Below are 60,636 nucleotides of genomic sequence, written 5' to 3' on the forward strand. Positions count from 1 at the left end.
TTTCTTACCTTGTGAGTCATGGAGAGTCTTCAGCAGGAAGGCTATCATTCAGAGATAGGGAGAAAGATGAGAAAGGAGGGACTGGGGGAATCCACATCTGCACTTGGCAATGAAGAGATGGAGACACCTCCCCAGGCCCACTTGCCCTTGGCATACAGGAAGCTAGCGTGTGTGGGCTAGCCAAAGGCAGAAGCCTTTTCTGGGAGATGTTGAGTGGCGTGGTCAGATGGGGATGGGGTGCGGCCGGCACATGGGACCTGCAGCATGCTGCAGGGGGAGAGCTCAGTGGAAGGGGGTGGCCGTGGTGAGCTAACGTTGTGGTGTGCATTTTAGCTTTCAGGATAGAAATGGGGAGAAGAGAAGGAACAGAAATGGACAGATGAGGAAAAGGAGGGACGACAGGACTTGTAGGAGTTTCAGTCCTTGCCAGGCTGGGGGGCTGGCTTGCTTATCTGCCCTGGTCTCATCCTGGAACCCAGGCTCCCACTGACACCACCCGGGAGGAGTGGAGCGCAGCACGGGATGAGACCGTGCGCTCCACCCTAAAGACAGCACCAAACCTCCTCCCTACTTGAGCCCCCACCCCACCTACCCCCACCCTAAACCCCCTCAAAAGAAAAAAAAGATTGATGGAGTGATGGTCCAGTTCTTTATTTAGAAACCTGATTGTTCGAGAACATGAGTGGCGGGTCGGTACCCTGCCCTTTTCACTGGATTGTTTCAGAGGTGGTGGGCAACTTCCTCCCATGTCCTCAGCAACTGAGGAAGGCGCCTCAACTCAGAAGCAGACTGTGGGGAACAGTGTGGCAAGGGAAGGGAGCAGGAAATCCCGAGCTAATCCAAGAGCAGGGGGTAGGTGACTCCCAACAGCAGCAGGGGCAGGGGCCTGTCTCCCAGGGCCTGCTACACAGCACACCCTTCTGGCTCCCTTGCTCTGCTCCGCTCTGAAGATCTCTAGGGAGGGAGGGAGCAGGGAACAAGTTAGGGGACATGACAGGGAGCGGGTGTGGGGACAAGCCTGGGAGGACAAAACTCACAGGCCTTGGGTGGTCTTCCAGGCAGCTCGCAGCAGTAGCGCTACCCCACAGCCCCTCCACACCCCTGGCTGGGGCCCCAAAAGTCCACAGCTCATCCTACTCCCAAGTTTTGCCTTCAGAGTTTCAGGGGGTGGGAGACGAATGGGGAAGCAATGAGGCCAGTCTAGGAAGACTCTGGACTCCTTGCAAACGGATGGCAGTAGCGGGCTCAGAAGTCAAACTCGTCCAGGTCTCCTGTGCCCTCCCCGCCTCCAGAGCCCCACACCCGCCGGTAATTGCTCTCCAGCTCTTTTTGACGCTGCCGCTCCTTCTGTGCCTCTTCAGCTCCCTGCACCTGGTGAGGGGTGCAAGGGGTGAGCTGGAGTGCTGGCTGGTGAGCCCAGGGAAGCCCTGAGCACTGGAGGACTCAGGAGCCAGCCGCATGGAAAAGGAAGGGAAGGGGGCACACACACTTCATTCAGGGCTCTTGCCGAGGACCTCAGCAGCCAGGACCACCAGGCTCTCTTACAGATGAGGAAACCGAAGCCCAGAACCTGGCAAGGCTGGGATGTGCCGGCGTCACCTAACCATGCTCTCAACAACACAGCGCACTGGAGGGGGACAGGCTGGTGATCCCAGACTTGGGAGTGGGAGCCTCTCACCAAGATATTGAAGAAAATCTCCTTAAGGTTTTTCGTGTCCTCATCTGTCAGCCACCGTGCATCCTCCTCGGTCCCTTCAGCCCCTGGTCGGACAATTTTGATCTCGATTTTTCCTGGACAGATGCGAGATGGGCAGTGAGAGGAAGCGGGGTGGGGGGTGGGAGCTTCAGTGCAGGTCTTCTGCCCCCCCCAGGTCCCCAGCCGAGGTTCCAGTCCTCGACCCAGCCCCTCCGCTTCCGGCAGCAAGCCCTTCCAACAGCTCTGAATCCAGCCCCGCCCCCAGGGCCCACCTTCGGCTGTGAGTCCCTCCCTCTCCAGCAGCTCTTTCACCAGCCCCTCGATTTGTTTCAGCTGCGGGTTTTCCCGTTTCATCTCGAGGACTGTCAGATCCTGATTGGGGCCTCCGTGACGGAGCTTGGTGACCCGGACCCGGACTCTGTGCTCAGGATCCTCCTCTTAGAGGGGGAGACACACAGGGAGACACAAAGCAGAGCAGTGACTCCAGGGTTAGGGGCTGCAGTGGTCACTTCTCCCTACGCCATCAATCGGCTTTGGAGTTATTCCACCTCAAACTCGTACGAGTCAGAGCCCCAAATAAGTTAGTTCCCCCTACCCCATTCCAGCCTATAAAGTTCCCTCCACCGACTGCAGCCTCCCTTCTCCCCTCTGGACCCAATAATTCTGCCTATCACCTGCAGGAAAACAACTGTTTCCTGAAACAAAAATCAGGCCGCCTGGGCCTACAAAGAAGTTTTGTATTAAGAAGCAGGGGTGCAGGGGTGCCAGGGGTATGCTCTCACTCTCGGAGCACGGCCAAACCTTTCCGCCGGCAGCCCCCCCCCCCCCGCAAGCGTTACTTTTGTCTTTCTCTCTCCTAAGCTCCAAGGGCCCTTTTTTGCTTCTGTAACTTGTTTTCTGAGCCTGTGCAGCCCAGCTGGCTCTCTTCTACTGCCTCTGTAACTTTCTAAATAAACGTATTCTTATAATTTGAAAAAAAAAAAAAAGAAGAAGCAGGTAGGAAAGCTGTGGTTTGGCACTCCCTATGTTGGTGCTCAAAAGCCTCGTCCATGTTTACACAGAAAGTAGGTTGGAGGGTCCAACGTGTGAACATTCCACTCGGAATTGTCTGACCTCCACACGCACAGAGCCCCATGGAAGGGACACGGGGGAGCCGGAAGAAGGTATGACTTCCAGTCTGTCCAGGCAATTGACTTCTGAGATGCTGGCTGCCTGTTCACACTTTGCCGGCTGGGGCTGCTCCCGGGCGTCCCGCACAGATGTGCAGCCTGCAGTGCACAGGCTCCCAGCCACTCAGTTAAGATCCACTGATCGCCCACGGTGTGCCAGTCAGAGTACTAAGCACTAGGCACACAGGCACACAGGAGCCAGTCAGAAAACAAGGCAGACGTGCTCCAGAAGCCGCTTCCCAAAGGATGAATAGGAGGTGGTGAGAAGGCAAGAGTGAGCGCAGTGCTCCAGAGAGGGAAGCGGGCATTCACCCTCAGAGGGGAAAGAACATGTCGCCCTCCTGCGCACATACATGTCACCCTCCTGCGCACACACGAGCTGAGTGGTAAAGACACGGGATCCGGCTTCCCAGGTGACAGCTCTCACCTGCTGGTCTGAGGGAGGGGGGCGGCTTTCTGGGGACAACCCTCCTTCTCCTGTGCTTCTTCACCAGCTCTGGACTCTGCTTTTCCTCCAGCCTTTTGATGAGTTTGTTGAGAGTGGATGTCAGGGCCAGCATAGCTCGATCACGCTCCGACTCCTTCTTCAGCCCATCTGGGTCCAGCTCCTTCTCTGTCTGGAATGCCCAAGGCGGGGGTGGAAAGTCAAGGAGCAATGAAAGTCAGTGGTCCATGCTCTACATGAGAGTCATGTCTAAGGCTCATTCTTCTCCGATTCCCCTTTCCCCACCCCCCCCCTTTTAATTAAATAAACAACTACCATTTTGGAGAGCCCTGTCCCATGCAGCCCCTCGGCCTGCCTTGCCCACGGGGCAGACCCTGCAGAAGCAACCAGAGGGCAGAGCTGTGCTCACCTCCTGGATGATGTTCTCCAGCTCTCGCTCCATGCCAGCCTTCACCTCTGAACGCAGCCGTTCCCGGTCTGATGGGAGCAGTATCCCTTCCAATTCTTTCTCAAATTCTCCTAGTAACTGCCTTTCATCCTCATCTTCATCCTCATCCTCATCATCTTCTTCTTCTTCCACCTCCTGCTGATGTTCTGTGTCACCCTTTGCCTTCACCTCTGGTTCACTTGGAGGGGCTTCTGCAGCACCATCTGTGGGCTGCTCTTGGCCTGCATTTGGCTTCCCCTGGGTGGGTGGGGATCCAAAGAAAAATGGGAGATGGTTGGGGTTTCAGTAGAGGCACATGGTGGGGGGCGGACAAAGGCAGAGTGGCTGGGGTATGGCAGGGGGGCACCAAAGAAGAGTGAAGGCAGGCAGGCAGCCCCATGGGACCCAGCTCAGGCCCAGGTCGGGGTGATTCTCCAAAGGCTTGCAGCGGGCAGGTGGGTTCTACCCCTCCACTGAGCAGGGCCCGTACCTTTTTCGTTCCACCTTTCAGCTCCTCTATCAATCGAATCAAGTCTGCAGGACTCCGAATGACTTTGACCTGCACATTACTCTGAAAATCTGAGATGGAAAAGCAGGAATGAGCCCATTGTGTCCTAAATTCTACTTTGACCCTCTGAGGAGAGGAGTTGAGGAGACCAAGGAAGGACACGGTCCTTGTCCCCAGGAGCTATCTTCTGGTTAGAGAGGTGGGGTCGCCAGAGCCCTCCAGAAAGCACTGGGCTGAGCTGGACTCGGGTGAGAGAGAGAAGGGTGCTTACAAGCTGCTAAGGCCCCTGCTCTTTGACGCACTGCTGAGGCCCTTCGGGCAATCACCCCAGATTTTAGGGCTCCGGAAGAGATGCTGGGGCCAGGTGCTCCTCTCCCTGGATCCTGTTCTCCACTTACTGGCTACTCAGTTACAGACATTCCGCTGTGAACTAAAGATTCTCCTCATTTATTCTCACAGCAACCCTCTAACACAGGGTGATAGTCCACATGTTATGGGTGAGGACACTGAGTTTGTTAAGTGAAATCACCCAAGACTACAAAGTCAGCAAGTAGAGGAACCACTGTGTCTGCTGCCTCTGTTGAAGACAATTGTCTACAAAGAGTACTAACTCCTATGAAAACAAATTCCCTGCTGGCCTGGCCACCCAGCTTCCCTCCTAGTGTTTGTCTCTACCCCCAGCCCCACCTGTCCAGAAATACCTTCAAGCAGGAAAGGAGACATGGAGGGTTCACTCACCATCGGGAGAGCCTGGAGCTGGATCTGCTGGCTCGAGGTTTGGTTCCTGCTCCTGATGAGAAGAAGGCAGAGTCAAGCATGTAAGCTTGGTTATGCCGACCATGTTCTTAAGGCACTGGTGCTGGGTACGTCCTCGCATCCCGAGACAGATGCGGGCCATCTCACAATGACCTCAGCTTGAGTGGCCTCCGTCCCAACGTCCAGGTCAGCCTCATCAGAGAAGTAGCTAGGAGGCTGCTCTCACCTCAGCCTGTGCCTCTTCCCTTCCTTGGACCTGGTCCTCTGGCTCATGAATCATCATCTTCCAGAAATCTGGTTCCTTACTGTCATCCTTGGCTGGGCTTGCAGCTGGAACGCAGAGAACAGGGAGGAATCAGAAAGGAGGGGAGCAATGGAAGGGAACCAATAGAATGAGGACATTCCCCCCCTCTATTACCAAGGCAAAGGGCCCATAGTACTTTTTTTGGTTTTATTTTATGATTTTATTTACTCATTACTAGAGAGAGGAGAAGGTAGGGAGAGAGGGAGAGAAACATCAATGTGTGCGTACCCCCACCTGGGGACCTGGCCCGCAACCCAGGCATGTGCCCTGGCTGGGAACCGAACCAGTGACCTTTTGTTTGCAGGATGACAGCCAACCAACTGAGTCATGTCTGTCAGGGTGGGCCCACAGTACTTTTTTACCCCACACCCGAAAGCCAGCCCAGGACGATAGACTGGAGAAAGGAAGAAATGGAGACAAGTTTCATGCAACAGGTGAAGTGAGGCCCTACCTGCTCTCTTTGTGGGCGCCACCCCAGGGGCGGTCTCACTCCACACTGGAGGGTCCAGGTCGTGCAGCTCCTCTATCATTTTATCTTCGTACTGCTTTGAGTCTACGGAAAAACAGCACGCAAGCAGGACAGGGACACATGCCTCCGGGCTCTTCAACACTCTGTCTGTCTTCTATTTGTCCCCTCCCCATGTTTCTCCTTCCTCTCCTTGCTCTTTTAATCACTCACCAGCTTGCCTCTGAAGGTAGGCCAGGTACTCCTCAGGCTGCAGGGCAGGGTGACAGAGAATGGCCTGCGGAGCAGCGCTGGGTGGGGGCCGGAGGAGAGGGTGGGGGCAGAGCCGAGGAGTCCGAACAGTCAGCACATAGGAGCAGGATAAGGGCTCGTCCACACGGTCAATGTAGTCCCCAGAAATGCCAGCACCCTCATCACAGAGGAACTGCCCGGGCAGAGAAGGCAAATGAACAGTAGTTACCACCAATAATTACATTTAGTTCTCAGGGATTAGTACCCAGAGTTGCTACAATATATTACCTCAAATGTCCAGTTTTCGACAAAAAGTTATGAGCTGTGCAAAGAAACAGGTAAGTGGGACCCTTACACGGGAAACAAGCAGGCAGCAGGAAATGCCCATGCAAGGGCACAGATGTCGGATCTCACAGAAGAACACTTTAAGGTAATCCTTGGAGAAAATGTTCAGAGAACTAAGAATTTAAATCATACAATGAATGTTCTCTGACCACAGTGAAATATTAGGAATCAGTGATATATCCCTGATCAGTGTGGCCCAGTAGGTTGTGCATTGTCCTGCAAGGCTAAAGGTCATCGGTTTGGTTTTGGGTCAGGGCACTTGCCTGGGTTGCAAGTTCAGTCTCCTGACAGGGTGCGTACAAGAGGCAAACAATGGATGTTTCTCTCCCTCTCTTTTTCCTGCCCCTCCCCTCTCTCTAAAAATAAATCATCTTTAAAAAAAAGTATCTAATTTTAAAAAAAGAAAAGAAACTAAAAACAATAAGCAAACTAAACCCAAAGCAAGCAGAGGGGAGGAAATAATAGAGATCAGAACAGAAATAAATGAAATAGAAAATAGAAAAACAATAGAAAAAAATCAATAAAACTAAAAGTTGATAGTTTATTTTATTTAAAGATTTTATTTATTTAAATTTATAACAGAGGAAGGAAGGGAGAGAGGGAGAGAAACATCAATATGTGGTTGCCTCTCACACGCCCCCACTGGGGACCTGGCCTGCAACCCAGGCATGTGCCCTGACTGGGAATCAAACCAGCAACCCTTTGTTTTGCAGACCACCACTCAATCCACTGAGCCACACCAGCCAGGGCTAAAAGTTGATATTTTGAAAGATCCATAAAAGTGACAAAACTTTAGCTAGACTTACCAAGAAAAAAAGAGAAGACTCAAATTAGTACAGTTGTGAATGAAAGGGAAAATTACTCCCAATCTTACAGAAAGAGGACTGTAAAGGAACACTATGAATGCCTATACAAAGAAAAATTAGATAACTTACACAAAATGGACAAATTTCTAGGACGACACAAACCATCAAAACTGACTCAAGAAGAAGCAAGCAAAATATAACCAGAGACATTGAAATTAAGAACAATCTCCTGGCTGGCGTAGCTCAGTGGATTGAGCTCGGGCTGGGAACCAAAGTGTCCCAGGTTCGATTCCCAGCCAGGGTACATGCCTGGGTGCAGGCCATGACCCCCAGCAACTGCACATTGATGTTTCTCTCTCTCTCTTTCTCCCTCCCTTCCCTCTCTAAAAATAAATAAATAAATAAATAAATAAAATCGTAAAAAAAAAAAAGAAATTAAGAACAATCTGACAATAACAAAGGGGGAGGGTGGAAGCAAGGGAGGGAGGTGGGTTTGGCAAAAAAGAAGAAGAAGAAGAAGAAAAAGACAATGTGAATAGACCTATAACAAGCAAAGAGATTGAATTAGTAATCAAAAAACCATCTACATAGAAAAGCCTGGGCCAGATGGGTCTACTGGTAAAGTCTACCAAATATTTAAAAAGTAATAAATAGCAATGCTTCTCAAAATCTTCCAAAACAAAGAGCAGGGAACACTTCCAAACTCATTTTATAAGGCTAGTGTAATGCTGATACCAAATCCAGACAAAGATATCACAAGAAAAGGAAGCCACGGGCTAAAATCTCTTATAAATATAAACTCTCCAAATCCTCAAATAACACCAGTTAACTGAATTCAGCAACACGTAAAAAGGGTTCATACCATGACCAAGTCAAATTTGCTCCAGATGTACAGAGTTAGGATAACATTAAAAAATACTGATTAATGTGATTAAAACACCCTATCAAATAGAGTGTATCCTATAGAATAGAGGATAAAAACCACATGATTATTTCATTGGACACAGAAAAAGCATTTGACAAAATTCAACACCTCTTCATGATCAAAACAACAAACTAGGAATAGAGGGGAACCTCATTAACCTGATTAAAGGCATATACAGAAAATCCACGGCTAACATCATACTTCTCGGTGAACAACTGCACAGCACCAGCCCCCCCCACCCCATCAGGACGAAGACAAGGATGTCTGCTCCTGCCGCTTGTATTCAGCGCTGTACTGGAGGTTATGGCCAGGGCAACTAGACAATAAAATGAAATGCAAGGCAACTAGATTGGGAAAAGTAAGACTATCTTTATTTACAGATGACCTGATCTTATATACAGGAAATCCTAAGGAATCCACTATAAAAAAAACTATTAGAACTAATAATAAATGAGTTCCTTAAGGTTGCAGGATACAGGAATCAATTGTATTTCTACATATCTGCAATGAAAAATCCAAAAATAAAATTAAGAAAATAATTCCATTTGTAATAGCATCAAAAAGAATAAAATAATTTGGAATAAATGTATCAAAATTAGGTATAAAACTTAAGCTCTGAAAACTATAAAACACTCCTGAAAGAAATTAAAGACTTAAATAAATGGAAAGACATCCAAGTTCACAAATCACAAGGCTTAATATTGTTAAGATGGCAATACTCCCCAAACTGATCTTCAGATTCAACACACTCTCCATCAAAATTCCAGTTGCCTTGTTTGCAGAAGTTAACAAACTGATTATAAAATTCATATGAAAATTCAAGAGACTCCAAACGGCCAAAACAATCTTGAAAAAGAACAGCCCTGGCTTCTGTGGCTCAGTGGATTGAGTGCCAGACTGTGAACCAAAGGGTCGCTGGTTCTACTCAGTCTAGGGGCATGCGAGAGGCAACCACACATTGATGTTTCTCTCCCTCTCTTTCTCCCTCCCTTCCCTTCTCTAAAAATAAATAAATAAAATATTGGAAAAAAAAAGAAAAGAAAAAGGAGAACAAAATTGGAAACTCACACTTTCAGATTTCAAAACTTGCTACAAAGCTACAATAATCAGGATAGAATGGTACTGACGTAAATATAGACATACAGACCAATAAATCAGAGTTGAAAGTCCAGAAATTAACCTTCACTTTTATCATCATTTGATTTGCAACAACATTACCAAGATAACTCAATGACAATAGTCTGTTTTCAACAAACAATGCTAGACCAACTTGATACCTACATTCAAAAGAATGAGGTTGGACTCTTACCTGATACAGTATACAAAAATTAACTCCAAATGGATCAAAGACCTAAATGTAAAATTACAAAACTCTTAGACAGAAACATAGGTGTAAGTTTTCAAGGCCTCAGATGAGGCAATGGTTTAATTGGATATGATATCAAAAGTACAAATAACAAAATAAAAATAGATAAATTGGAATTCATCAAAATTAAAAGCTTTTGTGCTGCAAAGAACATCATCAAGAATGTAAAATGACAACCCAGAGTATGGGAGGAAATATTTGCAAGTCACATATCTGATAAGGGACTTGTACCCAGAATATAAAGAAATTTTACACCTCGATAATAAAAAGACAAATAATAAAATTTTAAAACAGGCAACAGACCTGAATAGACACTTCTCCAAAGAAGATAAATTGCTAATAAGCACATAAAAAGATGCTCCACACCATTAGGCATCAGAGAAACACAAATCAAAACCACAATGAGATGCCTCTTCACATTCACTAGGAAGACTATAGTCAAAAAGTAAAAACAAGTGTTAATGAAGATATGGGGAAATTAAAACCCTAATGTACTACTGGTGCGATTGTAAGATGGTGCTACTGCTTTGGGAAATCAGTATGGGAAAAAAGTATGGCAGTTCCTCAAAAAGTTAAACATAGAATTACCATATGATCTAGCAATTCAATTCCCTGGCATATACCAAGAGAAATGCAAACATATGTCCATACAAAAACTTGTTCACAAGTGTTAAAGGAAGTATTGTTAATAATAGCCAAAAAGTACAAACAACCCAAATGTTCACCAACTAAGGAATGAGTAAATAGAACATGGAATATTATGTATTTGGCAAAAAAAAGTGTAATGAAGTACTGGCACATGCTACACATGGATGATCTTTGAAAACATGGTAAGTGGAAGAAGCCAGACATAAAAGGTCACACACTGAATGATTCCGTTTATGTGAAATGTTTAGAACAAGCAAATCTACAGAGACAGAAAGATGAGAGGTCGTCCATAGTGGAAGGTGAGGGTCCAGCGGGTGTGGAGTGGAGAGTGACTGCTACAGGGCAGGGGATTTCTTTTAGGGTGATGACAATGTTCTAACACTGATTGTGATGATGGTTGTATCACTCTGTAAATATTCTAAAAAGTCACTGAATTGTATGCAGAATTGTATGGTATTTAACTTATATCTTGATAAAACTGTTATTTAAAAAATAAATAAAAGAGCCCTGGCTGGTGCAGCTCAGTGCATTGAGTGCTGGCCTGCAAACCAAAGGGTCACCGGTTTGATTCCCAGTCAGGGCACATGCCTGGGTTGTGGGCTGGGTCCCCAATACGGGGTGCACGAGAGGCAACCACACACTGATGTTTCTCTCCCACTCTTTCTCCCTCCCCCTCTCTAAACATAAATACTTAAAACCTTTTTTAAAAAAGAGATCATAATTAGACATAAACCCAAATACAAATATAACAAATGGTTAAATTTTTAAAAAATACAACTATATGCTGTTTAGAGAACACATTTAAAACATAGGAACGTAGAAAGGATAAAAGTTAAAGTATGAAAAAATATAGTAAACAAATAGTGAAAGCTGTTATAGCTATATTATTATCATACAGGAGTCTTTGAGTAAATAAGTTACTAAGATAAAGAAGGTCAGTTCATAATGTGCAAAAGTTAAATTTATGAGGAAGATAATTTAAATGGCATATAATTCTTTAACTTCTTCATTGTCTGTATTTCCTTGGTAGAACAGGAATTTTTGCCATTTTTTCCACACATACAAATCTCAACAAATTTAAAAGGACTCAAAATAAATGATACAACCATAAAAATTCTATATAAGTTATATTAGAGAATCAGGCAACTTGAAAGTATTGAATATTTGATGACAATAAGGAATTACTGTTAATTTTTTAGTATAGTTACATTTTTAAAAGAACTCTAATCTTTTAGGGGTAAATATAGAAATATTTATGGATGAAATGATATAATATCTGTACTTTGCTTCCAAATAATGTGGGAGTGAAGGAGGCAGTGGGGGGAGGTGGGCAAGGGTGTATCTGAAGCGAGCCTAGCCACATTTGTTGAAGCTGGATGATACATGGGAGGTTACAGTACAATTATCTCTGAGTTTATATATTTTTAATTTTCCATAATAAAAATATTTTAAGATATTCTTTAAATATAAATAACCTGCACCACAAAATTATACTTTTAAGATACATGTATTTATATATATGGTATATATATATATATACAGGTATATATGTATAATGTAATCATCTTTTGTGATAACAAAAAATTGGGGAGGAAATTTTAATAAGTGTAGAAATGGTGATAAAATGATGAAAAATTCAAAAAATGGAATATTATGCAGATATAAAAACAAAGAACAAAGCTCTGGATGTACTGCCATTGAAAGATGTCTAAGAATTATTTTTCAAGATATATAAAAACAAGGGGAGAATGTGTGTCTAATATCCTGCATGTTGTGTGTAAAAGAGAGGGAAAGGAAATGAGGATCTCTAGTTCCACAAACTTTGCCTGTAAGCGTACAAAGAAAGGCTGGGATGACATGCTGAACTAAGAGCAGGGTCCCCTGGGGACAGGGCTCTATGGGAACTAAGCAGATAGAAGGTAAGTTTGGGACGGGGAATCCCACTGTACACCTTTTTATATTCTGTAGGTTTTGAATCATGGGAAGGTAGTATACATTTACAAATTAGGTAAAGAAGTTTATAATAACCATAAACAATTGTGAAAAATATATAAAATAGTACTTGGAAAGATATTATTAAGAGATATATTAAACATAATCAGAGACATTGAAATAAAGAACAAACTGACGGTAAACAGAGAGGGGGGAGAGGGGGTAATGTGGGAAAGAAGGTGAAGGGTCATCAAGGAACATGTATAAAGGACCCACAGACAAAACCAAACAGGGTAGGATTGAGGATGGGAGGTGGTGGTGGGTGGGGCAGGGGGAAGTGGTGGCAGGGAAATGAAGACAACTGCACTTGAACAATTTTTTTTAAAGCTGAATTTCTTTTTTTTTTAAAGATTTATTTATCTATTTTTAGAGAGGGAAGGGAGGGAGAAAGAGAGAGAGAGAGAAACATCAATGTGTGGTTGCTGGGGGCCATGGCCTGCAACCCAGGCATGTACCCTGACTGGGAATCGAACCTGCGGCATTAACAACAATTTTTTAAAAATCCAAAAGACAAGAGGAAAAGCTGGAAATGAATGAGCTAAGCATTTATTTCCAGAAGTTAAAAAAAGAAGAGCAAAGTAAACCCCCTGAAAAGTAGAAGGAAGGATAATAAAGACTGAATGGAAATGAATAAAATAGAAAGCAAATAGGATAGAGAAGCTTGACAGAGCCAAAAATTGGTTCTTTGAAATGCTAATAAAACTGACTTACGCCCTGGCTCATGTGGCTCACTGGCTGACTGCCAGCCTGCAGAGTTGTCAGTTCGATTCCCAGTCAGGGCTCATGCCTGGATTGCAGGTCAGGTCCCCAGTAGGGGGTGCATGAGAGGCAACCATACATCGATGTTTCCCTCTCTTTCTCCCTCCCTCCCCCCTCTCTAAAAATTAATAAACAAAATCTTTAAAAAAGAAGGAAGGAAGGAAGGAAGGAAAGAAGGAAGGAAGGAAGGAAGGAAAACTAACCCCTGGTGAGACTGACCAGTGACAAAAGAGTGAGGCAAAAACAGCCAATATGGAATGAAAAGAGGGACCTAATTATAGATGCTACAGAAATTTAAAAGATAATAGGATATCGTGAACAACTTCATAACAGTAAATCTGAAAACTCAGATGAACTAGACAAATTCCTAAAAAACTAACACAATGTAACTTACTTAAGCTAACAATTAGAAATAAACTAACCCAATTGAAGGTTCCTAAAACCACTAAAGAAATAAATCAGTAGTTTAAAATCTTAACGCAAAGAAAACCTAGACCAAGATGATGTTAAAGATGAATTCTGGCAAATATTCAAGGAATAAAAAATTGCAATTCACACACTTTCCAGAGTGCAGAAGAAGTGAGAATATTTTTTAGCTTCTTTTTTGAAGCTAGCAAAACCTTGTTACCAGTACTAGTAGGAAAAACTACAGCTCAGTATCTCTCAGGAGATATGCAGGCATACCTCATTGTAGTGCACATCGCTTCATTGCGTGTCACAGACACTGTGTGTTTTACAAATTGAAGGTAAGACCCATCAGCAAAAACATCATGACTAGCTGAAGGCTCAGATGATGGGTGGGTTATTTTAGTAACACAGTATGTGTACTGTTTTCTTAGACATAATTGTGTTGCATACTTAGACTACAACGGTGATTTTCAACCTTTTTCAGCTCATGGCACACTTAAGCTAATTACTAAAATTCTGTGGTGCACCAAAAAACATATTTTTGGCCAATCTGATAAAACAAATAGATATAATTTTGATTCATTCACAACAAACAGCTATTGTTATGTTTCGGCAGTTGTCATTTTTTTTACTTGACAATCTAAGGGAAAAGAGGACAGTGTCCCTGACTCAATAGTCAGGTACTGCAAGTTTTAGAAGTTCTTGCATCAGACCAGTGTGCGTTTTGCAGCACACTGGTTGAAAACTGCTGGACTATAGTGCAGTGTAAACATAAGCACTGGGAAACCAAAAATTTGTGTGGCTCATTTTGTTGTGATATTCACTTTATTGTGGTGCTCTGGAACTGAACCTGCGTTATTTCTGAGTTATGCCTGTATACAAGAGTCTTTTGAAAAAGTGCAAACTGAATCCAGTAAGATACATTCAAAAGCAAGGGTCAAGAATAATACCTATGACCAAACTGGGTGCACCTTAGGAAGGCAAAATTGGCTTAACATAAATCACTTAATTTCAAGTAAAGGTTTGGCTTAATATTAGGATATCAATTAAGTACATTAGTTTAAATCAGTTTCATATTAATAAATACTAGAAAAAATGATCATTAGGAATCAGTGAAATGCAAATCACAGTGAGATACTGTTACATACTCAATAAATTAGTAAACATTTAAAAGTCTGAAACTCTCAAATACTGACCATGATATGGCCAATACTGAGTGATGGGACCTCATACACTGCAATAAGAATGTATTAAATGAGAACAAAAACTGGAAAATACTCTGTATTGCTAAATAAAGTGGCACATGGACTCACCTTCATACCCTCTTTACCCAACAATTGTGCTCCCACATGGAATTCTCTCTAATGAAATTCCTGTACATTATATTAGAGGGCACTTAAAAGAGTGTTGTTCACAGCCCCCATGAATGCACTGCAGTTATAGCCATCAACACGGATGAATCTCAGCATGGATGAAACAGAGTACTGAGCAAAAGAAACAAGTCCCAGAAGACTTCTGTGTATATACCCTGGGTGTTTTCATACAGTATGATGCCATTTGTATAAACTTCAGAAAAAAGCTAAATCAAATGGGATGCATACACAAATGGTGAAACGCTAAAGAAAAGCAAAGGAATTATCCTCATAAAGTCAAGACAGCAATTCTCTCTGTGGGAAAGGGTGAGAGGGGATGGGGCATACAGGGGCACACAGTTGGTTTTTAAATCATATTTATATATTTATTTATTTTTAGAGACAAGGGGAGGGAGGGAGAAAGAGAAGGAGAGAAACATCAATGTGCAGTTGCCCCTCATGTGCCCCTCACCCCGAAACTGGGGACCTGGCCTGCAACTCACACATGTGCCCTGACTGGGAATCAAACTGGCAACCTTTTGGTTCATAAGCCGGTGCTCAATCTACTGAGACACACCAGCTAGGCAGGGTTGCTCTGAAGGTGCTGTCAATGTTCTCTCATAACCTGAAGTGATTAGATAGGTATTTCCTTTATTATTCCTTAAATCATGCAGTTATGATTCATACAGTTTTATGTATTATAATATATTTCACAATAATTTTTGTAGCTGTGAACAGAAAAATAATGGTCACAACATTAAGGTATAAGAGGACCAATTCACCATGAAGACATCACAATTCTGAATTCACATGCACCTAACCATCTCAAAATATATGAAGAAAAAATTAACAGAACTGCCAAATCCACCATTATAGTGAAACCATTATAGCGAAAATTTTAATACATCCCTTTCAAAATTGATTGGGCAACTAAACAAAAATGAGTCAAAAGTGTGAAACAAACTTGAACCAAGTAATTAGAGAAAACACATGTTTTCAAGCACACCCAGACCCTTTTTTAAAGTTCGCCACTATGGAAGTTTTAACAGGCCCTGCCTGGTGTGGCTCAGTGGGTTGGGCACTGTCACAAGAAACCAAAAGGTCCCTGGTCCGAAAGCTTGCATTGCAGGCCAGGTTCCCTGCTGGGGGGCATGCAAGAGGCAAGGGATGGATGCTTCTCTCACACTGATGTTTCTCTCCCTCTTTCTCTGTCCCTTTCCCCCAAAATAAATTACAAATCTTTAAAAAATGTTTCAATAATCACCAAGAGAATCTCACCAAGAGAATCACTGACATAAAATTAGAAATCAATAGCAATCATATAAAGACAAGAGAAATGCAATACATTTATTTAGAAATATAATAAGTATAATTCTAAATAAGTTCTGAAGCAAAGTACAAATTACAGTGAAAACAGAAACACCACATATCAAAACCTGAGGGATGCGGCCAACATGGTCCTCAGAATGAAGTGGATGACTAGGAGACGAGAATGTGTGGCAGCAGCCCACACCAGAAGTCAGAAGAATAGGTGTAACTCCTATGGAGACAAAGGGATAGTCTGGCTATTATACCAAGAGCTCTTACAAACTGAGAAGAAAAAAGATCAACAATCCATTCGGAATATGAGCAAAGAATTTAGATGGTTGAAAGAAAAGAGGAAAAAGACAAATAGCTCTTAAATAAGATTACTTATCTCTTCCTAAGAGAAATGCAGTTAAAATCATACTAGGAAATCATTCTCTATCTGATGTTTATCTGATGATTGCCCAAAATCCAAAAGTGTAAAAATACACTGGGTTGGCATAGCTGTAGGGAATCTGGCATTCTCATACATGGCTGTGTAACTAATGGTACATAGAAAACTGACACAAGTCTACTCCCTGGGATTTAATCTCTATAGGTATACTCTATAGGTTTATGGCTATGCACTGCAGCACTTCTGTGTTAATAAAAAAATTAAAACAACCTAAATGTCTATCAACAGGGAACTATTTAGACAAATGATGGAATAGGTTTATAAGAGAATAATAGCAAATATTAAAAAAAAAATGAGGAGGTGCCCTAACTCAATTGGTTAGAGCATTGTCCCCATGTGCCAAGGTTGTGGTTCAATCTCTGGTCACAGAACATACAAGAAGCAACCAATGAGTGCATAATTAGGAAGGACAACAAAATGGTGTTTTTCTTTCTCTCCCTCTCTCAAAAAGAAAAAAGGAGGCTTTTAATATATTGATTTGGAAAGTACTCAAAGATATATGCTTGATATATATATATGCATTAAAAAATATAAGTGCATAGCCCTGGCTGGTGTGGCTCTCAGTCTGTGGATTGAGCACTGGCCTGTGAACCAAGGGGTTGCAGGTTTGATTCCCATTCAGGGCACATGCCTGGGTTACAGGCCAGGTCCCCAGTGAGTGGGGGTACACACAAGAGGCAACCACACATTGATGTCTCTCTCTCTCTCTTTCTCCTTTCTTTCCTCTCTGTCTAATAATAAATAAATAAAATCTTTAAAAGTATATGAGTGTATAAAAAGAAGCTAACAATGATTACCTTTCTTAAGGGCATGGGAACAGGTTAATGAAGGGAAAGGTGTGTTAAGATTTTTCTCTGCATACTTTTTTAAAGCATTTCTATATTTAAGCTATGAAAATGTAGTAACTATTCAAAAAACTAAGTATAGAACTTTTAAATGTGAAAAAACTCAAGAAATTGGGAGGAAAACAATAAACAGAAAGAAAGGAGGAGGAAGGAAACAATAAACACAAAATAATGAAGACATTAATGAAATAGTAAACAGACAATAGAGAGGATGAACAAAGTCAAAAGATGGCTCTTGGAGTAACAGACAAATCACTAGCAAGACAGATCAAAAACAAAGAGAAAAGGCAGTCAATATTAGGAATTAATAAGAGGATCTATCTTCAAAAACAGATTATGAAAAAGTAAGAAAAACTATATTTTTGTGGCTAATACATTTGAAAATGTAGATGACAAAATGATAGCCTATGAAATTATAATTTATTAATGTTTCATATATAGTAAACCTAAAAAAATCTTAGTCATTTTAAGCATGACACCAAAGACATAAGACAATAAAAGAAAAAAACAGATAAATTAGGCTTCATGATAATTCAAAACTTTTGTGCATAAAGAACACAATCAAGAGAATGAAAAAGCAACCCACAGATTGGGAGAAAATATTTGCAAATCTTGTATCTGATAACAGACTAATATCCAGAATGTATAAAGAACTCTTACAACTCAATAACAATGAAAAACAAATATCCCCATCCAAAAATGAGCAAAGGATTTGAGTAGACATTTCTCCACAGGAGATATACAAATGGCCAATGAACACATGAAAAGATGCTCAGCATCATTAGTCATTAGGGAAATGCAAACCAAAACTACAGTAAGATACCACTTTCATAAAAATGAAAGAAAATAACAAGCATTGGAAGGGGTGTGCAGAAGTTGGCATCTTTGTGCATTGTTACTGGAAATGTAAAATAGTGCAGGTACTGTGGAAAAGTTTGGCAATTCCTCAAAAAGCTAACCATAGGATTACCATGAGGTATACTCCACTCTCAGGAACATACCCAAAAGAATAGAAAACAAGGACTGAAACAGATACTTGTACACGATTGTTCATTGCAGCATTATTCACAATTGCCAAAAGGTGGAAACAACAGAGTATCTACTTATTCATCAATAGATTAAAAGGTAAATAAAATTTGGTATATGAGGTCTGTCCAGAAAAAGTCCAACTATTGTTAATATAACAAGAACAGTTTGCATGACATGGATGTAACCTGGCTGCCAAGGAGAGTGGACTCATGTGTGAACAATGATGACTTCACTGTACTAGTCAGTGGAGGCGGTAGACACCATTGAGTGAGAATGTGTACTGTGTGGCCATCGCATTCAAAATAACTTAGCAAGTAGAGTAATGAATCTGCATCAGATTTTGCATTAAGCTTGAACATTCCTCCACATAAACTAGTCACATGATTCAGAAGACTTTAGCTATGGGCAATTGCTGCCTGGCAGCTTCATCACAACGACACACCAGCTCATTCGTCACATCTCACCCAGAGTTTTTTTGGTGAAACATCAAATCTCCCAGGTGACTCAGCTCCCCTACAGCCCAAATATGGTACCCTGAGATTTCTGGCTTTTCCCAAAACTAAAATCAACTTTGAAAGGGAAGAGCTTTCAGACCATCAGTGAGATTCAAGAAAATATAACAAGGCAGCTAATGGCAATTAGGAGAACTGTGTGAGGTCCCAGGGTGACTACTTTGAAGGGGACTGAGGTGTCATTGTCCTATGTACAATGTTTCTTGTATGTTCTTCAATAATTGTCTCTATTTTTAACAGCACATGGCTGGATGCTTTCTGGATGGGCCTGTATATGCACAATGGAATATTACTAAATATTCCATGAAAGGAATATGCCATAAAAAGGAATAAAAGTCTGATATATGCTACAACATGGACAAACTTTGAAAACATTATACTAAGTGAAATAAGCCAGACACAAAAGGACTAACATTGTATGATTTCCCCTTATGTGAGGCCTCTAGAACACGCAAATTCATAGAGACAGAAAGTAAAACAGGCCCTAAGAGGAAAATGGGAAGTTACTGATTAATAAGGATGGAGTGTCTATTTGGGATGATGAAAATTCTGAAAATAGTGGTAATGATTATACAACATTGTTAATGCACTTAATACCACTGAATTGTACACATAAGAATTGTTAAAATGGTAACTTTTATGTTATGTATATTTTACCATAACTTAAAAAAAATAATAATAAAAACAAATGAAGAATGCCTATATAGAAAAAAAACAGACATTGGAAAAACGGGCAGTGCACCCAACTCACCAATAAAACACACACTCCCTGTAGCCCAGTGATTCTATTTCTAAATATTTCCCCGGAGGAGCTGTCACACATTCACAATGAGACCTACATTGCAAGACTGTGTGTGAGAGCATTAGACTGAAACCCAACTATTTCTCAATAGAGGAATGGTTAAATAGACGAGGAAACAACGCGGTCATTACAGTCGCTGAATTAGTTATCTCTGCGTTCTGGCACAGAATGGCAAAAACGCTGGTTAGTGAAAAAGCAAGTTCCTAACACTGATGTATAGTTTTACAACAGAAAACAATATATATCGTCCATGATATGTGCATCAGTAATACAAGTGAAAAGCAAGGAGGGAGATGGTTGCGGTTGTTTGTGCAGAGGAGGGAGAGGGAAGAAACGAGAGGCTGGGCTTTAACTATACCATTAGTGTTTTATTCCTTTATTTAAAAAAACTAGAGATCTGAAGCAAATGTGGTGAAATGTTAACATCTGTTTAACTTGGCAGTGGGTTTATGGTCTCTGTGACATTTTCTCTATGTTTGAGCTGTTTCATAATTAAAAATTAAAAAGGAAAAAAATCCTAGATCTCTCTGAAATTTTATGTAATGTAAGAACTGAGATAGGGATCCAAATTTATTTAATTCCAGATGACTAGCCAATTGTTCCCAAACCCCACGAAAACGGTAGTTTTCCCAAACACTACATGCACTGTTCCTACCAAGACATCAGGAAGCTGGCACTTCACCAGCCTGCCCTGGAGAGAGGGACTGACTCAGTAACACAAGCAAGGAGCTTGAGTGGTCTGTCAGGGTATGAAAACTAAAAAGAAGAAGCAACCAGGCAGGAATGCCCCCAACTTTATGTCACTAAAACCTCTAGACTCCCCAGGAAATATACCACCACTTCATTCTAGTACCCACCCAAGAGCCCCCCTCCTCAGAGTAACTGCTTCCCTGTGTTCTGCATACCAGCCTGGCCCACATCTCTTTTTCTTTCTCGGTTACCTCAACCTCTACCTTCTACTTGGTCCACCCAACAGCATTTAAACATGCTCCTATCTTGACTGCAAATTGGTACAGCCACTATGGAAAACTGCATGGAGATTCTTCAAAAAATAAAAACAGAATGATCTGAAGACCCAGCAATTCCACTTCTGAGTATATATCCAAATAAGTCCAAAACACTAATTCATCACATCTCATGCAGAGTTTTTTGGTGAAATATCAAATCACCCAGGTGCAAAAAAGATATATGCACTCCTATGTTCATTGCTACATTATTTACAACAGCCAGGACACAGGAGAAACCTAAGTGTCCATGGGCAGATGAATGCACGAAGAAGATGTGGTACATATATACAATGGACTATTACTCAGCCATAAAAAACAATGAAACCTCACCATCTGTGACAACATGGATGAACCTAGAGGGTATTGTGCTAAGTGAACCAGGTCAAAGGCAAATGCCACTTAAATGTGGAATCTAAAATGAACAAAATAGAAACAGATTCAGAAACACAGAGGAGCAAATCTGATGGTGGCCATATGGGAGGGGGTCTGGAGGGATAGGTGAAAAGGTGACGGGATTAAGAACTACAAATTGGCAGGTGGCAGCCATCTGCTCCTCAACACCATGGCTGCCCTAGACGCCTCATCAAACCAAGATTGTCAAAAAGAGGACCAAGAAGTTCATCTGGCACCAGTCAGACTGATATGTCAAAATTAAGTATAACCGAGGGAAACCCAGAGGCATAGACTATATATAGGGTGTGTGGGAGAGTCAGGGGCCAGGTCCTGAGGCCTAACATGGGACATGGGACATGGGAGCAACAAGAAAACAGAGCACGTGCTGCCCAGTGACTTTTGGAAGCTCCTGGTCCACAAAGTCAAGGAGCTTGGAGTGCTGCTGATGTGCAAGGAATCTCACTGTGCTAAGACTGCTCATGGCATCTCCGCAGAGAACCACAAAGCCACTGTGGACTGAGTGGCCCAGGTGGCTGTCAGAGTCGCCAATCCCAATGCCAGGCTGCACAGCAAAGAAAATGAATAGACAGATTGCGTGCACATTGTATTTGTGTTAATAAAACCATAAAATTCTGCCAAAAAAAAAGTACAAATTGGCAGTTACAAAATAGTCACAGGAATGTAAAGTACAGCACAGAGAATACAGTCAGTAATATTGTCATAACTGTGCATAGTGTCAGGTGGGTACTAGACTTATCGGGGATTACTTTGTGAGTTAAAAAATGTCTAACCACTATGTTGTAAAAACTAAAAATTAAAAAGAAAAAAATGCATGCCCCCATCCTGAAAAATAAAACAACAAAGTAAGCACCCTCCCCACAGGTGCTCCCACTAGTGCCCACCTTTCCCTCTCCTTTGCATCCAGACTCCCCCATGTTCCTCAACACCTCGTCTTCGCCACCCCGCTGCAACTGCTCCAGCAAGATCACCAACAGCCTCTGTTATTAAGTCCAACCAAAGTACTGGTCGGGGTGATAAGGAGTAGAGGACTTAGGAATTTTCATCTGGTTTTCATGCCTACCATCTGAATTTTGTTTCTATGTGCATGCTTTGTTTTTATTAAAATAATTAATTCCATGACCATGCATGGTTTTTAATTCCCCTTTTCCTGGAAGGTTCAGATGCAGCCAACATCCTGGACCAGTCTCTGCTTGAGATCTTTCCTTTCTGGGTTCCATGTCACCATAGTCTCCTCTCCAACCCACTCTTCTCAGCAAAGCCCCCTTCTACACCCTGCTTTCAATGACAGTTCACTCAAAGGTACATCCCACTTTCCTCCTACATACTGCTTCTTTGGCGGGGTATTCTATCTACACCATGACTCCGATCAGAACCAAGGTGCTGATGACTCCTAGCCCTCCAGGTTCCATTCGGATCGCTCTCCCGAGTTCCAGACCCACAGATCCAATAGCCTCTCCAGGTTTCTCTACTCAGATGCCTGCAGGCACTCAAATCATCCTGTTCAAAACCAAAATCATTTTCCTTCACCACCTACTCTCTTCCCACCATACCTATCTCAGCAACAGAATCACCATCTATCCAATTGGTCTTCATCCCCCGCCACCTTGTGTTCTCACCTGCATTACAGCAACTGCCTCCTAATCTGTTTTCCAATCATTTTCTACACTTCAGCCAGAGTGAGCCTTCAAAACAAAACTGAGTATGGTGTTATTCTGCTTAACATACTTCATTGGCTTGCCCCGTTTCTCAGACTGTCCAAACTCTTCAACATACCTAGAATTTCTTGACCTGTGACTCGTCCACGCCAAACAACTGCCCAGCTCCCCTCACATAACCTCCCAAACCCCAATCCCACAATTCTCTCCAGTCACCGTGAACAGCTCTCAAGTCCTGGGATAGGCCATCTTCTCACCTCCCCATCCTTCGATCACCAATCCAAAGGTCACTTTCTTCCAGAGGCCACTCCTTTACCTACACTCAGTTCCTTCATGTTGTGCCCCCTGTAATGTGTACTTAACTCCCAGAGTATTTATACTGCTTGTTGTCGCTGCTTATTTAATGTCTACCTCCTGAGGGCAGGACTTGGCCTCTGAGTCATCATTTTAGCCCCAGTTCCTATTACAGTGCTTGCACAAGGCATTATGTTCAATAGATATGAGGACAGTGCAGTCTTCACACCCAGTTCTTGACATACTGAAGCTACAAAGAAATAAGGAGAATACAATGAAGTGCTACAATGGATTATTTATGTGGATGTCCGTGAGCTGCTATGGTCTGAATGTTTGTGTCCCCCCAAATCCCTATGTTGAAATCCTGATGCCCAATGTGACATTAGGAGGTAGGACCTTGGGTGGGGAGGTGATTAGGTCATGAGAACAGAGCCCTCATGAATGCGATTAGTGCTCTTATAGGAGTCCCCACAGAACCCACTAACCCCTCCTACCATGTGAAGATACAAGCACTCTGTGACCTGGAAGACGACCCTCACCTGACCACACTAGCACTCTGATTTCCGACTTCCAGCTTCCAGAACTGTGAAATAAATTTCTGTTGTCCGTAAGCTGCCTGGTCTGCAGTATTTTGTTACAGCGGCCCGAACAGACTGAGACATGGACGCATGTGATGTGGATGCATGTACGTGAAGTGCTGAAGGAGCACAACTAATTTTCTGTGTTAGCCAAGAAAGGACACATAAAATAGGTGACATTTGAACTGGCTTATTCCTTTCATTCAATGAGTAATTTCTGGGCACCTACTTGGTGCTAGGCACTGTTTCATACATGAAGATACATCAGAATATAAGATGGACATTGTCCCTGCCTCCCTGGAGCTTATTCTAGTGGGGCTGATAGACAGAAAGAGAGATTAAATTCAAACAAAGAAGATGATTTCAGGAAGTGATTCATGTTTTGAAGAGTATAAAATGCTGAAGGAGTTTACCAGGAGGGGGACAGACAGGTGAGCATGTGTGTGCAGGTGTGTCCGTGTGTCTACATAAGGTCTCCCTGTGGAAGTATCACAGGGTATAAAATCTGAACGAGAGGATGAAGGCAGGTATTCAAATACCTGTGGGGAGACAGTTCTAGGTGGAGGGAATAATGAGATCCACTGGTTCAAGGACAGAAAAAAGGTCAGTGGGACAGAAACACAATGAGTATTTTTATCTCCGGGCCAGGCTTGATCCTTGGACTCCAGAATATCAGAGCCAACTACCGACTGGATATCACCATTGGGATGTCCAATAGGCATCTTTGCCTTCATGTGCATAAACCAACCTAGTTTGCTCCTCCAAACCCACTCTTCCCCACGTTACTCAGCGACAATTCGATTCTTCCAGTTGCTGCAGCTACAAACTCTGGAGTCATACTTGACTCCACCCCACATCCAATCTATCAACAAATCTTATTGGCTCTTCCTTCAAAATACATTCAGAATCCGACTGCTTTCCACCAACTTCACTGCTACCACATTGGTCTGGGTGGAAATATTTGGAATTTACCCTTTAAATAAGGAAGAATCATCAAAGGTTTTCCAGTCTGGGCAGAGGAGTGACATACATTTATAGCAGTGTGATCGGTCCAGCTCACAGCAGTTCACAAGAGCCAACCGGGAAATTTTCAGGAATGTTGCAAGACAGATGGCATTATGATAGTAGCATGAATTTAGCCATGGTAGGGATACTTACACAATGGGTATGGCAAGCATTATAAATCAGGGTTCACCTCTTTACCCCTTTTACTCTACACTCTGGTAATGTGGCTATTCGACATTTACCAGCACACAATTGCACGTGCAAATGTGTATTACAGAAAGATAATTCTTGTACAATGTGGGTGTCTACAGGTGTATTAATGAATATACATCAGGATCCCCTAAGGGACTTTTCCTACCATACATCTGCCTGCCTGCCTGAACTCGCTGAGGACCACTAGATCTGGAACACTTGTTTGGAGGCTGTTGGCAGTAATGTAAGTGAGAGAGGAAGGTGCAAAGCACAGGAAAGAAGAGGGGAGTTGTGAGAGAAATCTAGAATAGAATGAAAGGGCTTCAGAATTTGCTCTGAGAGAACTCAACTCCTTTCCTTCATATCATTCCTCCATTTGTAATCACAGGCTCATTTCTGTGATTCTTTTGCTAACATCTGTCTGCCTCTCTAGACTGTGCATTCCATGAGGGCAAGGGCTGCATGTGTGCCCACCACTGTATCCCCAGAGCAGAGCCCAGTAGCTGCACCGGCAAACCTCACTGAAGAGCACAAACCCTCACATGAAGGAGGACAGAGAAGAAAAAAGAACTGTCAACGATGACACTCAGGGTTTGGAGGGGATCTGGGAAATGTTGATTAGAAGTGTTTCTGAATCTGCAGGCAATTACACAGAGCTGGTAGCTGGAAATATGAGTCTTAAACTCAGTGTTTAGGGCCCAGAGAGACCATCTTGACTGTAAAATGCAGCCTTGCCCTCCTCCATTAGAATCTGAATTGTCACTGAGGAAGTATCAACTTCCCTCTTTCAAGACTCACCCGAACTTCAGCCTCTCGGGGCCTCCCATTGAGGTCGCACTTGGACCCATTGCCATAGGTCTGGCTATGGTAGCGTTTCAGGCGATGCTGCTTGGAGGCCTGGGCGGGGACATGGGGCAGGAGAGATGGGGCATGAGAAAGAGAGCAAGGAGGAAGAATGGCCACCAGATCCCAAGAAAGATGTAGCTAACCCCGACCCTCCCCTTCTTGTCAGGACTCCTAGTCTGCAGTCAGCAACCCTTTCTCTCCCAGCCCCACACTCCTGCCACCTTGGCTGTTTCATCATCCCAGTCGAAGGCCGATTGGTAGTAGCCGAGATAGAGCACTTCACCTTTGATCTCTGAATCTGCAAGAGAAACCATAGTGAATCACAGTTATTCCCTTTTAAGAGGATTAGGAGGGTAGGGGTCAAGGGAGGCAGGTCACTTCTATGATAGGTTGCTAAGGGCTTAGGAAAAATGCAGGCATGAGTCACCTTCCATGTGGTACTGCTGGATGTGGCGTCCATAACAGAATTCATACGTCCACCAGTCCTTGGTCTGACAATTAAAAGAAAATCATGAGGATGGAAGTGCAGATGCCTCTTCTTAGAACTAGAATCTCTCCTGGCTCTAAGACACATAACCTCTCCTCTACTTCTCATATCCCTCTGCTTCCACACTTAATCTGCCAGATTCTCAGACAGGAGAGAGGGCTGTTTTACTCTGTGACTCAGAGAGACACTTCTAAAGTCTGTTTTCCACCAGTGGACTTTCTATGCCTCCTTTTTCAAAGATTTTTTAAATTCTTTTTTGCTCCCCATAAAGGTAAGAATCATGGCATTCTTGAAGCATTCAGACCAGGCAGACATAAAATATAAACTGAATTCCTACATCATTTCATGTGCTATTCTAGTCACTGGGGACACAGCTTTGAACAAGGGAAACTCTCTCACTTCACGGACTTACAGTCTACTGCTGGGACTCAGACCAAAAATAAATAAACGGATGATTCAGTTAATGAGATGACTTCAGATGATGAAAACAAAGTAGGATACTGGGGTGGAGTGACAGGGACAGCAGCTAACTTTACTAGAAAGACTTCTCAAGGGGAGTCTCCCTCTTACCCCGCACTGACCCTCTTTAGTCACCTCAATCTTGGCTTAACCCTAATTCTGAAATCTATTCTAACCCTCCTCTACATTTACCAAAGTGTCACCAGTGGTTGCAAGATTCTTTGCTTCTTTCCTGTCCATACAATGTGCCTACTCCTCCAATGGTCTTAACTTTGACAGGTCCTCCCCATCCCACCTTACTCACTGACACCCTGGTTCTCAGACAGACTGCTAGTTACCAAGCCCTCATCTCACCCACCCCAGTTCCCTTCACCTTCAGCAGACAAGGAGCATCTTTCATTGGGCTCAGGAGCTCAGGGATCCCAGGCCCCTGGTAAGCAGGTGTCTCCTCCTCCCTTTCACGCTGAAAGTGAATGGCTCCAGCTGGCAGGCGACATTCATAACGTTGCTTGTACTTAGAGGAGACAATCACCACGTCAGAAGCTTGGCTCTGGGAAAGAAGGGAGGGAGAGTCAGGGGACAGGGAGACAAAGAGAGGCTAGGTCAGGAAGAACAATGAGATCCCTCTTCGGATCCTGGGGCAAAGCCCGGTCAAGACGGAATGAGCCACAAGTCCTCCAGCTGTGTTTGGCACTATCACTTCTCTACCAGGCCGAAGTCTGGGGGTGTTTCAATCAGGAACTAGGACCGAAGCTGACAGCAGGAAGCCCCGCCCTCCCATTCCTCGGGCCCCAAGGGAATAATGGGTCTCAGTCTGCGACCTTTAGGGAACATCGTAAAACCCCTACCTATTCTTTCCGATTCTCCTTAGGCTACCGCCACCGACTCCACAGCTGCCCTTCTTCTACTTTTCTCCTTCTCCTGGCCCAGGACCCTCGCCCGATCTACGCCTCCTCACCTGCCCTCCCATAACAGGCAACGGAAGGATCTCGATCCCATAACGCATCTCACTCAACTCCTCCAGATTCAGGCTCCCGACACCGCCAGTCAGAGCTGCGGGTAACAGGAGCCCCAAAAACAGCAGCCCCAACAAGCTGGACAGCAGCTGTTCTGCCGCCATCTTTCGCTTCCCTCCTTATCCAGAACTCCTTCCGCCCTAAACCTGGCAGCGGCCTCATCACGTCTATTACCACCCCAAAGTTTCATTGGTTAGATGTTCTGTCCCTCTCATGTACCCTGGTCTCATTTGTAAACGTGGCTCCAAAGCCCACTGGGAGGTGGATCATGATGAGTACCAAAACCACTCGCTTAGTGTAATTAGTCCTAAACGTCAACCAATCATCGATGAGATCAGACTACCTCCCACCCTTTCCTAGTTCCAGAGAGGCGCGGTCTGTGCCCTGGGCCTTTTTAAACAGTTTTATTCTGTCCTGACACAGCTGTCACCTACATCTCTTCTTATGACTTTTTTAGTCGTTTCTTACATCGTATCTGGGCGCCGCCATGCGGGGTATTGACGCCAATGGGTGGGTGGGTGGGGGCACGCAATACCGCTGAAAAATACTGCTTGTTGCCAAACAATTACAGAAAAGCATTTCTCTTTTTATGTATGCATACAATTTTAGAGTCATCTGGTAATTGTGTCAAAATATTTCTACACGATTCTGTGTATAATATGTTGTCCTCTTGCGATAAAAGTATAAATAAGCAACAGGACTTCCATTAAAGACTGGGGGGAGGGGGCCGAATGCACAAATTATCCTCCAGGCCGTATAAAAACAAAGAGAGGGAAAGGCCACAACAGCAGCAACATTTTAAAAGCCAACAAACGAGTGAAATAATGGTAACTAGCTGAGCAAATCTGAGAAATTGATTCCCAAAACAAAAGTAAACAAGAGTATGATTGTAATTTGGAAAACCTTTCTGGGGAATCTGACAGCCCAAAAAAGAAATCCCAAAGATACTGTCATCAGGGTTCTCTTAATGAAACAGATGAAGGAATCCTACAGTTTTGGTAAACCCTTGGCCTACATGCCCAGCCGTCACACATTCTTTCCAATAAGCTTTTTAATGTCCTCACTCTTAAGTAGTAGCAGACAGCCAAGGATCATTAGACATTTGAGGAAAGTCTTCAGTATACAAAAAAGCAAAACAAGGAAGAAATAAGAAAGAAATTTAGAAGAAACAACAATTGTAAGGGAGAAAAAAACTTTAAAAATAAAACAAAAACTCATCATTAATATCCTCAGAGAAATAATATAGTGTATCCATAAAATAACAACAGGAAGCTATTTAAAAAGTATCTATTATTCAGATAAGCAAAAAGAGCTCTTGGAACTCAAAACTGTGATATCAGAAATACAAATTCAGTAGAAAGATTGTAGGATAAAGTTGAAGAATAAATTTGCTCTACTTTAGGAGAAAGTTAATACAAATTAGAGGACCTGTCCAGAAGGCCAAACGTCTGAATAATAAGAGTTTCAGAAAGAGAACAGAGAATCAGAGGGAAGAATAATCAAAGAAATTCTTTAAAAGTATTACCCTGAAATGAAGAACTGGGTCTCTAATTAAAAGGGCATAGTATCAGGCAGAACAAATCAGGGCCACATCAAGACATGTCATTACAGACAATCTGAACACTGGATGCAGAAATAATTCCAGGTTTCCAGAGAGAAAGATCAAATTGCAAGGGTCAAAAAATCAGAACAGCATTAGACTTGTCAATTCATCAACACTGTAAGGTAGAATACAATGAAGAAACACCTTCAAAATTTAGAAGAAAATTATTGCTAGCCTCAAATTTATATTTGGCCAAACTGGTTTAATTTTAAATCCAAAATATAGACAGTTTCAGATATATAACTTCTCAAAATATTGATATTCCAGGCACAGTTTTTCAAAAAGATAGGAAAGGATTTATTACACCAAGACAAATCAGTAAAAACAAGTCAATAAAGAAAACAGTATGGAACCCAAGAAATAGAAGATCCAGCACAAAAGAAAAACAAAAGGTATCCCAAGGGCAATGGTGAAGGGAGATTCCAAGTTATAGGGCAGGGCTAGAGATCAATTCGTCAAGATTAGAGCTGTTCAGAGGATTTGGGGGTGATTTCTTCAAGAAACAAAATTGACAGAATACCTAATGCATTTGAATTGATTGAGAAGAGATTTGTATAGGCAAAGGAGAGTTTGGGGTTATATTAATAATAAATATCTAGAAAGCTAAGGAGCGAGGGAGAAGACAAGTTCCAATGAAAGTAATAGTTTGTTCCGGAAAAGTTTAAAAGCATGGTAAAGCTAACATAATAGCAAGGAATTAACAGCCCTGAATCTAAATGAAGTCAGTAAACTATAGAGATTTGAAACATTGTAGTCTCATCTGCTTAGAGGGCATTTAAAAAACTACAGAACTAGGCTTCCGGCCAAGATGGAGGTATAGGTAGTCACACTGTGCCTCCTTGCACAACCAAAATAAGGACAACAATAATTTAGAAACAAAAACCAACCAGTACCGACAGAAAATTGAAATGTATGGAAGTCTGACAACCAAGGAGTTAAAGTAAACATATTCATCCAGAGCGGTAGGAGGGGCGGAGTTGGGCAGCCGGTTGGAGAGGGGTTGGAGGGGGCCATGGCAAAGCAGCGTCTGGTGGACCCCTGGTCACACAAGGCTGCAGCTGGAGGACCAAGCAAGGCGGTGGATCGTGGAGGGACGCGGCGCACAAGGCGGCTGGAGGATCGGGCAGTCCCACATTTGCACGCAGGTAAACCAGGTGAAACTGGGGAGTGAGACAGACCAAGCAACCCAGGGTCCCAGTGTGGGGAAATAAAAGCCTCAAAACGCCGATTGAAAACACCGGTGGGGGTTGAGGCAGCGGGAGAAACCTCCAGCCTCACAGGAGTGGTTGATGGAGAGACCCACAGGGTCCTAGAACGTACACAAGCCCACCCACATGGGAATCAGCACCAGAAGGGCCCAGTTTGCTTGGGGGAAGAGGTGGAAGTGACTGAAACCTGGCAGAGAGTGGAGCAAGCGCCATTATTCCCTCCCAGACCCCTCCCCCACATACAGTGTCACAACCCAGTAACTGGTTTCCTCACCCTGGTGAACACGTAAGGCTCCGCCCCTCGCTAAGGAACCGGCCCGCTGAGACAAAAAAAAAAAAAAAAATATATATGGCCCAAATGAAAGAACAGATCAAAGCTCCAGAAAAAAATATAACTAAGCGACTAAGAGTCAACTTATCAGATGCACAGTTCAAAGCATTGGTAATCAGGATGCTCAAAGAATTTGTTGAATTTGGTCACAAATTAGATGAACAAATGAAGGCTATGCTAAGTGAAATAAAGGAAAATGTACAGGGAACCAATAGTGATGGGAAGGACACTGGGACTCAAATCAATGGAGTGGACCAGAAGAAAGAAAGAAACAACCAATAAGAAAAGAATGAAGAAACAAGAATTCAAAAAAATGAGGAGGTGCTTAGAAACCTCCAGGACATCTTTAAATGTTCCAACATTCGAATTATAGGGGTACCAGAGGGAGAAGAGGAAGAGCAACAAGTGGAAAAGTTATTGGAATAAATAATAAAGGAGAATTTCCCCATTCTGGCTAAGGAAATAGACTTCCAGGAAGTCCAGGAAGCTCAGAGAGTCCCAAAGAACTTGGACCCAAGGAGAAACACACCAAGACACATCAAAATTACATTACCCAAGATTAAAATAAAGGAGAGAATCCTAGAAGCAGCAAGAGAAAAGGAGACAGTTACCTACAAAGTAGTTCCCATCAGACTGTCAGCTGATTTCTCAAAAGAGACCTTACAGGCAAGAAGGGGCTGGAAAGAAGTATTCCAAGTCATGAAAGGCGAGAACCTACATCCAAGATTACTCTATCTAGCAAAGCTTTCATTCAGAGTGAAAGGGCAGATAAAGTGCTTTTCAGATAAGGTCAAGTTAAAAGAGTTTATCATCATCAAGCCCTTATTATATGAAATGTTAAAGGGACTTATCTAAGAAAAGAAGATTTAAAAAAACATGTACAGTAAAATGACAGCAAACTCACAATTATTAACAACCACACCTAAAACAAAAACAAAAACAAACTAAACAAACAGCTAGAACAGGAACAGAACCACACAAATGGAGATCACATGGAGGGTTAGCAACAGGGGAGTGGGAGGAGGAGAGAGGAGGAAAACGTACAGAGATGCTAAGTAGCATAGATGGTAGGTAGAAAATAGATAGGGGGAGGGCAAGAATAATATGGGAAATGTAGAAGTTAAAGAACTTATATGGACATGAACTAAAGTGGGGGAATGTGGGTGGGAGGGGGCATGCAGGGTGGAGGGGAGTGAAGGGGGGGAATGGGACAACTGTAATAACATACTCAATAAAAATATATTTTTTAAAAATTACAGAATTAAGCTTTGTTATTGTGCTTTTTTTGTCTAAAGGAAGGGACAGATGGCCCACTTGAGGTGGTGAGTCTGAGAGAAGGTCCTCCCTGTAGTGAAGCTGCCCACAGCTCTCCACCTCCAGGGAACTGCAAGAAAGCATGCCTTGGCACCAAATGGAATAGGGGAATTTGCGACCACAATTAAGCTTTAAAAGAAATTTGCAGTCCAATTTCACATTTGGGTGATTAAATAAAACTCAAGATGTAAATTTGGATTTAAGTGGTTCCAAGGAGGAGAGTATACTGCCCTAGGCACTTGGCAGAAGCAAACACAAATCCACTCTGGAAACATGTCCCTTCATCCTAGGCAACAAAGAACTACAAATCAGTTTCCAAAGGAAGTTACTGTAGTAGCTCATGATAAAAATGGCTAAACACAAAAAAGATAAGATACTGTAAATGAGAACCAGAAGAAACAACTGCAGAAACTGAGCCGCAAATACTTTAAATGCTGTAATCATCTGATACTTTATAAAATAATTATACTTACTATACTTAAATAAGAGAAATTTGAAAACATATCAGAAAACAGAAAACTATACAGATGACATAACATCTTTAAAATAGAGGTTTTAATAATAAAAATATGAAGTTTTAAGTTAAAAACTGAATGGATAAACTAAATAGTTTAAGATGCAGTTATTCTTCATAGAAGAATCCCAGTTAGTAAGTGCAGAAGGAATGAGGTACTGTTGTCATTTTACAACCCTAATGAAATAATTGATCTAGGCAATAGTCAGCAATTACTGTCAGAAGCATTAGTTAAGAGGCTTAATAGGTGACTTAAGCTGACCGTACGTACATACACTGATAAAAATTAACATCATGAAAAGAGGAACAACTAGACATTCTGTTCATGACGGCATACAATGGGAAATACAGAGCATTATCTATGAAGCAGTCTTGCCCAAAATATAGGACTTTAAATATAACTGCCAGTTTACAGGAAGTAGGAGAATATGTTAAGTGACATCATCAGAATGTGAGTCTGTTGCAATCAGGAACAAAACAGGATTGAATGCCCCAGTTTCTTCAACAAATACATTGCAAGAAAAAAAGGGGAGATGAGAACAGTTGAAGATTAAAAGACATCTAAGAAACACATCAGCCAAATGCAATGTATAGGTCTGTTTGGATTCTGAATCAAACCATCTATAAAAAGACTTTTATGAACCCTGAAATTCCACTTCTGGGTATATATCTGAAAAAACTCCAAATCCTAATTTAAAAAGATATGTGCACCCCTATATCCACTGCAGTGTTATTTCAATAGCCCAGATATGGGAGCAATCCACATGCCCACGAATAGAAGAGTGGATAAAAAAGTTGTGGCAATTGATACAATGGAATATTACTCACCATAAAAAGAATGAAACCTTACCATTTGTGACAATATGGATGGACCTACCTAGATGGTATTATGCTAAGTGAAATAAGTCTGACAGAGAAATACCATGTGATTTCACTGATATATGGAATCTAAAGAACAAAGTAGACAAACAAAATAGAAACTGAGTTACAGATACAGAAAACAAACTGATGATTGATGGTGGGGTTAAGGGACTGGGTGAAAAATGGTGAAGCGATTAAGAAATATGAATTGGGACTTCCAGCCAAGATGGAGGCATAGGTGGACGTACCGTACCTCCATGCACAACCAAGATTGGAACAACAACAATTTAGAGGCAGAATAACACCCAGAACTGACAGAGAATTTATCTGAATGGAAGTCAGACAGCCAAGAAGTTGAAATAGACCTGTTCATCCAGACCGGTAGGAGGGGGCCAAGAGGAGGAGCCAGGCACAGGTTGTAGTGCAGGTCGCAGAAAGGAGAGCAGAGAAAGTTGGGCGCATAGGGCATCTGGGGCACACAAGATCCCAGCGGGTGGACGCTGAGTATGCAAGCGGCAGCTTGCAGACCCAGTGAGGCGGCCATTGTGGAGCAGGGCAGACCGCACAACCCAGGACCCCAGAGAAGGGACTGAGGTCCCACGGAGAATGGAGCTACCGCCATTGATCCCTCTCGACCCCGCCCCCACATACAATGTCACAATCTAGCAACTGGGGTGCCCAGCCCAGGTGAACACCTAAGGCTCCGCCCCTCACCATAACAGCAGCGACCAGATCCCCCCCCAAAAAAAAGAGAGAGAGAGAGAGACGTGTCTCAAACAGAAGAACAAATCAATGCCCCAGGACTCATCCTTTTAAGCGACCGAGAGATAGCCAATCTGTCAGATGCACAGTTCAAAACACTGGTGATCAGGAAGCTCACAGAATTGGTTGATTTTGGACATAAATTAGATGAACAAATACAGGTTACCATAAAAGAAATGAAGGAAAATGCTTAGGGAACCAATAGTGATGGGAAGGAAACTGGGACTCAAAACAATAGAGTGGACCAGAAGGAAGAAAGAAACAACCAAACAGGAAAGAATGGAGAAATAAGAATTCAAAAAAACGAGGAGAAGCTTAGGAACCTCCAGGACATCTTTAAACGTTCTAACATCCGAATTATAGGGGTACCAGAAGGGGAAGAGGAAGAGCAACAAGTGGAAAAGTTATTGGAACAAATAATAAAGGAGAACTTCCCCATTCTGGCAAAGGAAATAGACTTCCAGGAAGTCCAGGAAGCTCAGAGAGTCCCAAAGAAGTTGGACCCAAGAAGAAACATACCAAAGCACATCATAATTACATTAGCCAAGGTAAAAATGAAGGAGAGAATCCTAGAAGCAGCAAGAGATAAGGGGACAGTAACTGACAAGGGAGTTCCCATCAGACTGTCAGCTGATTTCTCAAAAGAGACCTACAGGCAAGAAGGGGCTGGAAAGAAGTATTCTAAGTCATGAAAGACACAGACCTACATCCCAGATTACTCTATCCAGCAAAGCTTTCGTTTAGAATGGAAGGGCACATAAAGTGCTTCTCAGATAAGGTCAAGTTAAAGGAGTTCATCATCACCAAGCCTTTATTTTATGAAATGTTAAAGGGACTTATCTAAGAAAAGAAGATAAAAACAACATGTACAGTAAAATGACAGCAAATTCACAATTATTAACAACCACACCTAAAGCAAAACCAAAAGAAACTAAGCAAACAACTAGAACAGGAACAGAACCACAGAAATGGAGGGCACATGGAGGGCTAGCAGCAGGGGGGTGGGAGGAGGAGAGAGGGGGAAAAGGTACAGAGAATAAGTAGCATAGATTGTAGGTTGAAAATAGATAGGGGGAGGGTAAGAATAGTATGAGAAATGTAGAAGCTAAAGAACTTATAAGTATGACACATGGACATGACTAAAGAGGGTATGTGGGTGGGAGAGGGTGTACAGGGTGGAGGGGAGTGAAGGGGGGAAATGGGGCAACTGTAATAGCATAACCAATAAAATATATTTTAAAAAAGAAATATGAATTGGTAGTTACCAAATAGTCATGGGGTATAAAGTTCAGCTTAGAGAACATAGTCAATAATATTGTAATAACTTTTTTCTGAACATTTATTGTATTGGCTGGAATGCTCTAAATTAATTAAAGCTTTCGAGGAATTCTTCAATTCCCAAATCCTTAAAAAACTGTGTTGAACCAGCAAAAAAGAGAGAGAGAGAGAGAGAGAAGTAATGATCTGGACAAATATAAAACAGCATGCCTTACTTAGTTCTTTCTCATGTCCCCAGCTGCTCTCTCATGATGAGGAAGTCTCAGACAGCAGAAAGTTTTAAAACTTCATCACATAAGATCACATGTAAAGAACAAACAATACTGATCTGGTGCCTCTGCCTACACCCTGCAGGCCGTTTTTAAAATTCCTCAGATGTAATTAGACGTCGCACATGCACTGGTGGGCAATGGAAACATGATGTTTATATCCTACAGGACTCAGCTAAAATTTTTCTAAATACTGTGTTTGGCACTAGAAACTTCATGCTGTATCAGGTCAGTACCAGTGTTAAGCTGCTGGATTCTATAATAATGTTTTAAAAAAGCTCTACACACTGTGTAAGAAAAGTGTGTGCAAGAAGCCTTTGTGTGTGTGCTGACTTTATGTGACAACTCTAGCTGGTTCTTTACAAACGATTAGAGACACCCATCTTCAGCAGTGCACATGAGAAATAAACTCTGAAAAAGGCAATTTCTTGGGTTTAGGAAGGACCATATTCTGGGAAGTACTTCAGAGGAACGGACAATAATTCTAGGATTATAGCCAGGAGGGACTTTAGGAGATGCTTTTCAGCTTCTTCTAGATTTCGAATGTTGAATAAACCACTGAAGTGTGATATTTATATTATCCTTTTCTTTGCAAGAAATTGAAGAGCCGCAGATTTCTCTATCCTGAATAGCAGACAGATTCGTTTTTTCAATGATTTTTATCTCATTCAAGGCATTAGGAAGATGTCTCTTGCTTCCAAGGACTAGCACTGGAATTCCTTGTACCTTGTCGTTTGTCTTTTCGCGATCTGCAGCATCTATCATGCAAACGATGGCGTTGACGCCCGGCAGTACTGCTCCCACTTGCCCCCCTCCTGTAAAGGAGGGAATGGGGCTGCCCTCTCATGTCCCAGAGCTCCATCGTGACGTTCCCTTTCGTCGCCTTCCTCCTGCGGAAGCCCACCGTGGGGATCGTGGCCTCGCTGAACTGGCGGGACGCGATGACACTGACGCGGGTGGTCGTGCCCCGGAACTGCAGCCCCTCGAGCATCAGCCCCACCTCCTCTGTCCGGAGGAGCGAGCGGAGCGCCCGGCAGGTGGCAGGCGGCAGGCGGCAGGCGGCAGGCGGGAGGGGGCGCCAGCACCACCGAGGCCGGGACTGGGGCAGAAGGGCGGGGGTCAGCAGCGGCAGTGGCTTCCACCGCCGAGCGAGCGGGCCTCGGCCCGGACCCCTCACCGGCTCCTCGGGCGGCGCTACGGCGAAGGTGGGCGGTGGCCTGTAATAACTTCGTGCGGTGCCCGGTGGGTACTTGAATTATTGGGGGATCGCGTTGTACATGCATGATTGTCTAACCACTGGGCTATACACCTGAAGCGGGCATGAAATAATATTGAATGTTAAGAAAATTGAAAAATAAAATACTGTAAATAAATTAAATCAATAAAATAAAAGAAAATACTGGCTTTTGTGAGCTAATAGGGAAATTCGGACACTGGCTGGATATGATATGACGTTAAGACATCGTTGTTTTATTACCAAAGGGAAACCGGGCCGCTGTTGTACAAGGGGACAGAGAAGACTAGGACCGAATGTCATCAGTGCAGTGCTGCAGCGCTTCCTGCCACCTGGCTCACCGCCTGTTTGTTTACGGCTCCGCCAAACTGTAAGCTCCTCCAGGGCAAGATTCCATTCATCCATCTCATTGTTCTACCCCTTGTCCCTGTAGTTCAGTAGTTGCTTAATAAATATTTGCTGAGTGAAAAAAAAAAGGTATCAGTGTTAATTTGGTTAGATGTAATTTAGTATTTTTATGTTCAAGTTTCTAGATGTAATAATGGTATTATTATATGTTATGTTAAAAAACAGCCCTAGTCTTTGAGATACATAGTATTTACCAACGATATGGTATAATATCTGGCATTTCCATTAAAATAGTTCTATGGGAGTCTGGGAGAAGTGGGAGGGGTATAGATGAAACAAGGTGATGAGTACATGGAGATCCATTATGCTTTCCTTTCTATTGTATTTGAAAACTTCCACTTAAATTTTCTTTTGAAAAACTCAAAGAGCCCTGACCAGTGTAGCTCAGTTGGTTGGGTGTTGTCCCACAAAGCAAAAATAACTAGTTCGATTCTGGGCCAGGGCACACGCCTGGATTTTGGTTCTGTTCCTGGTCCGGGTGCGTGTGAGAAGCACCCGATCAATGTTTCTCGCTTGCATCAATGTTTCTCTCCCTCTCTTCTCCTCTCTCTAAAAATAAATAAATAAAATGTTTAATATAAAAAAAAACTCAGAGTAGTTTAGACTTAACTGAAGATAGGATTAATAAACTTGAAAATAAATTAAAAGAGAATATCCAGAACTAAATACTGAGTAACAAAGAGAATATGAAAGAGAAAAATAAGACATATGGAGAGTAAAGTGAGAAATTTAACTAATTGGAGTTCTGGAAAAAGTAAGAGCAATTGAAGCTAAGATTACATTTGAACTGTTTCTAGAACTAATGAAAAACACAAACCCACAGAATGAAGAAGCCCAACAAATTTCAAGCAGTCTAGATGACAAGAAGTCTACACATACACATATCACAGTGAAACTGACTAACATATTTAAAAAATAGCAGGTCTTAGAAGCATCCAGAATAAGGTTATAAGTGTACACATCTGTCAAAACTCATTGACCTACACCACATGAGGCCCACGCATTTCACTGTATGAAAATTTTTACCACATGCAAATTTTACCACATGCAAATTAAAAGCAGCCATAGAACCAGATTACCTTCAAAGAAATGAAGTGGAGAATAGGTAAAAATCCTACATGATCACTGAGAGTAAAAAACAATACTACTTTAATATCTTCTAAAATTTAACTATTAAGATAGAATTAAAACACACCAAAACAATAACAAATACATTGGAGGCTGATGAATAAAGTTAAATTTTTCCAGGTTTCTTGTATTGTTTGCAAGAAGAGTGTGCTGATTATCAGACTATATTACGAGACTGAAGGGCTCCATATGCCTGCGTGCATCAAAGCCCCACGAGACACAAGCAGGAATCTGCAACCAAGAGAGCAAGAATTCATTAAGGAAACAGCACCAAACCCAGAGTCACAGGAGCTCATGCTCCAAGACCTGGCTCCCCAGTGGCTTCCAGTAAATGGGGGAAAATGATTAATCATGGTGACCAACAGAATTAGGGTGGTGGTCTCTACTGATTGGCTGGTACTAGGGTAGGGGGTAATTGATCACTGCATTTGGTCCCCATGACAGCCATGGAGTTGTTCTGTCCAATTGTGTTAGCATAGGCAGTCAGAGTGCAGGGAGTTCCCCACATTGGCCAGGATGGCTGCAGAAGGAGGTTTCCATGCTGAGGAAGCCAAAAGCTAGAAAGATGAATGGATAGGGCCCTGAGTGCACCAAAAGTTGGCAAGGTAATTGGATACAAAAAAACTTGCCCTCCCCTCCCTATCCTTATAAGAATGGGGGCTTGAGCAGGAATAGGAAATAGTCTTTGAGGCAGGAGGCCACCATTCTCCCAAGTTACATGGCACTTGAATAAAACCTCTTTTCTTTTGGACCAGCACCTGCCTCACGAGTTTGGCTTATGTTGGGGCAGGCAGCCGAATCTCTGTTTTCTCAGTTATAATTTCACAAGGATTTGTTCTGTGGGATTGTTCTACTTTCCTGGGTCTGGAGCTAACACACAACTGAGGCTAAGATATTATGTTTAGTTTGATTGAAACCTTTGTCTTACCCTGGCTGGTATGACTCAGTGGATTAAGCGTCAGCCTGCAAACCAAAAGGTCACCTGTTTGTTAAATCCCCGGTCAGGCCACAGGCCTGGGTTGCAGGCCAGGTCCCCAGTTGGTCATATGCAGGGGGCACCCAATCGATGTTTCTCTCCCTTTATTTCTCCCTCCCTTCTGCTCTCCCTAAAAATAAATAAAGAAAATCTTTAAAATTTTTCAATAAAGTATTTTTTCAAAAAACAGAAAAGAACACTGTCTCAGTAGTCAGTAGACCCCAGGACCTTGTTTCTAAGACTACTAAGGGCCAACCAGAATCTTATTGTCCTGAGGGTTTAATATTAAAGCAAAGGAGAGTGAGGTAAGTGAGTCAGGGTGCTAGGTGAGGCCAGTTTGAATCAAAGGGAAAAAATATAAATAAAAGGCCAGATTAAAGAAAATAAGGCTCCTATGTGATTACAACTGTGTCTTTCAGCTTTAAGTCCGCTGTTCTATACACTGCTGTGACGCTGGAGCTGGTGTTCTGAAAACTACATGGCATTTTTTCTATCAAGGAGACTTTATTTTTTACAGCAGTGTTAGGTTCACAGAAAAATTGAGCATAAAGTACAAAGAATTCTCACACAACCCCTGTTCTCATACATGCACAACCTCCTCTACCCACCCCATATCAGAGGGGTACATTAATTATGATCAATGAGCCTACATTGACACATCACTATCAGCTGAAGTCTGCAGTGTACACTAGTGTTCACTCTTGGTGTTATACATTCTGCAAATGCTCATAAATGTATAATGACATGTATTTACTATTAATAGTATCATACAGAACAGATTCACTGCCCTAAATATTCTGTAATCTGTCTCATCATCTCTTCTTCCCCCCAACTCCGGGCAAACACCAATTTTTCAAAATTATTTTCATAGTTTGGTCTTTTCTACACTGTCATATAGTTGGAATCATACAGTATGTAGCCTTTTCAGATTGGCGTCTTTCACTTACTAATAATATGCACTTAAAGTTCCTCATGTCTTTTCATGGCTTGATGGCTCATTTCTTTTTATGGCTCAATAACATTAGATTGTCTGAATGCACCACAGTTTATTTATCCATTCACCTACTGAAGGACATCTTGTTTACTTCACAGATTTTGGTAATTATGAGTTAAGTTCCTATAAACATTCATGTGCAGGTTTATCTATGCACAGATTTTTTTAGAGAGAGAGAGACAGAAACATTGATTTGTTATTCCATGTATGCATGCATTCATTGGTTGATTCTTGCACGTGTCCTGACGAGGGATCAAACCTGCAACCTTGGCATATCAGGATGATGCTCCAACCAGTTGAGCTACCTGGCCAGGGCTGTGTAAGAAATTGTCAATTCACTTGAGGAAATACCAAAAAGTGCAATTGCTGGATTGTACAGTAAGAGTATGTTTAGTTTTGTAAGAATCTGTCAAACTGTCTTCCAAAGTGTTTGCACTGTTTTGCATCCCCACCAGCAATGAATAAGAATTCCTGTTGTTCCACACTGGCATGTGGTGGTGTCGGTGTTCTGGACTCTGGCCATTCTAATAGGTGTGTAGTGGTATCTCATGGTTTTAATTTGCACTTCCCTGATGACATATGATGTGAATCATCTTATCATTTGCTTATTTGCCATCTGTATATATTCTTTGGTGAGGTGTGTGTTCAGGTCTTTTTATAAATTTTTAATTGAGTTGTTTGTCTTCTTATTGTTTAATTTAAGAATTCTGCCCTGACTGGCATAGTTCAGTGGATTGAGCGTGGGCTGTGAACTGAAGTGTCGCAGGTTCGATTCCCAGCCAGGGTACATTCCTGGGTTGCAGGCCATAACCCCCAGCAACCACACATTGATGTTTCTCTCTCTCTTTCTCTCTCTCTCTCTATCTCTCTCTATCTCCCTCCCTTCTCTCTCTAAAAATAAATAAAAATAAAATCTTTAAAAAAAAGAATTCTTTGTATATTTTGGATAACATTCTTTTCTTAGATACATCTTTTGCAAATTTCTCTCCCAGCCTGTGGCTTGCATTCTCATTCTCTTGACAGCATGTCGCACATAACAGAAATTCTAAATTCTAATGAAATCCAAGTATTAATTATTTTTTTTACCTTGTCCTTGGTGTTGTTATCTAAAAAGTTACTGTCACCCTAGAGCATTGTCCCTTAAACCAATTATTGTGGGTTCAATTCCTGGTCAGGGCACATTTGACCAGGAATTGAGGTTGCAGTTTTGGACCCTAGCCCAGGCATGTACAATCCGTGGTCCTGGCGCCTATGATTCCTGGTCTGGGTGCGTGTGACCCCGGGACCAGGCACATATGGGAAGCAATGGACTGATGCTTCTCTCTTGAATCAATGTTTCTCTCTCTCCTTTCCTCCCTCCTTTTTTCTCTCTTGAGACAATAAAAAAAAGTCCTCTGGTGAGGATAAAATAATAATAATAATAATAATAAAATAAAAAGTTGTTGTCATACCCAAAGTTATCTAGATATTTTCCTGTGTTATTTTTAGGAGTTTTACAGTTTCACATTTTACACTTAAGTTTTTAAGTTTAACGTTGTTGAAGGGTATAATGACTGTGTCTAGACTTTTTTTTTTTTTTTTGGCATGTGGACATCCAGTTGTTCCAGCACCATATGTTGAAAAGACTCTGTTTTCTTCATTATACTGCCTTTTCTCCTTGGTCAAAGATCAGTTGGCTATGTTTATGTCAATCTTTCTGGGCTTCGTATTTTTTCCACTAATCTGTGTGTCTGTCATCTCACCAGTAGCACTAGTTTTTAAAATTACTGTAGCTTTATAGGAAGTCTTGAAGTCAAATAGCATCAACCCTCTGACTTTGTTCTTCTCCTCTAACATTGCATTGGCTATTCTGTGTCTTTTGTCTCTCCATACAAACTTTAGTATAAATTTGTCAATATCCACAAAGTAACCTGATGGTCATTTGACTGGAGTTGTGTTGAATCTATAGATCAAGTTGGGAGGAACTAATATCCTTTTTTTCTTTTTAATAAATTTATTAGTGTGACATTGGCTAATAAGGTTATATTTGAATAGGTTTTAAGTTACATGGGAAAAACTAACATCTTGACAAAATCAAATCTTCTTATCTGTGAGCATAGACTATCTCTCTGTTTATTTAATTTTTCATTGACTTTTCATCAGTTTTATAGTTTTTATCAAAAATATCATATACATTTATATAATATTTGTTTTATTTATACCCAAGTATTTCATTTTGGTGGGTAGTAAGGTAAATGATGCTGAATTTTTAATTTCAAATTCCACTTGTTCATTGCTGGTATATAGGCAAACAATTTACTTTTTTCCTTTTTTATATACACATATATAAAATTTACCATCTTACCCATTTTAAGTGTACAGTTCTGTGTATTAAATAACTCCACATTGTTGTGCCACCATCACCACCATGCATCCTGTGAACTTTTCATCCTCTAGAACTGAAACTCTGCACCTGTTAAACAATAACTCCCGATTATCCCCTCCCCCTGGCCCCTAGCTACAATCATTATACTTTTTGTCTTTATGATTCTGCCTACTCTGCTATAGTATCTGTCTTTTTGTGACTGGATTTCACTTAGCATAATGACCTCAATGTTTATTCATGTTGTAGCATATTTCAGGATTTCCTTTTCTGTTGAAAGCTGAATAATATTCCACAGAATGTATATGCCACATTTTGTGTATCCACTCACCATCCAGTGGATACTTGGGTTGTTTCCACATTTAAGCTACTGTAAATAATGCTGCTATGAATATGTGTGCACAAAAACACCTTTGAGACCTTGATTTCAATTCTTTTGGGAACTGTATATACCCAGAAATAGAATTCTTGGGATATAGGGTAATTCTATTTTTTTAAATCCTCACTCAAGGATATGTTTTTAATTGATTTTTGGACAGAGGAAGGGTGTGTGGGGGGGAGAGAGGGAGAGAGGGGGGGGGGGACATCGATGTGCAAGAGAAACATTGATTGGTTGCTTCTTGCACGTCCTCGCACATCCCCAATTGGGTACCTGGCCTGCAACCAGGCATGTGCCCTGACTGGAAATTGAACCTATGACCTTTAAGTTTGCAGGCCAGCACTCAATCCATTGAGGCACGCCAGCCAGGGCCAGCGATTCTTAACAAAAGGCGGGGGGGGGTGCATCTGGAATGGAGGGAAGAATTTACATGAGGGAGAAGGATCTTGCAAAGTCCAGATCAGCTGGCTGTCCCTGGGAAGCAGCATATGCAGTGTCCAAAGGATAGCATTTCTGGACAAGTTGGCATTTTGTTGTATTCTAGAGATGACAAATTTAACAAGAAGGTTAGAAGGTATACACCCTATGAAAACAGAGGGAAGAACACAAAGATGAATTCACATGACAAATCATAAACCAGACTCTGAGTCCTCAAGACAGTCATTTGAGAAGAGGTCCAGGGTGCGGGAGGGGGGACAGAAAACTGTACTCGTACAACAATAAAAAAAAATGTTAAAAAAAGAGAAGAGGTCCAGTTGCAAAGCCTTTGCTCTAATGATTATTAAACAGTGACAATTTGATAAATTATTCTTACCTGTAAATTGAACATCTCTGGTAATGTCATCAGGTGCTGACATAAGATCTGTATGGCATATACAGAAACCAGTTCAGCTTCCAAGTGAAAACAAAATTTCGAAGACACTCAGCTGTATTAGAGCCCAATATTCACAACTGGGCATTGTGGTTTTCTATGAAATATGACTCCCTCTCCCTAAGATCACCCTCATTGTCATCAAAGAGACTGCATTAAGTCCAGTTTTAAATTTTGGCTAATTATTTGCACAAACACAATAAAAAAAGCAATTAATTCCATAGGCCCTTTAAATCTGCTTTGCTGGAAATTATACAAGGAACCTGTAGATGGAGCTTCTGGGCACAGAAGCCAAGCCGCACACCTACCATCAGGCTTTGCTTTCAGTATCAGTATTCCTCAAATCCTTGAGGTCCCCAACATGTCTTAAAGTTCCTTCCTTGCCATCTTTCAGGGAAGCAATTTTCATTCCCTACCCAGAAAGACTGCCATGAACCACACAACCAAACAAGGTACCAGTCCATTTTTCCAGGGGGCTTTCTTTAGCTTTGAAAGTCAACATCAGCTCCTCAAGGCTTTCTGGTGACACCCCGAGTACAAGCATGCCTCCTTCAGACATGATATTCCAGTTAAAGATTTGGTTAATAAAATCACAATTGGAAACTGGTCTTATTGGATTTATGCAAAGAAACTTTATGCCACTATTCACTCATTAAAAATGCCAAATTCTGATCCCAACTGGAGATGGAGGTGTAGGTAGATACACTTTGCCTCCTTGCACGACCAATAGAAGGACAACAACAAATTTAAAAACAAGAAATAACCAGAAGTGCCAGAAAATTGAACTGTATGGAAGTCCAACAACCAAGGAGTTAAAGAAGAAACATTCATCCAGACCGGTAGGAGGGGTGGAGAGGGCAGCCAGGTGGAGAGGACTCACAGCACAGTGGTAGCTGGTGGACCTGGCCAGGTGGAAGCTGGTGGAGCAGGCAGTCCCACATGTGCATGGGGATAAACAGGGAAGAACAACTGGAGAGTGAGACAGACTGCACAACCCAGGGTTCCAGTGCAGGGAACTAAAGCCCCAAAACCTCTGACTGAAAACACCTGTGGGGGTTGAGGTGGTGGGAGAAACTCCCAACCTCACAGAAGAGTTCATTGGAGAGACCCACAGAGTCCTAGAATGTACACAAATCCACTCACCCAGGGGTCAGCATCAAAAGGTCCCAATTTCATGGTGGGTAGCAGGGGAAGTGACTGAAAGCTGGCAGAGAGCTGAGTAAGCAGCATTGTTACCTTTTTTTAAAAAACATGATAGAATCATTCAGTATTGTACTTTCTGTTCTCTTTTTTTAAATTTTTAAAAAGATTTTATTTATTTATTTTTAGAGAGGGAAGGGAGGGGGAAAGAGAGAGAGAAAGAAACATTAATGTGCGGTTGCTGGGGGCCGTGGCCTGCAACCCAGGCATGTGCCCTGACTGGGAATCAAACCTGCGATACTTTGGTTTGCAGCCCGCGCTCAATCCACTGAACTACACCAGCCAGGTCGCATTGTTATCTTTCATATCCCTCCCCCACATACAGTGCCACAACACAGCCACATAGGTTGTCCCACCCTGGCAAATACCTAAGGCTCTGTCCCTTACTATGTAACAGGTGCACCAACACACACAAAAAATAGGGCCCAAATGAAAGAACAGATAAAAGCTCCAGAAAAAATACAATTAAGTGATGAAGAGACAGCCAACCTTTCAGGTGCAGAGTTCGAAACACTGGCAATCCAGATGCTCACTGAAATGGTTGAACATGGTTGCAAAATAGCCCTGGCTAGTATGGCTCAGTGGGTTGAGTGCAGGCCTGTGAAGCAAGGGGTCACTGGTTCGATTCCCAGTCGGGGCACATGCCCAGTGGGTCCACAGTGAGGGGCACGTGAGAGGCAACCACACATTAATGTTTCTCTCTCTCTCTTTTTCTCCCTCCCTTCCCCTCTAAAAATAAATTTAAAAAATATTTTTTAAAAAAGCAAAATAGAGAAAAAAGTGAAGGCTATGAAAAGTGAAATTAAGGAAAATGTACAGGGAACCAACAGGGAAGGAAAGGAAACCAGGACTCAAATCAACAGTTAGCAGCAGAAGGAAGAAATGAGCATTCAACCAGAACAGAATAAAGAAACAGGAATTCAAAAAGATGAGGAGAGGCTTAGGAACCTCCAGGACAACTTTAAACATCCCAACATCTGAATCATAGGGGTGCCAGAAGGAGAAGAGGAGGAGCAAGAAATTGAAAATTTATTTGAACAAATAATAAAAGAGAATTTTCCCAAACTGTCAAAGGAAATAGACTTCCAGAAAGTCCAGGAAGCTCAGAAAGTCCCAAAGAAGTTGGACCCAAGGAAGCATACACCAAGGTACACCATAATTACATTACCCCAGATTAAAGATAAGGAGAGAATCTTAAAAGCAGCAAGAGAAAAGCAGTTACCTACAAAGGAGTTCCCATAAGACTATCAGCTAATTTCTCAAAAGAAATCTTGTAGGCAAGAAGGGGCTGGAAAGAAGTATTCTGAGCCATGAAAGGTGAGGACCTACATCCAAGATTACTCTATCCAGCAAAGCTAACATTTAGAATGGAAGGGTAGATAAAGTGCTTCCCAGATAAGGTCAAGTTCAAGGAGTTCATCATCACCAAGACCTTATTATATGAAATGTTAAAGGGACTTATCTAAGAAAAAGATGAAGATCAAAAATACAAACAGCAAAATGACAACAAACTCATAACTATCAACAACTGAACCTAAAAAAATAAAAACAGCCCCGGCTAGTGTAGCTCAGTGGACTGAGCACAAGCCTGTGAAACAAAGGGTCACTGGTTTGATTCCCAATCAGGGCACATGCCTAGGTTGTGGCCCAGGTCCCCAGTAGGAGACATGTGAGAGGCAACCACACAATGATGTTTCCCTCCCTCTCTTCTTCCTTCCCTTCCCCTCTCTCTAAAAAAATAAATAAAATCTTTTTTAAAATTAAACAAAAACAAACTAAGCAAATGACTAGAACAGGAACAGATTCACAGAAATAAAGATCAGCCCTGGCTGGTGTGGCTCAGTGGATGGAGTGCCCACGTGCGAATCAAAGGGTCAGCAGTTTGATTCCCAGTCAGGGCACGTGCCTCAGTTTCCATCCAGGTCTCCAGCTGGGGGTTGCACAAGAGACAACCACACATTGATATTTCTCTCCTTCTCTTTTTTCCTCCCTCACCATCTCTCTAAAAATAAATAAAATCTTTAAAAAAAAGAAATAAAGATCACATGGAGAGTTATCAGCGGATTGGGGAGAATTGGGGGAAAAAGTATAGGAAATAAGTAGCATAAATGGTAAGTACAAAAGAGACAGGGGAGGTTAAGAATAGTATGGGAAATGGAGAAGCCAAATAACTTACATGTATGACCCATGGACATGAACTAAGGTGGGGGAATGATGGTGGGAGGGGAGTATAGTGTGGAGGGGAAACATTTCCCTTTGGGAGGAAAAAAAAAGGGGCCAACTGTAATAGCATAATCAATAAGATATATTTTTTAAAAAAGAATGCCAAATTCTAGCAGAGAGAAAAATACAAAGCAAAAAGGGAAAATCCTTGTCTTTCTGATATCCACCAAAATTGCATCTTCATGCTTTATGCCTTCCACTACTAAATCAATACAACTTCTTCTCAAATTTAAAATTTTCACAAACTTCTACAACTTTCACAAACCTTTTATAGACCTTTTTATAACTTTCACAAACTTTCTTATTCATCTTTAGAATAACTCACTTTCAATGCTTGCCCTTCAAAATTGCCTTCCATACATTCTTCTACAACCTTCACAAACCTTCTTTACACCTTCAGTAGCATAACTCATTTTCAATCCTTGTCCTTTTAACAATGGAAAGGATCATACTCTAAGTCTGTATTGGACAGCTAAAAGTCCTTAGATTTGCAAACACATTCCCTGACTTCTTGAAACACAGGCTCTTTGGTTTTATTCCTTGTCAAATCTTTATTGTGTCAAAAGAAAGAAAGGAAAATAAAATAAATTGAAATAAAATAAAAGAAACATTGTCACTTAGCATGGGGAGCTGCTATCTCTTTCCGAAAGAGGAATTTTCAATCTCCTTCACGAGTGCAGATCTCCAGCTTTCCCTTTCGGAATCAAGCACAGCAGCAGGGTCGGAGTCCTCCTCAGGTGGCGCCCACTTTATCCGTGTGTGGTGGATCCAAGGCTTGATTCCCATGAGCTTTAGAGATGAGTGTGCTGCCAGCAGAACACCATAGGGGCTGGTACATTTCTCAGCTAACTGCTGTTCAGGGCCTTGAGTCTTCCAGGTCTTTAGTGAGACTCAGTCTCCTGGTTGGAGGAAGCATAAGGACTTGTCAGATGGATGATGGACCTGCAATAAGCAAACTTTGTGCAAAAATGTTAGTGTTTGAGCCCTGGCTGGTGTAGCTCGGTGGCTTAAGCATGGGCTGCAAACCAGAGTTGCCAGTTCAATTTCCAGTCAGGGCACATGCCTGGGTTGCAGGCCAGATCCCCAGTGGTGGGCATACAAGAGGCAACCACACATTGATGTTTCTTTCCCTCTCTTTTACCCTCCCTTCCCCTCTCTCTAAAAATAAATAAATAAATATAATCTTTTTAAAAAATGTTAGTGTTTGCCCTAAATATTGTACATACTGTTTAATTTTTGGCCCATGCTCTAAAGCTAAAGGGGGGCATTCCTAAAACAGACATTTGGAAGGGTTTCCCATAAACTATTTCAAAAGGGCTTAATTTAAGCCCACTTCTCGGTGCCACCCTAATTTGGAGTAAGGCAATAGGGAATGCTTGGTCCCATTTCAAATGTGTTTCTTGGCATAGTTTTGCCAGGGTTTTCTTTATTGTGTGATTCATTTTCTCAATCTTTCCTGTAGATTTATATCTCCAAGACGCATGTAATTTCCATTGAATTTGTAGTGCCTGTCTCATCTTCTGAGATATCTCTGAAATGAATGATGGTCCATTGTCACTTTGAATGCTGTGAGGAAGCCCAGACCTGGGGATTATTTCTTTAAGTAAAAGTTTTGCTACCTCAGTCACTTTCTCTGTAATAGTAGGGTATGTATCTACCCGTCCAGAAAAAGTGTCTACAAAAACTAATAAAAATTTGAAGTTTCCTTTGGTTTTAGGTATCTGTGTAAAGTCTACTTGTCAGTCTTCAAATGGGCATAACCCTTTATGTTGTAGCACATTTCCCACCAGGGCATGTTCTGTTTTAGGATTGTTTTGGGCGCATGCTTGACAGGCTTGAGTAACCCTCTGGATGGTCCATTGCAAGTGAGGGTGCATCAGATGTGGCCTAATTAGGTCTATTAAAGCATCCTTTCCATAATGGATCCCTTCATGTAGTTGTTTGAGGATGGGCCTCAGGGATTAAGATCATACCATGAGTATTGATTGATCTTCCATATAGAATTAAGGTCAGTGTTAGAGAATCTCCATTCATAGACCCATTCCTCATCTCTTTCTATGTAATGGGGTTTAAATTTTGACAAGTCCCAGCAGGGGATCAAAGCTCCCAGGCATGGCAGCCCTACAGTGGCTTATCTTGCTGCTTTGTCAGGCAGTTGGTTTCCCTGGTTCATTTGGGAACTGTCCCTTCAGTGTCCTGGGTAGTGTATTATGGCAATCTGGTTCAATAGATTCACTGCCTCCAGCAACTGTGAGATCTCTATTGCATGTTTGACGTCCTTGTTCCTGGAGCTTAAGAGCTCTCTCTCTTTCCATATTGCCCCATGAGTGTGGACTACCATGAAAGCATATCTGGAGTCTGTGTAGATATTAACCTTCTTCCCTGGTACTAAGGCTCTGGTAATGGTTATCAATTCAGCCTTTGGTGCTGAAGTTCCTGACACAAGGGATTGGGCTATCACCTTGCCTATGGTGACTGCTACATACTCAGCTCATCGCTGACCATTTCCATGAACCTGCTCCGATCTGTATATAGTGTCCAGTCTGGTGCTGCCAGCAGCTAGTCCAGCTGATCCAGCCTACTAGAATGAACTTGATTTCCAATGATTTCCAAGTGGTCATGCTGGAGAACCAAATCTCCTTCCATGTCTGGGAGCAAGGTGGCCAGGTTCCAGGTTGCGGTAGTCTGAAAGGTAACATTTGGGTCATCTAACAGAATGGCCTGGTATCTTTCCATACTCCTTGCCATTAGCCCATGCTGTCCTTTCTCTTCTGATAGCATTAAGACCTGGTGTGGTACAAATACCATAGTAGGCCGTCCCTAAGTGAGCTCTCCACTTCTTATATATCACAGGTAGCTGCCATTTCCTGGAAGCATTCTGGGCATCTCTTTATTGTGTGATCCAACTTCTTTGAGAGATAGGCTATGGGTCAAGGGACATTTCCCAGAGTCTGGATTAGTACACTCAGTCCAAACCCTTGTCATGAATGTATAATTTGAAAGGTTTCTGTAAATTGGGCAATCCTAGTGCAGGAGCCAAAACTAGATTTTCCTTCAAAAATCAAATGCTACCTGATACTCCGGCATCATCTCTGATGCCTGATGTCATCGTTGGTTTGATTCCCAGTCAGGGCACATGCCTGGGTTGTGGGCCCAGGTCCTCAGCTGGGGGCATGTGAGAGGTAACTGTTTGATGTTTCTCTTGCACATCAATGTTTCTCTCACTCTCTTTCTCCCTCCCTCTCTCTAAATAGTAAATAAAATCTTTCATTTATTTTTGAGGTTATTTTTAAGTATATTTTATTGATTATGCTGTGACAGTTGTCCCAATTTTCTCCCTTTGCCCCCTCCTGCCTGGTCCCCTCCTTCCCTCCAGCAATTCCCCCCTTGATTCATGTCCGTGGGCCATGCATATGTGTTCTTTGGCCTCTCCCTTTCCTATATTATTCTTAACACCCCCCTGTTTATTTTGTACCTACTAGTTATGTTTCTTAATCCTTGTACCTTTCCCCCGTCCTATCCCTTCCCCCTCCCAGCTGACAACCCTCCAAATGTTCTCCACATCTATGGTTCTGTTCCTATTCTAGTTATTTGCTTAGTTTGTTTTTGTTTTTTATATTCAGATGTTGAAAGTCGTGAGTTTGTTGGCATTTTACTGTGTTTAGGTTTGATCTTTTTCTTAAATAAATTCTTTTAATATTTCATATAATAAGGACTTGGTGATTATGAACTCCTCTAGTTTTACCTTGTCTGGGAAGCACTTCACCTCCCCTTCCATTCTAAATGATAGTTTTGCTGGATAGAGTAGTCTTGGTTGCAGGTCTTTGTTTTTTGTCATTTTGAATAATTCTTGCCAATATCTTCTTGCCTGCAAAGTTACTTTTGAGAAATCAGCTGACAGTCTTATGGAGAATCCTTTGTAGATAAATCTCTGCTTTTCTGTTGTGTTTAAGATTCTCTCTTTTTCTTTCACCTATGGCATTTTAATTATGACGTGTCTTGTTGTGGCTCTCTTTGGGTCCAACTTGTTTGGGACTCTCTGTGTTTCCTGGACTTGTATGTCTATTTCTTTCACCAAATTAGGGACGTTTTCTTTCATTATTTTTTCAAGTAAGTTTTCAATATCTTTTTCTTCCTCTTCTCCTTCTGGCATCCCTATGATCCGGCTGTTGGCACTTTTGGAAATGTCCCAGAATCTTCTTATACTCTCCTCATTGTTTTTGAATTCTTGTTTCTTCATTATCTTCTGGTTGAGTGTTTATTTCTTCCTTATTTTCAAAACTGTTCATTTGAGCCCTGGCTTACTTCCCTTCACTGTTGGTTCCCTGTGAATTTTTCTTTTTCTTTTCTTTTTTTTTTTTTTTTTGTACATGCCCCTGTGGATTTTTCATTTCACTTAGTGTATGCTTCTTTTTTCCCCTTATGATTTTGCCATACTCAGTGAGTTCTCTGAGCCTCCTTATCGCCAGTGTTTTGAACTCTGCATCTGATAGATTGGCTATCTTCATTTCATCTAGTTCTTTTTCTGGGGTTTTGTTCTGTTCTTTCATTTGGGCCATATTTCTTTGTCTCCTTGATTTGGAAACCTCCCTGTGTTTGTTTCTGTGAATTAAGTAGAGCTTCTTTGACTCTCCATCAGTGCACCTGCTATATTGTAAGGGACAGAGCCTTAGGTATTCACCAGGGCAGGGCAACCCGCTTCACCACTTTGTGGCTCTGTATGATGTGGGAGCGGTCGGAGAGGGGACAGTGCTGCTGCCTGGCTGCTGGAGGCTTGCTCGGCACTTGCCCCTTTTCCAGTCACTTCACTCACTTCCCATATATGACTGGCACTCCTCTAGCTGTTACCCTGGTGGTGGTTCCCAGAGTAGGTGGGTTTGTGTGTGTTCCAGGGCTGTGCAGGCCCTTTACATGGGCTCTCCTGAGAGCCTGTCAGTTTCTTCCACTGCTTCAACCCTCACTGGTGTTTACAGTCAGAAGTTATGAGGCTTTATTTCCCAACTCTGGAACCCTGAGCTAAACAGTATGGACTGGGGCTGGGATAGCTTGCTCCCAAGGTATGCCTCCGGATTTTTATCCACCACATGTGAATGCAGGACCACCCATCTGTCAGCAATCACCACCTCACCAATGCCACCTCACCATCATCATACCACCACACCACCACACCACATGCTCTCTACCTTGGCTCCGCCCACCCCCCCCACCCCCCGCACCTGTCTGGATGAATGTGGCTTCTTTAAATCCTTGGTTGTCAGACTCCGGTGAAGTTTGATTTTCTGGCAGTTCTGGATGTTTTCTGTTTTCAGGTTAGCTGTAATTCTTCTTTTGGTTGTGGAAGGAGGCAACACATGTCTTGGCGGGACACCTCCATCTTGACTGGACGTCCTTAAATAAAATCTTTTTTAAAATGCTACCTGACAATCTCTTGTCCATTCTAAAGGTTCACAGTCCAGTCTTTTCAGGAATTATACAGTGGCTTTGCTGTAAATCCAAAGTTTGGAATCCAAATTTGGCAGAATCCTGTAATCCTTAACAACCCACAAAGACACCTCTGGTTCTCTGGAATTTTTATTTTAATGGCTTGTTTTCTATTTTCCATCAAGCTCCTAGTACCCTGTTTCAGTTGGAACCCTAGGGATGCCACCTCCTGCTTGCAAATCTGAGCCTTGTGAGTTGATACTTTATATCCCCTTTTTGCTAAATGATTCAGGACTGTGATGGTGTTGAGCAAACCATCCTTGTAGGTATTCCTGGCTATCAGTAAGTCGTCTATGTATTGTAAAAGAACTCATGATTTCAATTGAAGATGTCTTCATTCTTTTGCTAATACTTTCCCAGATATAGTTGGGGAGTTCTTAAATCTTTGTGGCAACACGGTCCAACAGTATTAGAGCATGGCTTTAATTCCTGGGTCCTCTCATTTAAAGGTGAATAGTAGTTGAGCCTGTTCCTCTACTGGGATGCAGAAAAAGGCATCCTTCAAGTCTAGAACTGAAAGCCCTTTGCTAAATCAGGCACCATGGTTGGCAAAGTGTAAGGGTTGGGCATGGGAGGATGAATGTCATGGACAACACCATTTATGGCTCTAAGATCTTGTACATATCAATATTCATCAGAGTGAGACTTTTTAAAAAGATGTTATTTATTTTTAAAAGATTTTATTTATTTTTAGAGAGGGGGAAAGGGAAGGAAAAGAGAGGGAGAGAAACATCAATGTGTGGTTGGCCCTAACCCACCCCCAACTGGAGACCCACCCACAACCCAGGCACGTACTCTGACTGGGAATCAAACCGGCAACCTTTTGGTTTACAGGCTAGTCCTCCATCCACTGAGCTACACCAGCCAGGGCAGAGTGAGACTTTCTGACTGGTAAAATGGGAGTGTTACAGGGAGACTAGTGTGACCAAATTAGTCCCAATTTTAAGAATTTCTGTAGCATTGGCTGAATCACCTACAAATCCTTTTTATGGGGGTAATTTTTTCTCCCACAGGATTCATGTGCTTTCTTTTAGGTAATGTTTATGGGTTGGGTGTTAACCAGTTCACCTGGGGTTCTGTTGGCCCAAATGATTTGATTGACCTACTCATAGATCTCAAGTGGGATGAGTTCACCTCTGAGACCTTCTGGGAGTCAGGAATGACTGCAATTGGAGAGCATGTTCCCGTGGGACCTATATACATAATTGCTGCTTTTCAGGAGGAAAAGTAATTTGTGCTTGCAATTTACAAAGCAAATCTCAGCTCAGCAATGGAATGGGGCAGTTTGGCATGTAGAGAAAACTGTGCATAAGCTTTTGATCCCCAAGCTGGCATTCCAGAGGTTGAAGGAACACCGGAAATTCTCCAGTCACTCCAGTAACCATTACTATGTCTGAACTTTTTTTGGTTAATTTTGTATTTAGCGCTGAGTTTGTAGCTCCCATATCTACAAGAAAGTCAACTAGCTTGTTCCCCACTGTCAGTTGTATCCAGAGCCCCTGTGGGGAAATAGAAATAGGTCAGAGGATGTCTGAGGGGCCTCCTCATTTGTCATCAGACTCCTCTTCCTTTTTTAGCATTTCCTAGTTAGGGTTTTTATCCTCTTTAATTTTCCTTTTGAATTTTGGACATTACCTTCTCCAGCAGCCCTCCTCCTGGCCTCCTGGGCCTCCCCCTTTTCCTTTCAGGTTCCATCTCTCCTTCTTGTTTCCCCACCTTGTTTCTGTGGCCTGAGAGGGAGCATTCCTTAACATAAAAAAGGCCATACACAAGAGACCTATAACCAACATCATACTCAATGGGCAAAAACTAAAAACTTTCCCACTAAGATGAGGAACAAGACAAGTTTGTCCACTTTCACCACTTCTATTCAACATAGTATTGGAAGATTTAGCCATAACAATCAGACAAGAAAAGGAAATAAAAGGCATCCAAATTGGAAAAGAGGAAACAAAACTGTCATTGTTTTCAGATGACATGATAGTGTATATAGAAAATCCTATAGACTCTGCCAAAAAACTGCTCGATCTAATAAATTAATTTGGCAAAATAGCAGGATACAATGTCAATATTCAGAAATCAAAGGCATGTTTGTACACCAACAATGAAACATCAAAAACAGAAATCAAGGGGAAAAAATCTCATTTGATATAGCAACGAGAAAAATAAAATACCTAGGAATAAACCTAACCAAGGAGGTAAAAGACCTGTAGTCAGAAAACTACACAACACTAAAGACAGAAATTAAGGAAGATACACAAAAAAATGGAAACACATATCGTATTCATGGATCAGAAGAATTAACATCATAAAAATGTCCATACTACCCAAAGCAATTTATAGATTCAACACAATACCTATTAAAGTACCAATGGCATAATTCACAGATATAGAACAAACACTTCAAAAATTTATATGGAACCATAAACAACCCCAAATAGCTGCAGCAATTCTGAGAAAGAAGAGCAAAGAAGGAGGGATCATAATACCTGATATCTAACTGTATTAAAAGGCTACTGTAATCAAAACAGCCTGGTACTGGCATAAGAACAGACACATGGACCAATGGAACAGAATAGAGAGCCCAGAAATAAACTTAAGTCTCTATGGTCAGCTAATATTCAACAAAGGGGGCAACAAAATAAAATGGAACAAATATAGCCTCTTCAACAAATGGTGTTGGGAGAGGTGGACAGCTACATGCAAAAAAAATGAAACTTGGTCACTAACTTACACCATACACAAAAATAAATTCAAGTTGGATGAAAAACTTAAATATAAGTCATGGCACTATTAAAATCCTAGAGGACAACATAGGCAGGAAAATCTCAGATATTCCATGCAGCAAAATTTTCACTGATATGTCCCCTAGAGCAACAGACACAAAGGAAAGAATAAACAAACAGGATCTCATCAAAATAAAAAGATTCTGCATGATGAAAGAAAACAGTATTAAAATAAAAAGAGAACCAACCATATGGGAAAACATATTTGCCAATGATACCTCAGACAAGGGCTTGATCTCCAAAATAAATATAGAACTCACATGACTCCACTCTAAGAAGACAAGCAACCCAATTAAAAGATGGGTGAAGGACTTGAACAGACACTTCTCCAAGGAGGACATACAAAGAGTCCAGACACATACGAAAAGATGCTCAGTATCATTGGCCATCGGAGAGATGCAAATTAAAATACACAATGAGATACCATTTCACACTGGTCAGAAAGGCCATCATAAACAAAGCAACAAACAACAGGTGTTTGAGAGGTCATGGAGAAAAGGGAACCCTAGTGCACTGTTGGTGGGATTGCAGACTGGTACAACCACTATGGAAAACAGTATGGAATTTCCTCAGAAAACTAAAAATGGAACTAATTCCTTTTGACCCGGCAATTCCACTGCTAGGATTATATCCTAAGAACCTTGAAACACCAATTCAAAAGTACCTATGCACCCCAATGTTCATAGCAGCACAATTTACAATAGCCAAGTGTTGGAAACAACCTAAGTACCCATCTGTAAATGAATGGGTCAAAAACCTGTGGTACATTTACACAATGGAATTCTACTCAGCAGAAAGAAAGAAGGAGCTCCTACCCTTTGTGACAGCATGGATGGAGCTGGAAAGCATTATGCTAAGGGAAAGAAGCCAGGCGGTGAGGGACAAATACCATATGATCTCACCTTAACAGGAATCTAATCAACAAATCGAACAAGCAAGCAAAATATGACCAAAGATATTGAAAGTGAGAACAGGCTGACAGTGACCAGAAGGGAGAGGGGAGGGGTAATGGGGGAAAAGGGTAAGGGTTTGCAGGAACAATTATAAAGGACACATGGGCAATAACAAGGCGGGAAGAAACAGGGGAAGGAGGTGGGAGGGGCTGGAGGAGTCAGGGGGAATTATTCTGCACTCGAACAACAATTTAAAAAATGTTAAAAAAAAAACAAAACAAACCCAAACACTGTGGCCTGTTTTAAATTCCTTGCTTCCTGGGCATTGTAAACTTTAAAGGCTCTGTCCACCAACTGGGAGGGATTCATTGCTAATGCCCCATCTAAACATTGGTGTTTCCTTCTGATATATGGGACATTTTGCCCAATAAAAATAATATTTACCATCCAGACATTTTCTGGTGCCTGTGAGTCAGCATCACTGGTCTTTTGATAAGTCTGACAGATCCTTTCTAAAAATTCAGAAGGATCTTCATTTGCTTTTTGTTGAAGGTCCTGTATCATATTCAGGTGCTTTTGCTTAGGCAACCCTTTCTTAAGCCCTTCCAATATGTACCTTTTGTAATAGTCTAGGAAGGTTAGGTTCCCACCATTTGGGTACCAGTTGGGCTCTGTCAAGGGAAATTAAGGTTGGGGGTCCCACTGGGATTCTATTGGTAGAGGTGTTGAGACCCTTCATTGGCCTTATTTATAACTAGCTGCCTTTCATCCACCATTAGCAGGATGTTAAGGAGAGTCTGTAGAGCTGCCCAATTTGGATGATGAGCAGCAAAAATGAACATGACACCCTGGCTGGTATAGCTCAGTAGACTGAGCACAAGCTTGTGAACCAAAGAGTTGCTCATTCAATTCCCAGTCTCTAGGTCACATGGCTGGGTTGCAGGCCAGGTCCCCAGCACGGGGCATGCAAGAGACACCACACATTGATGTTTCTCTCCCCCTCTTTCTCCCTCCCTTCTCCACTCTTTAAAATAAATAAATAAAATATTAAAAAAATAAAAATATAAAAATGCTTAAAAATAAGACATTTCTAAAAATGAAGCAAATGATACACTTTAAAAACAAACTTGGATGCATGACTTCATTATTCCAAACGTGTGCTCACAAGCAAGTTTTAGTGTCTTAGCCTCTGCCAACCAGTACCACAAATAGTAGCCACCAAACAGTGGCCCCCTAAAACTCAGGTGATCCTCACTCACTCTTAGAGTCCATCTCCTTCTCAGACCTTTTTCCTTCCACCAGCCAGGCATTTCAGGTGGCCGTTGACTTGAGCAGGAATGCAGAGGAATTCCCCAAGACTGGGAAATCCCCACAGTCTGCTCTTGGGGCCAGCCTGCCACATGCCACTGGGACCAGAGCCCAAACCCTCTGGGACTTACCAAGGTCTACAGGGCCCCGTGTTAGGTTCCAAATCTGTTACCAAATGAAAGTGAGGTTTGGCTGCCAGCTGCCACCCATATAGGCAAATTCTGGAGGCATATGTTTGGTGAGAAAAGGAAAGGGGTCTTTTATTTTTATTTTATTTTTTTTAAGATTTTATTTATTTTATTATTTTTTTTAGAGAGGGAAGGGGAGAGAGAGAGAGAGAGAGACATCAATGTGCGGTTGCTGGGGGTTCTGGCCTGTGACCCAGGAATGTACCCTAGCTGGGAATCGAACCTGGGACACTTTGGTTTCCAGCCCGCGCTCAATCCACTGAGCTACACCAGCCAGGGCTTTATTTTTATTTTTCTTAAGATTTCATTTATTTACTTTTAGAGAGAGGGGAAGAAAGGGAAAAAGAGAGGGAGGGAAACATCAATGTGTGAGAGAATCATCAATCAGTTGCCTCTCCCACACCCTCAACTGGGTACCTGGCCTGCAACCCAGGCGTGTGCCCTGGCCAGGATTCGAATCAGTGACCCTTTGATTTGCAATCAATTCACTGAGCCACACCAGCCAGGGCTGCCTCTTTTAAACTCTGCTTCTGTGAATATTATTATTCTACACATCTCTGCAAGAGTTTCTTGTGGTGTATACACATGAGTGAAATTGCTGGGTCATGGGTAAAGACATTTTCAACTTCATTATGTAGTGCCAGACTATGGCACTGATTCATACTCCCACCAGCAGCACATCAAAGTTCCAACTTTTTCTCACTGTTGCCAGCACTTTGTATAGTAAGACCGTCTCACTTGTGCTGATCTGTTTGCGGAGTAATGATATCTCACTTTGATTTTAATTTTCAGTTTCCTCCTTACTCTTGTGGTTAAGCGTCTTTTCAAAGTGTATAGTTTATTTGTATTCCCTCATGCCATGAAATGCATAGTAAAATCTTTTGTCCAGTTTTCTATTGGATTGTTTGTGTTTTCAATTTGATTAATACTTCATTACATATTATGGATACTTGTCCTTTGAAGGGCATGTCTTACAAATGTCTTCTCTCATACGTAAGGTTTGTCTTTTTACTCTCTTTATAATAGTTTTTGATGAACCAAAGTTCTTAATTTTAATATAGAAAAACTTACCTTGTTCTTTATAGGTAATGCTTTTGATTTAGTGGTCATAAAGAGAGCCTCTCTTACTATCTTCCCAAAGATTCAGAGCTCTGCCTTGAACTTTTAGGTTTATAATACTCCTGGATTTGGTTTTTGTGAATAGTGAGGTAGGGAGGTCAATATTTTTTCCTCGTGGACTTTTGGTTATTTCAGTGCCAGTCACTGTAAAGTCTGTCTGCAGTGCTCCTCGGTCCTATTACTCCCAGTCTCTGCATGTGCGAGTCTGTTTCTGGGCTCTTTGTGGCATTCTGTTAATCTGCTTACCTTTCTCTGCACCAGCTCCGCGCTGTTTTAATCACTATAGCTTTAGGTCTTGATCCCTGATAGGTAAGTTCTCCCAGGAATCAGTTTGTCAGAATCAACCAAAAATAATGTAGGACTTGACTGGGACTTCATTTTAATCTCCAGACCAATTTGAGGAGAACAGATATATTCTCAGTAGTCACTCTACCAGTCCATGCACTTAGGGAAGTGATTAGCAGTGTAGAAAGCCATGTTCTCTAACCAACACAATTGTCATAAATCAATAATAACAAGAGCCTCATAAAACACCATACCTTTGGAAATTAAATAAGTAGTCCTTGATAACTGAAAAGTTAAAGAAGGAGTAAAAACTGTCTCCTTTCTTTTATGTAGGTCTTGTTAATGGCTACAAATAAAGTTTTATTGTTTTCTGTCCAGAGATCTTGCACAGTTTTGTTAGGTTTACTAGGCTCTTTTTATTATGCCTTTGTAAGTATCATTTTTTAGACTTTTCACTTTATAACTTTTGCTGGTATATAGAAATCTGATTGGGTTTTGCACAACAATTTTGTGTTTAGCAGACTCTTTAAAGTTTCTTTTAATTTGTTATGAAATAAAATATACACTTAAAAAACTCCATAAAACAGCCCTGGCTGGTGTGGCTCAGTGGATTGAGCACCAGCCTGTGAACCAAAATGTTGCTAGTTCGATTCCCAGCCAGGGCACATGCCTGGGTTGCAGGCCAGGTCCCTGTAGGGGGTGTACAAGAAGCAGCCAACTGATTTTTCTCTCTCACACTGATGTTTCTCTCCATCTATTTCTCCCTCCCTTACCCTCTCTCTGAAAATAAAGAAATAAAATCTTTATTAAAAATTGCATAAAACACATGTATAGTTTCATGAGTTATTCTAAGGCAAAAGTCTGTAAATATCATTCAAGTAAAGAAATAGAAGTTTACCAGCCATTCCATAAAAGTGTACACATGTGCTCTGCTGCAGAGTCCACCCTTGTTCTTCCCCAGAGATAACCGCTATCCTGACTTTTATACTCATCACTTACATTTCTCTATGGTTCGCAGCTCCCAAGGCACTATAGACTTCTTAAGACTCAGTCTTAGCATTCTTCTTTTATTTCACTTTTAAATAGGTGAAAATTTTAAACAGTTACATTGAGATATAATTTACATGCCATAAAATTCATCATGATATGTGTGAAGTT

At 41.9% G+C, this 60,636-nt stretch overlaps 1 protein-coding gene and 1 pseudogene across 5 annotated transcripts; both read right to left on the reverse strand.

The window, feature by feature from the left end:
- Window positions 1-630: 630 nt before the first annotated feature.
- OS9 (OS9 endoplasmic reticulum lectin) lies at window positions 631-27,648 on the reverse strand. 5 transcript variants are annotated; one of them, XM_036018739.1, is made up of 15 exons: window positions 27,446-27,648; window positions 26,861-27,037; window positions 25,969-26,032; window positions 25,763-25,839; window positions 25,494-25,592; window positions 5,986-6,195; window positions 5,757-5,862; window positions 5,228-5,331; window positions 4,984-5,035; window positions 4,228-4,316; window positions 3,720-3,995; window positions 3,293-3,482; window positions 1,969-2,133; window positions 1,679-1,791; window positions 631-1,450 (listed from the first exon to the last, which is right to left on the reverse strand). In XM_036018739.1, exons 1-15 carry the CDS (start codon window positions 27,605-27,607, stop codon window positions 1,358-1,360), a joined length of 1,977 nt encoding a protein of 658 aa, XP_035874632.1. In that variant the 5' UTR covers window positions 27,608-27,648; the 3' UTR covers window positions 631-1,357. The 5 variants fall into 5 exon arrangements, with proteins under 5 accessions (XP_035874632.1, XP_028387804.1, XP_035874631.1 ...); XM_028532003.2 differs by having other exon boundaries at window positions 631-1,371; window positions 5,757-5,858; window positions 5,985-6,195; window positions 27,446-27,646; XM_036018738.1 differs by having other exon boundaries at window positions 631-1,371; window positions 27,446-27,645.
- An 8,266-nt stretch (window positions 27,649-35,914) lies between these two features.
- LOC114512974 lies at window positions 35,915-45,171 on the reverse strand (annotated as a pseudogene).
- Between the last annotated feature and the right edge of the window lie 15,465 nt (window positions 45,172-60,636).

Source organism: Phyllostomus discolor, chromosome 2, assembly GCF_004126475.2.
Source record: "Phyllostomus discolor isolate MPI-MPIP mPhyDis1 chromosome 2, mPhyDis1.pri.v3, whole genome shotgun sequence".
Lineage (NCBI taxonomy): Eukaryota > Metazoa > Chordata > Mammalia > Chiroptera > Phyllostomidae > Phyllostomus > Phyllostomus discolor.

Bases quoted from the DNA above. Each gene is read 5' to 3' on its own strand.
- OS9 (XM_036018738.1), bottom strand. From the start codon at position 27,607: ATGGCGGCAGAACAGCTGCTGTCCAGCTTGTTGGGGCTGCTGTTTTTG. The intron at 25,840-25,968 runs GTGACTCATGCC...TTTCTCTTGCAG, and splicing joins CCAGCAGTACCACATGGAAG to ATTCAGAGATCAAAGGTGAA. The intron at 4,317-4,983 runs GTGAGTGAACCC...TTTCCATCTCAG, and splicing joins AGCTCCAGGCTCTCCCGATG to ATTTTCAGAGTAATGTGCAG.